Below are 62,816 nucleotides of genomic sequence, written 5' to 3'. Positions count from 1 at the left end.
TTAAGAGCTCACTGTGTTACGCTGGTGTACGTTGATATAAGGTAAGGTATAAGTAGTATTCATTAAGAGCTCACTGTGTTACGCTGGTGTACGTTGATATAAGGTAAGGTATAAGTAGTATTCATTAAGAGCTCACTGTGTTACGCTGGTGTACGTTGATATAAGGTAAGGTATAAGTAGTATTCATTAAGAGCTCACTGTGTTACGCTGGTGTACGTTGATATAAGGTAAGGTATAAGTAGTATTCATTAAGAGCTCACTGTGTTACGCTGGTGTACGTTGATATAAGGTAAGGTATAAGTAGTATTCGTTAAGATCTCACTGTGTTACGCTGGTGTACGTAGATATAAGGTAAGGTATAAGTAGTATTCATTAAGAGCTCACTGTGTTACGCTGGTGTACGTAGATATAAGGTAAGGTATAAGTAGTATTCATTAAGATCTCACTGTGTTACGCTGGTGTACGTAGATATAAGGTAAGGTATAAGTAGTATTCATTAAGAGCTCACTGTGTTACGCTGGTGTACGTTGATATAAGGTAAGGTATAAGTAGTATTCGTTAAGATCTCACTGTGTTACGCTGGTGTACGTTGATATAAGGTAAGGTATAAGTAGTATTCATTAAGAGCTCACTGTGTTACGCTGGTGTACGTTGATATAAGGTAAGGTATAAGTAGTATTCATTAAGAGCTCACTGTGTTACGCTGGTGTACGTTGATATAAGGTAAGGTATAAGTAGTATTCATTAAGAGCTCACTGTGTTACGCTGGTGTACGTAGATATAAGGTAAGGTATAAGTAGTATTCGTTAAGAGCTCACTGTGTTACGCTGGTGTACGTTGATATAAGGTAAGGTATAAGTAGTATTCATTAAGAGCTCACTGTGTTACGCTGGTGTACGTTGATATAAGGTAAGGTATAAGTAGTATTCATTAAGAGCTCACTGTGTTACGCTGGTGTACGTAGATATAAGGTAAGGTATAAGTAGTATTCGTTAAGAGCTCACTGTGTTACGCTGGGGTGCGTAGATATAAGGTAAGGTATAAGTAGTATTCGTTAAGAGCTCACTGTGTTACGCTGGTGTACGTAGATATAAGGTAAGGTATAAGTAGTATTCGTTAAGAGCTCACTGTGTTACGCTGGTGTACGTTGATATAAGGTAAGGTATAAGTAGTATTCGTTAAGAGCTCACTGTGTTACGCTGGTGTACGTTGATATAAGGTAAGGTATAAGTAGTATTCGTTAAGAGCTCACTGTGTTACGCTGGTGTACGTAGATATAAGGTAAGGTATAAGTAGTATTCATTAAGAGCTCACTGTGTTACACTGGTGTACGTTGATATAAGGTAAGGTATAAGTAGTATTCGTTAAGAGCTCACTGTGTTACGCTGGGGTGCGTAGATATAAGGTAAGGTATAAGTAGTATTCGTTAAGAGCTCAGTGTGTTACGCTGGTGTACGTAGATATAAGGTAAGGTATAAGTAGTATTCGTTAAGAGCTCACTGTGTTACGCTGGTGTACGTAGATATAAGGTAAGGTATAAGTAGTATTCGTTAAGAGCTCACTGTGTTACGCTGGTGTACGTTGATATAAGGTAAGGTATAAGTAGTATTCATTAAGAGCTCACTGTGTTACGCTGGTGTACGTAGATATAAGGTAAGGTATAAGTAGTATTCGTTAAGAGCTCACTGTGTTACGCTGGTGTACGTAGATATAAGGTAAGGTATAAGTAGTATTCATTAAGATCTCACTGTGTTACGCTGGTGTGCGTAGATATAAGGTAAGGTATAAGTAGTATTCATTAAGATCTCACTGTGTTACGCTGGTGTACTTTGATATAAGGTAAGGTATAAGTAGTATTCGTTAAGAGCTCACTGTGTTACGCTGGGGTGCGTTGTTGAACGCTGATGTTTTGAACATGTTCAAAATTACCGGACGTACCCGACGTGTGCTTCATAAGATATGCAGATATTACGTTACGTTAGACATACGTGAATATGGAATACGTTCGTGAATACTTACCTACGTGAATATAGTACGTAAATACCTACGTGACTACGTTAGAGGTATGTTAGATATAGGCTACGTCGGCTGACAGTGCATCTTAATGCCAATGTATTGATAACGAGTGGATAACCTATTGCTACCCTATGTTAAGATTATGCTTGACGACGGAGTAACTTATTAAACGTGTTTCTACAGTACAGCTAGCGTTCAGCATTCTAGCCGTTCTCCAGCATCAGCATGACGTGAACCAGATGGCACTTTTCCAGCTCCGTTGGCCAGACACTCTGATACGTTTTAAATAAGTAAGTGATACGCTATCAATGTTTGACATATATATAATAATTAGTTATGTGTTCATTATGTATGCGTCAGCTACAACACCGCTGTGGAAAAGTTGGACGTATTTGGACATTTTTAGCTAATTTTCATATACGCCGGCATATTTCTGCCATACGGAACTGTGTATGTCTGGCGTGTTCGGCGTATTGTCTGCGTCCTTCAAACGACCACAACTTACCCTTAATTTATATCAACCTATTGCCGATATTTCGTATGCGCCGGCATACGTTTCTCTCATACGGATATGTGTGACAGGGCCTTAATAAAGGATTTTTGATGTCTGATAAAACAGAAAGATACATGGATAAAAGAAAGTTGCTTTTTTGCACAGCATAAAAGAAAGGTGAAATGAATGGGCTGTGTCTCAAAATAATTTGCAGAGGTTATGAGTTCAATAATTAGTATGGCCCTCGAAGGATATTGTAAAAAAGAAAAGAAAAATGGCCCTTGATAGGAAAAAGGTTCCCCACCCCTGGTATAAAAGGTCATAAAAAAAAGGTCATAATGTAATATGCCATTAAAGGCCACAGTAAAGTATGTCATAAAATGTCATAGTATGGCATGACATAAAAACGTCATATCACAGTAAAATGTCACATACAAGTCAAAGTACAATATGTCATTAAAATGTCATAAAAAGGTAATAGTATAGTGTTCCATAAAAGTTTAAATAGGTTTACAGTACAGTATGCAGGGTTTGCACACCTCCACCTAACCCCACTGTGGTAGAGCAGAAACTCCTGTTCTGCAGGTACAATTACGAAAGGTTCCCACACCTTCTTAATCATCAAATTAAAGGACTGCGTTTTCAATAAGTCTAAAAGGAAAAAAGAATACCTTTAATGTGGCAAAATAAACAGACAAACTAGACTGCAACATCGTTATTGAGATTTACTGAATTTGAATAATTAAAATATTCAGTTTTTACCCGCAGCAGCACACAAATTAGGAGCAGCATAAACACGTTCTTGTAGGTTATAATGTGGACCACAGCCACATGAGGCTGCCTCGTGCGCAGCAGGCGCTCCCTATTAAACGTTTAAACAGGTATTGGATGTAATGGAAATGGTCATTGTTGTGGGGAAATACAGGTAAAAGAAATAAAAGAAACTGAACTATTAATTCTGCCAAAGATCACATTTAACACCTGCAATCCCAGACATTAAGACATTTTAAGGATCAGTAGGGAACCTGGTTATAAACCCTGCAGAATGTTTATAATGAGAACCAGCGAGCTTTACAGAAGCTCAGACAACTATTAAAAAGAGATGAGAGGATGTATTGAAGTGATGGCAGACTGTGTGCCGTCTCTAACACAGCACAGCCAAATATATTGTGTACAGTACCAGTCAAAGGTTTGGACACACCTCCTCAACTTTTCACTGGTACGGTACGTTGAGATAGACACAGACGGATTTACGAGTTGAAAAGCAAAGTAAAAGAACTTCGATTTATATTCTTGCACAAAATATATAAATTCAAGCACTTACAATGACCCATGTCTATTTGCTTATTTTCAAAAAACCCTTTTTCTTCAAATTCACAAACTTTCAAGGATCGCAAGGACCCGTGGGAACTACGATTGGTTTTTATCAAAGGATTCTGGTGGCCTTGAAGAGAGTATCTAACGGCTCTAGTTACCCATCAGAAAGGGCTGTCTGACAGCAAGGTAAAGCAGCGACAATATTCTCAGACGACACGAAGCTTCAAGAACAAAAGAAAAAAACTTGACACTTCCAAGAAGATGCTGCAAAAGAATATGTAAAAAACAGATTTAATTATTTGAATTCCAACAAGAGTCTGTTCTGTAACACTAAGATCACAAACTAAAAAAAAGAGAAAAATCACAAACTAACAGACATTTAAAAGAAACTGATCAACCAACATGATTGTCGTCACCACATTCCAGATGTACAAAGACTGAGTTCAGTGTACATTCAATATAAAAACATAGAATATGCAGTAACAATGGGATATTGTGAATGTGCAGGCTGCTAATAAAGACAAACATAATCAGCTGCACCCTTAAATCCAACTGTAACTCTACCTTAATAATTGTTCACACAAAACCCTGTTTATGAAACATTTGAACAGTGAAGTCTGTATCATTAATCTCGTACGTCGTGTTCAGCTGACCTGAATACAGAAATGCTTCACATGCACAACTTCACCAAACATTAAAGCTACAAGGCACTTGAAAATATGCCGCTTCCTAGTATGTACGCATATTACACAGTGTAGTGTATGTATACAAATATCCAATCAGGAAAGTAGAGGCGTACAATAAACCAGAGAAGAGCTGGCAGGAGAGATAAGCAGAGGAAGACTAACAGCAGAGTGTTTGATTTATACATTGTTCCTGTGTGAGCTACCTGAAGCTAGTTTATGTTGTCGAGGTTTAGAACATTGGTGGCACGCAAAACAAAACAAAAAGCACAAAACCGTTCGCTGATAGGATGTACAACAGTCTGGATGCTGTAGTCTACAGTACTATATCTACGGACCAAACCAGATCCTGCATTGCAGTTACATTCCAGTGACAGAGGTGAGCATATATGTTTCTGAAATATATATATACACACACACACACACACCTGGTGATCTTTGAAAAAGGCTCATCCAACAACAGTATGATCAAAACAAAGATGGTGTCTGGAAAAGTCGGCCATATTTCTTTGCTCAATTTGCATGAAAAGTTTTATATTTGTCTGTATTGTTTTTTTTCTTCTTTAGATTTTTCTTTTCTCCACAAAATGAGCACGGAAATATGGCGTCTCTCTGGAAGTCCTGAGAGGCAAGTGAAGCATTTTCTTTCTGGTGATCCATTTTCTAAGTCTGATCTAAATAGTTTTCTTTTCTGTGTTTAGGAAAATGTGTTGCCAGGTGGATTTGTTTGTTGTTGTAATACTCAGTTCGGCCACAAGAGGCTGAAATGCACCACTACTCCATGTTCTAAATAGAACTAAAAGCTCTCATGTTCTCTTCCAGGTGAGTTTTAATGCTGTATGCACTCTAAACTCAAGGTGCTTTGCTGCATGAAGATTAAAACTCACCTGGAAGAAAACATTAAAGCTTTTAGTCCTGTTTAGAGCCTCGAATTATCCTGACAAAGAAATTCACCTGTTCTCAAGTCATGAACACAGGAGAGAAAACTATTTAGATCAAACTTGATCATGAGAATTTTCTCTTCTCAATGGCCTTTCAGGGCTCCCGTACAGCTCAGAGCTTCATCGTGCCGAAAACATTTTTCTTCCAGATGGTTGGAACAGTCTTTGCGGAAATACCTTAAAAATGATCAAAATTCTGGATATTTATCTTTCAGAACAGCATGCTTAGCTCTGTGACTCTAATGCAATGGTAATACATGAGCCAGACTAGGTGTTTGTGTAATGGGGGAAAATAAAACCTCTTCAGACACAGCAAAAGAATATATACACTGAAATATCAGGTCTGTGAAAAGGGACGCGAGAAGAATCGGCCATTTTTCCCTACAGGACGTGTAAACTTGCCAAAAAACACTTTTACAAGAATATTGTGTGTGTTGGAAAGTGTTTGACATCTTTCCAGGAATCTGACTACAAACAAAAGTTCGGAGAGTTTCCATCAAGGTAAAGATGCATTAGCTGTTGCCAAGGCCACAAACACCGTCTGCTTGTAGTGATGGCGTCGGAGGGATCCAGCCGTGTTGCAGTGATAATGTCACTTCCTGGTGTCTCAGCCTACAGCTCCGTGTCGTTGTATCTCTTAGGGTTGTAGTATCCTCTCTTGGTCTGGTCGGCCAGCTGTCTGCGGTACTCCGCCTCTTCGTCCTCGTAGCCTTTGGACTCGGAGTACGGAGGCCTGAAGGGAGTCTGCTGCTCGGGATTGGAGCTTGAACTGATCACACAAACACACACACACACACACACACACACACACACACACACACACACACACACACACACACACACACACACACACACACACACACACACACACACACACACACACAGCAATGATCCACCAGTTTAACTTTTCCTTCCATACGACTAAAAAGCAATGAACTACAAAATCTATTTTACAGTGAAGAGTGATGCTCTCACCCTATTGGCTGAGGACGGTTGAGGTTGGGTTTTGGCAGTTTCATTGGGACGGCGTAGATGTCTGGATGCTTCTGGGCGATTTCCAACTATGCAGAGAGAAGGGAAAAGATATGTCACAACGAATACAACATTTTCAACTTGAAGGGCACTCAAGAGCGCGGACCTCCACAATCAACCAACCAACCAAGTTGCAGTTTACATCCATGTCTGTCCAAAATGTCATCGCTTCATTATTTTATCCTGGAGACATTTGTGTGAAATTGTCATAATAAGCATATGAATTCTTCATGTATGGCCAGAAACATGCTTTGTGAGGTTCACAGTGACCTTAAAGGAGAAGTTTACATTTTTTGAAGTCTACTATAAAACGACACTCACATGCTCATATGTACATTGAAAGAATTATTGGTAGCAGTAAAGAGCTCCATTCCTAAATCAATGAAAGAGACGGGGGACAAAACCCACAGTGCTCGACCTGTGTAGCAACTGACCCTCCCTCCCCCTCATACTTCAGGCCGTAATATGAATACAAAAAAGTACTCACTCGTGCATTTTCTGCCTCTTGCAGCTCCAGCATCCTCTGAGCTCGGGCCAGGTGGTCCATCTTCTCAAAGGCTTTAATCTAGCAGGAGAATAAATGCTCATTAACGTCATACTGCACATCCACAAGGCAGGACTCATATAAAAGTGACTGTTGATGAAACATTAGTGTGATAACTTCATGAAATGAGGAAGGAAGAACACTTATGATAGGTGAGGAGTAATCATTGATGGAGGGCTACAAACGTTCATGACGAATGCAGACACATTCAGTTTACCTGATCACCCATTTTCTATTTCATATTAGAAGTAATGCAAGCAAAAAGGAAAGAACATGAAATAAATAATCATTCAATGACTGAGTCATAGCCTCCGTGTATTTCTTAAAAGGGATATTTGTAATTCAATACATCAAAATAGGAATCTGTTGCACAAGTTATTTACTTTGTTGTTCTAATAATGCAATATGATAATACTAACCTTGCCCAGGAAGGATTTGCTGGCAGGGTCCTCCTCCCCCGGGCTCGGCTCCTCTGACGTCTGACTCAGACGGGGGACGGGGGGTTTCAGGGCCACAGGAGGGGGATGCGGCCTGTTTACAGCCACGGCATCGCTGCTGATTGTGCTGCTGGAGTGCGAGTCATAGCTCCGCGATGAGTCCGTCCGAGTCTGAGCCCGCACCTGTCACAGGAAAGGACGCTCTGTGATTTTGGAGCTTTTAAAACCTTTATTTAAGCTGCCAGACAGAGCTTTGGTGAGGATGGTCTGCTGCAGCATCGTGCTCCTTCCAATTAAAACGCCTCCATTTGGAAAAACTACAGTGTAACATGAGGTAAAAATATCTTTACTGGTCTAGCCAAGCTCCGACAGTAAACAGTCACTGGCTGTGAGCTTAGCTGTGGTTCAAGCTGTATGAAACTCTGTTCCGGTTACAACAGCAGTACCTTGAAAATACATCGTCACTGTCAAAATCGTCTGCCCTGGATATTATCAGCGACATAAAAAAAATAAAATGTTGGGGGAGGAAGGAGGGGGAGGAGCTCACCTTTGGGGGTTCAGGGACAAAAGGAGGAGGAGGGCTGGGATCTCTGTTCAGCATCTCTCTGCTTCCTGCCCTCCTCATACGAGACCGGGGTTCAGGATGAGGCTTCTACACATATACACACACACACAGACGCACATATACACACAGACGCACATACACAGACGCACATACACAGGCGTGTGGTCAGGGTCAGATTATGGAAACAATGGTGAGAATGAGGGTGACTGTGGAAAGGCAGCCTGAGCTCACATGTTTACTGTCTGAGGCGTTTGATATTGATGAACAACCTAAAGTCAACACTGACGATCACATGTCTCTGACAAATAACAAAGACAATGCTTTTGCCTCCCTTATAGCCAGGTTCAGTCATGGAAAACCGGGACATATAAAATCCTTGAAACTTTTGGAAATGTTATAGAATTTTGTTATAATGACACTTAATGTTCCAATAATCTTGAAAATGTAACATAGAGGCAAATTTATTTTCCGTTGCTGTTGACGCAACGTAGCTCTAATATTCTTTAATGCTTAACGTTTCTGCGTTCTGTGTCTCTCCAGGAAAGAACACATTTAATATTTCATGGCTCTCTAATATAATTGGTTTTAGAGGTACAGAATTCTGTTGCTGCATTGTTTTTCCGACTTGTGTTCAGAATGAGTTTATAATCAAATGCATTAAGAATACATTACGTTCCATACAATAATAAAAACTTGAATGTTTGTCCATGACAATGTGGGAATCCTGGATCCTGTTGGAGTGGAAATCTGCTAAACCACCGAAAGCATCTGTCTTGCTTAGTGACTTGATGCTCTTTCTCATGTTAGAACAGATCAAACATTCAGGGGATTAACCAAACAATCTCGTTTAATTTGGGAACCTATGATGAGATTAAAATAAAAAGAGAAAGACTCAAATCCATTCCCCAAACTCCTGACCTCTGTTGTCTGAGTTATGATGGTCTGGTTCCATGAGCACAGAAACATAAAGCAATCAAGCAGTATGCATCCAGAACTGTGTCTTCGTACTGTTATTGTTGTTTTATATCTGTTTTTTTATTGTTTTACTTGTCCATCTTTCCTCCTGTATAACAGACTCCATTCACTATTGTGTGATTGAGTGTATTGGCGGGGGGGCTGTGAGGGAAGGGGAAAGGAGGGAGAAGAGACACGTAACTACATCTGTCCGTTGTATCTGGTCTCTAATACAAATAGTTACAAACAAAGTGTGCCCCTCCTCCAGCACATAGACTGCACAGTGTTTCACACAGCATCACTTTGCATCAGCATCCCCACCTCGTCTGACAGTACGGGCTCTGATGACCGACTGATGGCCGACACCGGCTGGGGCTCGTCCAGCGTTTCGTCCAGCTCGTTGTCAGTGTAAGCCCCGCCCTCGTCCGCTGTGTCTTCGTAGTCGCTGGTCAGACGGCTGTCCATGCTCAGGTAGTCTGCGCTCATCGCCGATAGGTAGGACATGCGGTCGTCATGGAGATCCAGGTCCTCCTCTGAACCTTCCAGCTGAGGAGAAGAAGAACGAACTCAATGTATTATTCCGGCAGCAAAGTTTATATCCTTACCCTGTATTCCTGGAGCCCATTAAATGTATTTGGGAACCTGTGTACACTTTTGAGAACTGCCTGCAGCTGTGTGTCATTCACACAGATAATTAGACTCACCTTGCCCTCACACACCCACACAGCTCTGTCCTGCTGCTCCTGAATCAAATCTTTCACGCTGCCATACCATGCGTCATTGGAAGAGTTGAGGTCGATAGTAGCTGAACACAAACAAACAAGAAAACAACACAAGTTAGGCCGAGGATCCCCAACAGTGGGCCTCATGGAGAAAATCTTCAAACAATGAATAGACGTGCTTACAGAGGCTGAGCTTAGAAACCCTGAAATGTTCTGTACAGCCCTCCTCTGGAGTAACAGTCACTTTCATAGTAAAACCTACCAGTGAAAAGGTGCGAGCATGTCTTCCTTAGCTTAACGGACTGCTCGTACAGTTTACGTGCGCTGCGGGTGGATCCGGGCACGAGGCGGTTTCTCATGGTCTTGACGGCTTGCTTGCTCTCTGGGTTGAGGAACACGACGATGGGATACCACTGTGTGTAGTTCAGAGTGTCCACAGCTTTGGGAGTCACATCCAGCAGAGCGTGAAGGTCCTGAGGAAACAGGCAGGTGGTTCAATATTCAATGATCTAAGTATTTTCAGAAAACTGCCATTTATTTTCAAGTACGACATACCTGCTCAATGATTTTTCTGATGGTGTTTAGTCTCACTACTCCGGAGGATTTCTCACTTCCTGCGTCTTTGGGCTCCGTTTCTGAGAGGCAAAAATGTCATAATACATAATGTATTTCGTCATCCTTAAATACTTTCACAACATTGCGTGTGCTACAGTACAATTTAAAGCAACTTCAATGAAGAGGCGATGAGGTAAACACTTACTGGCAACAACAAACTGGCTCGGCATGTCGTTGCTCAGTTTTTCATTCACTGCGTCCGAAATGGGCCCAAATATCACCACAGGCCTCCTGAAACCAGCTGAACAAAACATTTAACAGGATACAAGTTTAATCACAAGTCGACAGAGAAAACTGCCAAAATATATGTATTGCAATATTGCAGAGAGCCCAGTGGATAACATTTTGTGGGTACCTTCACGTAAGACCACTCTCTCATATGCAGGGAATTTTGTGGTGACTGGAGCTGCGCTCAGGTCCTCTCGGCTCTTGCGTAAGTCTTTCTTCTTTGCCGCCCTTTGACCTCTTAGCCTCCAGAAGTCTCCTCTGTCATTGCCTGATGCTGCCCGAGCAGCATTCTGCACATTGGACATTTGCTCTGCTCTGCAAGACAAAATAAAAAGGAGCTTTAGTCAGAATCATGTCTATTCATTATCTATATCATTTCTAAAAACAATTCTCCACACTACATGGTTTGTAATATACGATGGCGTATTAGGGCCATTGTAGGTCAAATATAAATCAATAAATGAAGTAAACAGTGTACACTCATAATTACCAATATTATATTATTGGTCATATTAAATATCCGAGAAAAAAACTTTGATATTTCCAGAGATTAAAGTGGTGAATTTACAAGATAAGACAGACGCATGTACTAGAATATACTGAGATGATAAAGTCTACCGTAAATTGATGTGGAGTGATGGGATTTCTTGACAAAACAAAAACACAACAGTATTTTGTCTCAATTCTCAGATAATTTCTCACAAATTTATGATTTTTGTAATACTGGACTGTAAATCTAATCAAAGGATTCAGTTGTTACCAGCTGCTTAAAAACAGGGAATGACAACCCTTCATACATAACCACCACAACCCCTGCACACACCGGCTCTTGTTGGGGATGATTCCTTTCTCCCGCAGCTGGTTGTCTTTGTCAGAGCGGATTGCCAGCCAGTTGCCCAGTTTGCCATCATAAAGCGTGTCTGTCACTTTGAAGATCTCGCCTCTGGTGAAAGGTAGGCTCTGAGGAGCCTCCTTCTCAAACTCAAAGTGTGTCCTGATGAAGAAAGAGTCACCTCTACCCGATGCTAAAATGTCCTGGTACACTGAAAAAGAAAAAACACTTATGTCATTCTGGGTCTATCATTACAGGTCACTCACTGAGTGTCAGGTCCAGATCCTAGTACTAAAGACCGCACAATCTAAACTAAAAACTAAACAAATGACTCAACCTTACCTCCTGTAAAGTGAATTTGGTGTACCACAGGGCTCAATTCTGGATCCACTACTATTCTGTATGTACAACTAAATACATCTCACAGTTGTGTTGCTATACAGACGACATCCAACTTGAAATTGTTATCGTTGTGGCCAGTTTAGCGAGACAGCTATGAATTAATTGTACATCTTCCACTGCAGGCGTTTATTTAAATTTAGCCTTTTTATTAAGTTGTTAAGCACACGCACGCGTTTGTCAACTTTAGTTTTGCTGTATTTGGCGCTGTACTTATCTTTCGTTTTTAAACATTGTTATTAATAGCAATACACGTTTGTATTAGCAGCCATTATCTATACACTACAGTACCTTCAGGTTTGCTTTGAGCAAGAATGGTTACATCTTCTCCTTTGGGAATCTCCAGGAGGTAGAGGACGGCATCCTCACGCACCATGCCTCTGAAGTCCATGTTGTTCACCTGGAACAGACAAGAAATATCATCAGAGAGTGTTATAGTATATAATAGACAAACATACAACGATGACCAGCGGATCAAATAGGTTCAATGTGGGGTGAATTACAACATGGATTGTGCCTTTAATGATTTTATTTTCCATTGTATGTCTTTTGTCTTCATGCTATGTTTCCAGCGCTGGAATATTTGAAACCTACACCCTGGTGAGAGTCTAATGGGGATCCGGATGAACGAATTCAGAGTCTAGTGCTAGTGAGTCATCTGAATGTTTTTATCTGCAGGTTTTTAATGTGGGATAAAAGGAGTGTCACCTTCATGATCTGATCTCCTGTGCGGAGACCCTCCTGCTCAGCTGCGCTGTCATCCTGAACGCCAGCGATGAAGATGCCGACATCATTTCCCCCTGCCAGCCTCATACCCACGCTGTCCCCTTTAATGAAACGCACCATCACAGTGTTCGGCCTGGGCAATGACAGCAAATATCTCATTATACATATACAAAAAGAAAGAACAAAAGGAACTATTAGATATAAATTCTAACTATCGGCCTCTGGCTTGTGACCCCAGAGGGAACTGATCAAACCGGTGTTACTCTAAATAACTATTTGTGATATACTGACCCATATACATCCTGGTCCTCTATGCTTGGCTTTAGTGGCACCTTTGGAGGAGCATGAACCCTCGGGGCTACAGCGACTGCTGGTACTGCACAAAACATAAACATGTTAACATTTTCAAGCTGCAACAACCACATTTACATCTACCCAAAACTGGTTAACAATCAAAGCTTTATATATTTAGAAGAAGACATGGGTTTACCTGGCGGTGTTTCTGCCCGTGGCTCCTCCCTGTCTGCCTGCAAAGGGGCCGTGTTTTCTACAACCCTGTCGGGAAGTCTGAAGGGTGTAGGCATGGCGCCCATCTTTGCCAGCCTTTTGGGCGGGTCCTCTCTGCTAATTTCACAAATTCAAGTGTTAGAATATGTCATATCTCTAATAGGACATCTGGTGTAGGGGTGGCCGATATATCAAACACACTCAATGTAATGCTTGTTCTACGTGGGATGTAGAAAATGACTAGATCGCAAATATCCGAGTACAAATAGTCACATTTTATTTTACGTCGCCAGCATGAGACTCGCTTTGGTGTTCTGCTTCACTCGCTCTCTCCCTCTCACAGACACAGAAAGAAGTGGGCGACGGTGTGTGACTGAGCATGGATGTGCGTATGTGTGCCGTCTGTTTTTATTTCTGGAGGGAAGACTTGAACAGGGAAAGAGCCGGGATGGAGCGAAAGAAGTGAACCGGCAAAGCAAGTGTATAAGTGTTGAGGTCGGAAATGTTAACAGTAGATGCGTCCTCATTAAAAAAAGTGGTCAAACTAGCCCCCGCGTTGTTGTTGCGGTACATGTATATTCCAGGTACTACGGAAAGAGCCATGTAAGAACAATTTCAGTCAGTCAATCTCCCAATAATACAAATTTAATAAAAACAAAAATACATAAATCAAGAAAAATGTATAAATACTTAATAATAAATAAAATTAATAGTTAAAAGAAAAGAGAAATAATCGTTTGTCCATTTCTCCTGGAAAGTGCGACATTCCGTGTCCACCTTTCTCTTGTTTACACTCGCCACGCTGCGTTCGCTGATGTTAATGACCGTCCTCGTTTAAAATTGAAGTTTTTTGACATGACGTGACCACGTGATGACACGTTCCGCTCGTGTTGTGTTCAAGGACCCTGACCGTGGCCAGGAAAAACAGTCAGTTGCCCGTTTAAAATATTGCCGTCTAGTTTTTTTTGCTAGTGGATTTTTTTTGCGTGCGTTTTACGAATTACCTCGAGGGACGGATCAAATGGTCTCGCGGGTCGTATACAGTCGGGAGGCCGAAGGTTCCCCACCCCTGACATAGACGGCATCAGGATATTCTGATTCTGAAGTTCAAAATTGAAGCCCTCTGCATTGTCGTATACAAGCTGCGTTCCCTCTAAATTCAGATTAGTTAACCAGAATGATAACGCTGGTATGATCATAGGGTGAAATCAAACTGTTATTCAAAAGAAAATATTTAAATGTATATCAAATATGGCAGCAAAGCCTAAAAATATCAAGATATTATTTATAAGCCATATCGCCCGCCCTATTTAGGTGACTACAACGTCAGTTCAGCTGGGGACTTTTGATTCATGTCAAAGAATAGAATAAGAATAAAAAGAAAAGAATAATAATAATACATTAGACTTGTATAGCGCTTTCCTAGTAACTCAAAGACGCTTGACAGAGTGAGTGACACACAAATAAATATATAAACGAACAAATGAAAACAAAAAAGGGAGCATAAGCAGAAAAAAAGGGAAAAAGAAGCTAAGAGAGCGGTGAGACACGGGGTCGGCAGCAGAGCGTCCCAATAACCCCAAACACGAGCCCCAAAAGTCAGTTGATACTACCAAGACAGATAAAATGGCTGATGAAATATTATAGACAAATTAAACATTAGAAAACATTTTTTTTATCATAATTATCACCACATAATTCTTATGATTTAATTTAATGTAATGGATTGGCTACGCTTCATGAAACACAAATCAACATAATCCTGCATTATCCTGATTTTCTGCTGTATGAACAAGAAGAACAAGAAGAATCCTTCTGCTGGTGATATCTTAGTGAAGCTGTAAGCCTTCTGGCTTTGTTTGTAAAGACAAAATCAAGCCGTTAAATCAGGAGGGGAAATATTTTCTTCCCATGTCTCAGGATTTAATAACAGCTTACCTGGGCTTCTCTCGGAGCCTCTCATTGGAGGAGTGGGAGGAGAGGTCGGAGTGGTGGCCCCGCCTGTCATCCTGCGGAGAGTAGGAGCGGTACGACTCGATCTCGGAGATATCTGCAACACACATAAATTGAAAAATATCATAACACCTTTGCAAATTCATGACTTATGAGGTCACATATTTCCAGGTATTAAAGACAAAAAAAATGCCTGGAAAACTAAAATGTTTCATTTCTCCTTGATGCACTTTATATTATTTTAATTACATAACGTGGCTTGCACACGATTCAAATGGCCCACAGGTCAGAGAAGCAGGAAAGGCCACAACACACACACAGAGGTGACACACGAATGAAGGTCACATCGCTACAAAGTGGAGCATGCTCAGGAATTATATACATTTTCAGCTGCAAGGATGCAAGCTGCATGGACATTTAGAAAAAGGGTTAGATTGTACGATTGATGAAGCATAGCAATCCATTACAAAGCAAAATTAAGTAGATGCACTTCAGGTGATTTGAACATTGGCAGAGCTGAAACTCCTCTCACACACACACACGCACACACACACAATCAGTCCCTATTGTTTTCAGAGGGGGATACTGGACGTCTGCTGCGTTCCCAACCTTAGCATAATGAAATTCTGTTTTATCCAATAGCATGATTACGATGGGGGATTAGATCACCCTGCCTGAGGCGGGTGAGCGAGCGCGCACGCACGCACACACGCACACACACACACAAAGTGGGTCACAAGTCTTTCGGCTACTCTCCCCCTCCTCCCTGCAAACATTTGGTCAGTGAACAATCCACTCACACCATTTATCTAGTCCCGACCAATCACAGCGCGCCGCCAGGTCATGTGACATTAAAACCAGGTATAAAAGAGTGAGTTATCAGGTCAGTGGAAGAATAATGATGATAGTTTGGTGAATCTCCGGTAAGCTCATAGTGCTAAAACTGCTTTGTTAAATAGTTGTACACACTTGAATAATAGAAAAAACTAATGAGTTAGTAAAACTTTTATTTTATGAAGGGAAAACATGTTTGATGGACAAATACAACAACAAGTTTCTACAGTTGACTCATATGAAGTTCATATGCAGTGGATTTATATATGGTGGTGGTGGCAGCTCGCCAGGTTTGCCTCTACTCTGGATAGGACCTGCTGCTTTTCAGATGAGAGTGTCTCTCACCATCGAGCTCTGAGTCGCTGTCGACCATCGGGGGGACTCGAATCAGCACCTGCCGCTTGTCTCTCTGCACCACTAGCTGCAGTTTCCCGCGTGACTTCTCGATCAGCTTCCCTGCGTCGCTGAGAGACAGGTTCTCTGTCACCGTGCCGTTAATCTGAGAGAGAGAGATCAGGAGACAGTCAGATGCTTATCACTGCACTAAGTACAAAGTAACAATGCAAACAGTGTGAGCCCCGTGCAGTTATGTGTTCAAATCGTGTTGTGATGGAGACTTAGAGAAAAGAACATTGGACCCTACCTTTAATATAATGTCCCCTTCCTGCAGGTTCCCATCTCTGCTGGCGAGTCCTGTGTTGGTCATCTCTTTGATGAAGAGCTGACTGCCAAGACGAAGGCCATACTCTGGAAGAAAAAAAATCAACTTATAGTATCAACACACAGACTATACAGCCCACTAATAAGATACCCAGAGATTATTATCTTCTAAGATACATTTATTTTTGAAATTGGCAAGTTTCTGAGAAATAAAACGGGAACTAGCCTAATCCTACTAATATTATTTATGTTTTATTTTTTCTATAACTTAAAGTTGTTAATCTTGAAGTCACTCAGAATTGATAAATACTAATAAAAAGTGTTTATTTGTGCAAGTTTGGCATAAATAAGCGTCACCTTTTGTCTTAGGTTTGCCTTTTTTGTGTGTTTACATTATTGCAATCAGCTGATAGAACTTTTTCAAATATAAAAACTCCAGAATCTTATACTCTTTACTCTCATGCCATAACTTGCCCACCACCTTTATCAGCGCACAGTCGACTGGAGTCCTGAAGCACACCTATGTAATGAATGTACTAGACTCTGAAAGATTCACACCCCTAGTAACAAGATTTGTTGTTTCCTCACCTTCGTTGGGCCGGTTCTTCAGCAGCAACACATTCAGGGGTTTCTCCAGTGGCTCCAGGTCCCGGGCGGGGCGGGGCAGAGGGATGGGCATGGCAGCAGGTGAGGGCGAGCGCTCCAGACGGTCCCTGCTTCCGCTCCGTTTGGGTGGCTCTTCGTACTTCCTCGGGTCACTGGGGATGCGTTCACGTCCTCGTTCGATACTGTGGTCGCGTCCGCGGCCTCGTACTGGGCTGTAGCCGTCACGTCCGTGGCGCAGGTCTGGGCTGTGTGTGCGGTCCAGAGTTCGCTCGCTGCGGTACCGTCTGTCTGGGCTGTACTCCCGGTCGAGGGCACGCTCGCTGCGGTAGCGCCGATCGGGGCTGGGCTCTCTGTCTAACGCACGCTCGCTGCGGTACCTTTTGTCTGGGCTGTAGTTAGGGGCGGGCAAGTGGTCGGCCTTGTGGAGGCGATCCGGGCTGCGTTCTCTGTCCAAAGTGCGACCTCTGCTGCTATCTCTCTTGTGCCGGTCCGGGCTCAGGTCTCTCTCCGTGCTCCGACCACGTTCCCGCCGGTCGTAGTCCCTGTCGTAGTCACGCTCACGTGTTTGGTAGCCAGAATCCATGTAGCCTCCCCCGCCTCGCTCCCTCTCCAGGCTGTGGTCCCGCACTCCTGCACTCCGGCCGCTGTACACACTGCGGCGGTCCTGCTCGTAGTTGTAATCGTCATTGTAGTCGTTGTTGAAGACTCTGTCATCAGGTGACGGGGGACGGTTCAGCATATTGACTGGAACCTTCCTGGGCCTCTTCACTGTCTGTTAATTAAAAAAAGAAACAATAAAAGCAAAACATTTTTGCTAAATTATATTTCTGAGGTTTTAGCCTTTTTTGCAGTTGCAGTGGAGACAGAGAGAAAATACCAGGAGAGAGAGAGAGAGAGGGGGGGGGGGGGGGGGTGTCAAAAAGAGTGATAACATTTCCCCAGCCAGTTTCATGCTTCAAACAACAAACCAAAAACTGTACTTACAACTTTTGCTACTTTGCCACACTTCCGGAGGGTCTGGACGGCGAAGGAGTGGACGGCGCCCTCCATGGGGATGGCGTTCACCTGCACCACTCGGTCATGCTCACTAAACACAAACACACGTTTATATGAGCTAAACATGCTGAACTGAAAAACTGTGATTTTAGTTTTTTCCAGGGAGCTTAATGTGAAATGTGTCTACTCCAAAAATAAAGACAGAACTTTTATACATGCTTTCTATATTTCCATTGGAACCTAAAGTGACAGTTAGAACACTGACGGCTTTGTCTCTGCTCAGAAAGTGGCGTGGAGCTTTTTCCTGAAAAGGCATATAATGTGACTGCTTTAAGATATAAAATATGGTGGACAGCTTTGAGTTTTTACAAAAAAAAGAGGTTTATATACAGTATATACTCAGTATATGTATAATTGATGGACTAATATCTGTTGTCACATAAAAGTAAATTACTTAATTGATTTATTAATTAAGTCAAAGGTTTGTTTTGGAGCATGGGCAATGCCATCTATCATGGACATGGATACTGTTCTAGAAGACTATGGATAAATTGACCAACCAATATTTGTCCAGCTTGGTGAAATACATACAGGGAATTATGATATTAGGGACAGATACCTCAGTATAAATGGCTTAATGCTTAAGTAATTCCACTATTGAATGGGAAGTGAATTGTACTAAATATAATACGAGCAAAAACAGATCACAGGATCTGTCCTAACTGAATAAACTACTCTTCAATTTTAACTGATGACACTGAACCTGCTTTACGGTCTGCAGATGTTATCCAAGTGCATTATGTGGAGTTCAGGGCTTTATAATAAAACATTGTAAGCAACAACAGTACGCACAACAACAAGCCGTCACCAGGTCCTCCCTGCAGGACATCGGACACCACAATGGACGTCTCGCCACTATCCTCATTCGGGTTGTCTCGTCCCCCTGACACTGCGATGCCAAAGCCCATCTTCGGATCCTGAGAACCAAAAAAAGAAAAACATGTAAATCATGTGGGCGCTCAATCTATTCTGTTTCCCTGTGTGTGTGTGTGTGTGTGTGTGTGTGTGTGTGTGTGTGTGTGTGTGTGTGTGTGTGTGTGGTCCTTTAATCCCTGCGATCAGATCAGTGTATTATCATGGCTATGTGTGTATTGTACTTGGCGATTAAAGGGATTTTGACTCTGATTGTGATTACAGTTGTGCATACTGGAGTCATGTATGACTCTACATCGTCTACATGTCCGTCTTCTGCAGCTTTGTGTAAACAACAACAAAGCTAATCCTTGGCTTCATAATGCATTCACTGCACACTTGTTTCCATGGTGCGATTTACATTTACAAACACTCCCGTCTTCAAAGGCTTTTTGGAAGCGGCTTTGAATGATTCTACCTGCCACTGCTCCAGTTTGCTCAGATGAGATTAGGTCAGAGATTTGATGCCCCAGTCTCTTTATCCCCTCCCTTCCATCTGTACTTAAAAAAAACATACAATTCACCTCTGCCCTTCGTCTCTAGCAGATGGCCGTGGAGGCAGAGGGAGGGAGAAAGTGCCAGCAGAGAAATCAACAGAGGTAAAAATGAAGGAACATGTAAGACGAACACATGAACTGCCCACCCCCGAAATTTAAGGTGTTTTTTTTTTTTAAAGCAGTAAACCTAGGGGAAACACTGTGCACGTTTCAGTGTTTACAGCGCTTGCTTTGCACATTCACTCCTCTGCTGTTTTGCGAAGGGCGGGGCTTCGCTCCCGACACACACACACACACACACACACACACACACACACACACACACACACACACACACACACACACACACACACACACACACACACACACACACACACACACACACACACACACACACACACACACACACACACACACACACACGGAAAAGGAGAGGAGGGAACTACAAATAAAATCTCGCCTCGCATGTTTTAATGTGCGTGTACTGGGATATCTGTGGTGCCTTCTTAAGGGAACCAGAGAAAGAAGGTCTCTCCTAAGTATATGTATTAAAGTACGAGATATAATGTGGGGGGGATTTCAGGTTACCTTTTTATTGCTGCTGAATGTCACTTTCTATTATTAAGTGTTTCTTTGTATTTGGGTGATTGCTGTATCAGTCAGTTAGAGGTTAAATCAACACATTTCCTAATTCCTTCTCCACCAGATGCATCCACATATTTCCTATAGACAGCATACACAAACATGTATCACAGTAAGCCTTGCTTTTCCATTTGAATAGTGAAATCCAAAATAGAGCCAGGATTCAAACTTCCTTTCAAATCTCTGCTGCTTTGTTAATATCCTCCATGTTGGTTTTAACCCTGCATATAGTAACAAACGGTTACACTGATTTATATTTTTTTTAACACATTTTTCCCCAGTTCATCTTCTTTCCAATGATTTTTGCAATGCGTCTGCTGTACGAGATGTTCAATACCGTTTGGCTTGTGTGCTTTACATGTTTTGTGTGTGTTGTGTTTCTCTTGTAAATGCTATGATAACTCTGTGATCTGTTGTCCTTTGCAATGTTAAATCTGTTTTAAGTTATATTACCATATCCACTTTTACATTTCCCCTTTAAGTTTAGGTTTTCAAAGTCTGAGACTGTTCACTTCACTTCCATTCACTGAGCGTCCCCTGAAACTGTTTGGAGGCCCAGCTCTCATTTGGAAAACCTCTGCTCTATAACATGTTAAGTGTAATGCTTGTGCTGTAACCTGCTATATGTACTCCAATTTAGTTTTTTCTTATTTTCTTCTATCTGCAGATGAAAATGAGCCATTTGGCTGAATGTGGCACATTTACATCATAATGAAATAATTGAATGTGTGTGTGGTATCATTCAGGTTTGGTAAAGCCTCATGGACTACAAATGGATGAGAGAGGTTCTGGGGGACGCAGGCAGCAGCAGCAGCAGCACATTTAAAAGAATATTCAGTCGACAAATAGTAGAAGAGAATAAATGTAGATGCACAGTGTGACAGCTGGCTGTGGTGGGGTGGAGAGTGGGAGGTCGGGTGCCTGAAGCAGAGGACCCTTTTGCATTAAATCTGCTTTTTTGGCTTAAGTGAACCGCAGCAGGAGACAATGAGCTCATCAGGATGATTACCTAAGCTCAATTGGTTTATTGTGCTCACATAGAGGAACACGTGTTTAACATTAACAACAGTGTAGAACCTGGTTCTCTTGGAGGCGAGATGTGACACAAATGTGACAAATGCCCATTTAACTAAATATTAACGATTCAACAATGAGGCTGTAACCAGCAGTTATTTCTACTATCAACCAGAATGTGTCAGTAGCACAAAGTACTGAAAGCTGGTATTGAAAGTTTGGTTGGTTTTGTAATCTTATTTACTTATTTGATCCAATAGTTCATGACTTAAATCATAACTTTGCTATTTCAGACTGTACTTTATCCAGGCAAAGCTCCTGTATAGCTGCTTGTGTTCACAATTATTTACCATTTGAGGTGCTCGTAGAGCAGCATGTTTATATTTCTCAACATACGACACAGAAAAAAAGCATGGCTTTGGTATGTGTCCATGTCAAGTGATAGTCATGAACTCAGGTTACCAGATTCTAAACTGTTGACTATGATTTCTCACTTAGTCTCACGTATTCCTTTTGTAACATTAAGTACCAAAAAGTAAATGTTTTGAGAGCTGAACACTCAAAGAATGTTTATACTTGATAATTGACTAAAATCAACAATTACACATGTAAATGGAGTTTAACAATTTTAGATCCTCAAACATGTTAAATACAGGGCTGGAGCAAACATTGTAGAATTACTTCAGAACCTCAGCGCCAAACTCCATCCTGTTCTAATGTTGTTCTGACGGCTCTGTGCTGCCACACGGGAGACTGAGTTAGCAGTTCTACTAAAGTCAAAGTTCTGAAGTTGGGAAACATTTCTCGCAGGGAAGTGATGAGAAGTCGGCAAGACGCTCTGAACATGTGATTTCATTTCCTGTTCCTGAAAAATCAGGCTTCACCGGGAGGAAATCGACCTCCGCCAGTGTTTTTATCTGTCAAAACGACGGACGGCCTTCGGATTATTAAAAAAAAAAATCTTTGGTTAACTCGACCTGTGATATTTGATCTTGTTACCAGCTGCTACAGCAGTGCTGGTATTGTTTTTAACCTTGTGAGTCTGTGTGTGAGGTAGGTAGTGAGGAAGGGGCATTGTGGCTGTTGTGAAAGCATCACAAGATGGTCTCTAGATTTGTTAGTTTGTCACCATACAGGAGCTCATCTGACAAGGCAAGCAAGCTTTTTCATCATTTCAAAACTGATAATAATAATAATAATAATAATAATAATAATAATAATAATAATAATAATAATAATAATAATAATAATAATAATAATAATAATAATACTACGTTTTTCACCATTGCATACATTTCATATGGCTCTCATTCAGAGGACCGGGGTGTCAAACTAATCATTTAAATGCACTCCCTGTGAGGCACTGCGTTTAATTATGGCCAAAATGTAAATATGTAAATGAGGTGATGTTGTGGGGCAGATGGACTCACCCTCTGCAGGGTCACGGTGTACTGCTCCCACACGGTCTCCTCCATGACCGGGTTCTGTGGAGAGAAAGGAAAGATTACCGTGGGTGGTTTCATTTCACTGAACAGATTAATAATGTATTACGTGATGCAACGACAAAGCCAGTTCATTAGCCTATGATGTCGTTACACAACCAGGAGCTCCCAGAAGAACAATGACGGGCCTCAGCTGGAGCGAAAACATGTTTGAATAAGAAACTTCTGACTCTTGGGGATTCAATCATTCATGAGAACACTTTGACATCAATTAGCTTTCTTTAACAAGCACTTAAAAATAATTCAGGATGAAAGTACTTCTTCTTGCAGACTGTCCCATGAAACCACCAACAGGTAACACAAATAAAGCATAAGATACACACCTGCTAAAATCAACAACAAAGAATCGTATAACTCAGCAAGGTCCAAGGCTGCAACAAACATTTACTGCACTTTCACTATCCATCAAAATAAAGCTAACTAACCCGAACCCTAGTTTTTGTTTAATTGTCAGGACTAACGATAAATTTGCCCAAACTGATGTCTTGAAATTAGATTGTATTGTCCGTCAAGAGTAAAATAAATCCCAAAGAGTATTAAAGCGCACAAAACAAAAGAGAAAAACAAATCACATCTTGGCAGTAATCTTTTTCGTTTGTATTTTTACTTAAATAATTAATCATCATTAGTAGTTAAGTGACTGATCAATAATCCAATAGTCCATCCAGCAGTCCATATGAAGTACAAACCAACTTTTGTCAATAATATTCCATCATTTACGAACAAGTGAAAGTTGATCTTCAAAATCCCAAAAAACACATCGTACGTCAATTTCTCAGTTTGACTTTGACTACATCAGCTGTTACCCTCTGAAAATATTATAATTCATTTTGATCCCAAATGATCATTTTATAACACTTTTCTGCAATTCTGGATCCCTCATTTCAGAACAAAACTCAACTCAACCCATTTCCGAAACACTCAGGTCGATAAACAAAACGGAGACACTACCATTACAGAACCCGTGAAGTCCAGCTGCCTGGCACAGCCACTTTCCCCGGCAACAGATCTGATCAAATCTGTACAGAATCACACTCACGAGTCCCTGAAGGATACGTATGGTCTTGACCGCGTGGGCCCATTTCCTGTGCAGGCTGAGGACGGTCTTCATTGTTGGCGTTCTCCGTCTCTTCCTATGTGCGTCTCTCCCTGTTCACCACCAGCGGTGCTCTGACAGACTGATGTGCGCCACAGCCTCCTCCATGGCCACAGCTGCACAACCACCAGCAGCTCTCTTCCTGCATCTGCCCGCCTGCCTGCCTTTGACGTAAGAGGGATTCTGCTGGCCTACATTCAGCACAAATCCCACCGTCTACTCTGCACAGTGTAAACATAGACACACGGACGCACGGTGCAGAAGTGCTCGTCCCCTAACATGAGCAGCAAATTACAACACATATTTGGGGTTTAATGAGTGCTCAGACTAAAGATGCATCAGACACTTTTCAAAGTTTTAGAGATTTTTCATACATCAGCAAAAGACAAACAAACACTAAACATGCAGAGTGCAGATCTGAGTTAGTGACAGCAAAATGGTTGGGATTTTGAATGGGACAAATGCTACCGATACACTACGGAAGAAAGAACATAGAGAGGATCTTTGTTTTTGCACTGCCATTCGAAATGGTCACCTAGAAATTCATCTTAAACATAAAATAATCAAAGGAATCCATTTCCAGAATGTTGTTGAACTAAGTGACTTTTCGTGGAAACAGGGCAGGGGGGTAAGCAGTATGTTTTAAAGTGAACAATCATTTCAAAAGTAAAATATTTTGAGAATGCTGGTAAGACCAGATGACATGTAAAGATGAACATTGTACCTGCATCAAAGGTGAGATCTCTGAAAACACATTTAGTTTGTGTTGTATCAATAAAAGGAAAGAAGCATTAAGATGTACTGCTGCTTCTTTTTGTTTGTTTGATATCCCTTTGCACCAGAATGGTCAAAAGTGAGAACCACCAGCAGTGTACAGAGGAAACATAAGAACTCCTGAAAGTCAGATAAATGACTTTGAAGCAGCCAATGAAAGTGCTTTGTGTAAGGCCAACCCAGTTTTAATCAGAGCGTCTTCTTGTACTATGTGATATGATTGTGATGGCTGCTCGCAGGCAGGCCTGCTGGATAAGTTGTAGCCTCCTGAGTGTTGATTACATAACGAGACACAAACACATTTCCATGGAGACAGGTTGAAATACTGGGTCATCCTTGCAGGCTGCCAAAACAAATTATTTAGAGAACAAGCCGACTCTTTAAAAAAAAAAAACAGAAACATAAAATGCGCTGGTAGATTTTAGTAAAAACTCAGGAAAATAAAGTATTTTTTTGGGTGACACTGAAATTCAAACATCATGCAAACATTGCAGCTGTTTTTTTCTCTTTATTTTGGTGTTAGTGGTTTTCATTTGGGGGATTTTGAGATTAATTACAGAGTGAGAATGTACACAATACAAATGTATTTTCTAATCAATTTTATATTTTGCTTTTCATTCCCATACATTCTTCCATGACAAATAATATAATAAAAGGCTTAGTACTCAATATAGCTGCAAATTAAAAGTTTTAATCTAGTCTATACAATGCCAAAACAATTGAAGTGATGTCTACAACTCTCTTACTTTATCAAAATCCCAAATATATTCAATTAACAAAAATATTAAACAGATACAAGTAGCACATCCTCATATAGAAGAGAATATGACTCAAAGTATTTATTGATTATCAAACGTGTTGCCAATTAATCTTCTGCAAACTAATTGATTAATCAGCTCAGGTCTCACAAGGAGCTGGTAGTGTTTAAAAACCTCCGATACTAGTTTCAGTTCCAATACCATGGCAGCTGGAAACTAGATAAAGAAATACTGACATGTCTTGTGAAAGTGTACAGAAAACATTTGACATAGTTCTAAAATTGTACTGCACTGTATAAGATGCTGAATTCAAAATAAAATATAAGTTCAAATTAAAAACTTACAGTGAAATTGCCATAGTATGTACAGCAAAGAAACAAATGACTCCCTCTCTGTTTTCCTCATGATTATCTTTGAGTCTGCCAACCTCAGCACTCAGAGGGAGGAGGGCAGTGCTGTGAACTAAAGAACTTTGGCTAAAGCCTGATGTGACATATGAAGGCTATCAAGTTGATATTTGCTAGAAAGCACTTTGGAACTTTTATACGGAAGTTTGAGTCAATACATTTACTGTAAGTGTTTACAACTCAGAACTACCCAACGATCCTTCACGAGGCAGCCTGTTCACTGTGTGCTGCTGGTGGCTCATAACAGATGAGTGAAACACGTCTGCCCCCTACTGGGGACAGAGCCGCGTTACAGTGAGGCGTAAGAAAGAACAACACACCACCACACAAATAAGTAACGTAAAAAAATAAAACTATTATAATAACTGTGGATGTGTCGTTTGCAATGCACTACTGGTCGCACCAGTGTTGTCTGGTGCTCATTGAAAAAGGGGAAATTAAAAACAAAAAAGGAAGCAAAAATCAAGACCACCAAAGAGCAGACAAGTAACGTTACCGTGAAACTGTAAATGAGACAAGGCGGTCAATTACAGGAGAGGTCGACTTATACATAAACGCTAAGAGTCAAAACAACGTGTAAAACAGGATTTATTAACTTTGAACATGTTTCTAGTAACTAACCTACTAGCGGACAGCTAGCTCAACATCACAGCAGGTGCAGCAGGGATGCAGCAGGATGCAACAGGCAACACGGATTCATGGAAACTACCGAATAAATACTTGTTCTAAAAAATACACATTTACAACTCTGTGACAGGAGTATACCAGTGCTTTTATCTATTAACTTTTGTATAAGTGAATACTTTGAATTTCGCTATGGAAGTACTTACGGTGAAATACTGAGTTGCGTATCTGCTTAGGGAGAGCAGCCCCTCTCCGTTTACTGGCATCACGCACTTTGAACGGCCCGGGACTGATACTTTGGGGATTAACTAGTTAGACGCTTCCGCTCGGATTTAGGCCGAAGTTTGGAAGAAACAGATGGTTTCAACGTCTAAAAATAGTAAAGGTCGTGTCTAATTTACTTGAAATCTCGCACTTTACCTTCTAAAAAATTAAGATTAGACATTCAGAGAAAAAACTACCGCCGTCGACTTGTTGCTAGGTTAGTTTATACCAAAAAAGAGCAAGGGGGGGTACATTTAAAAGCAACTGTGATTGATAACAGCAAACTAAAACAACATGCTATAACGTCAACCTAGTTTGAATTCAAGAAACTATTACATTGCTTATCAGTAAGAACGAACCGGTGATCACATTAAAGATGCATGTCTAGCGGGGGCTTGCACTTCTCAAACCGCTAACATGGATCCGTCCAAAATTCCCATTGATTTTAGGGAGCCTGCTGTGAGGCTCCTAGACAGACAGCACAACAACAGATTCAACCCAGCATACCGCAGAACATAATTCAGAGGAAAACATGCGATTTTAAAACGCAGCAGAAAAAGGGAATTCATTTGAAACGCATTTTAGAGAAAACACATTTTGGGTAACCTATACTTACATCAGCAAAAACAATGTTAGTTAAATGAGTATAAAATACTAAAAACGCAAAGATGTAAGATAGCAATCCAAAAATAGGACCAATTTTTGTTCACAAGCATTTAGATCAGCCTCACTTAAACCTCCAAGACTTTTGACATGGAAAAACATAATTTCATATTGATCTCTTAATTCCAAATGCCTCCAGCCATTGTTTTATGCATTTTGTTTTTTAATAAGAGGAACATGCATTGCAGTGTAGAAAATACACTACATGACCAAAAGTAGCCTATGTGAAAATCTGCACATTAAAGCCATAATGTATGTGATTGTTGACCATCCCATTCCAAAACCATAGGCATCAATCTGCTGCTTCAGCAGCCTCCACTCTACTGGTATTAAGGCTTTCCACCAGATTTGAGAAATTGTCTGCAGAGATTTGTTCCCATTCAACCACAAGAGCCACACATCAGTGAGGTCCAACACTGATGTTGGGTGATAAGGCTCAGTCAGTGTTCAAATTCATCCCAAAGGTGTTGGATCAGGGTTCTGTGCAGACCAGTCAAGTTCTTCCTAACCAAAGTGGGAAAACCATTCCTTTATAGACCTGCCTTTGTGCACAGGAGCATGTTGAAACAGGAAAGGGCCTTTAACAACCTGCTGCAACACAGTTGGAAGCACATTATAGTCTCAATGGTCACTGTATGCTAAAGTGTTAAGATTTACTTTCACTGAAACTAAGGGGCCAAAACCATGAAAAACAGCCCAAGACCAAAGTAGACAAATGTATGTAGAGGTTTGTGAAAAATGTAAGGCCTTATACATGAACAGCTGAAGCAAAGGTTTAGAAAAACTACACCCATGGGCAGCAGTCCCACAATAACCTATTGTTGTTCTGTGTGTGCGTGCGTGTGTAGTACTATCCACTCTAACTATTCAAGCCTGTCCTTATCTGGCATTTTATCAACACGAGACAAATCACATAAGAACTCAAAAATATCCCAAATCCCTAATACCACGTAAAATGTAACCGTTTCCTTTCATTATACACTATTTTAAAAAATAGTTAAACACAACACTTCCAAAACTTCAGGGCAGCAACACAGGAATGATGTAATGACAAAAACATATCAGAGCATTTCAGGTCAACCCAGTCGAATCAACTGAAAAATGTGAAATTAGGCCTTAAAATAGGCCATTCTATTGCAGAACCTTCAATGGCCTGAATAATTTGTGTGACCAAGTCATTAAAACAATGAGACTTCCGGGACATGACATGTCTCTCTGGTTAATCATCATCCTTGATGCAGGAGGGGGCACTAAAGTGTAGTTGTATTCAAATAAGGAAAGAAATCTGGGAACACTGACTCATCAACGTGTCAGAAGTGAAGCAAACTTGTTTGCAGCTTATCAAATATTTTGATGGGTGATGGGATTATAAAGAAGAGAAACACACAAGCATTTAAGTGATGCTAAATGGTGTGATGAATGCGATTTCCCGGCAGTAGCGTCGTTAAGTACGGCACAGATAGGGAAACTAGGCATGAATTCCAATGTTATTTTATACTATTTTAATTCTGCTATTTTAATTCTGCTATTTTTATAATGGTACTTCAGACTCATTTACATCAACACTGTGATTATTGTACTGTAAATGCTCTTATTCTGTTCTTGTACTAATTGTTATGTTTTTACTGTGAAGCACTTTGGGCTGCAATGCTTGTATGAACTGGTGCTATATAAATAAAGCTTATTATTATTATTATTATTGGTATTATTATTATTATTATTGTTATTATTAGGAAGAGACTCACTAAGCAAGATGGACCTGTGTGGGTTTAAAATGAACACATTACATACGTTTTATATATTTATATATTACAAGTTTTCTGAAATGTTATGTTTAAATATACAAATAAGAAATGTTCTTATTAAAAATGAAGGTGGTGGTTGTCTAGTGGTACGTCTTCCAAAAAGAACACCGGAAGGTTGTGAGTTCAATCCCAGGAGCTGCCACCATTGTGCCCCTGAGCAAGGCACTGTGTGAAAAGCACAAATCTCACAGGATCGGATCTTTTAAATTCTGATTTGGGACACTTTTCTATGTGGTCCTAAATCAGATACAGGTCGGATATTGTGCATGCAACCTCATTCGACTTTTATCTGATCCGAGCTAAAACTTCAGAATTGAGCAATAAGGCTTGCTGTGTGAACGTAGCCACAGATATCAGCATGAAACTTTCCGAGTTGATTACTTACATTAAGATAATAATTGTTTTTATTGCAAGTTCTCTGAAATTGTATGATTAAATATACAAATGAGGCATTATTTAATGGTAGGTTTTGATGAATTTCGGAGAAATCTACAGACACAAATAAACAAAGTGAAGCCAAAGAAACAAATAAATATGTATTTGGGATTTTTTTCTTTAAACTACACATGCCCAAACTCTCAAAATCTACCCGTGCTTAAAATAATATGTTTTAGCCTGTAGTGTCTCACCTTAAAACACTGAAACATAGTAAGGAGTCAATAGGAGCAAACATATGTCCACACCAAAGCGGACTCTGAAAACACAGCATCAACACTAAACATCGTGTGAACAACGTACCATCATAATAGCCGAGTAGCTGCGTGAGGAGAGGCGGCGGAGATACAAGTACTGGGCTTCTCTGGACCAGCGGAACTTGCAGTTGGACTTGAGCAGGTCGGTGCTGGTCTGCTCAGAGCAAGGCTGGTCCCTATGCACACACAGAGAAACACACACGTTTAACTGACAACTCTTTACTCCAAGTGTGTTACACATAAAGAAAAGTTCAATAAGACCGAGGATTCATTCTGTGGATCTTTGTCAAGAGGGAGCAGTGTATCACGTGACACGAGTATTATAACCGAGTCATTTTATATAACGCAAGCTGTGAATTTGCAGAGTAGTTCTGAAATGATGAAAGTACCACATTTCTGATTCCGAGTCACGCTCGTCACGTTTAGTACAGTTCCACCTGTGAAAACAGTCGGATAAAGTCTTGTGAACTTTGAGAGACTAACCCTGCTGATGTCATTAGGGATATCTCAGTTTAGGCTTTGATTCTACAAGTTAGAAGATAAAGAGGTGTTACAAATTGTTTGAAAGACGTGGGCATTTACAGCAGAAGAGAGGGGCTAATAAGAGACACTATCCAGATGCATTATGGATAATGGAGGGTTCTTGGAGGACCAAGCCCTTATTAGGGACAAAAAGTCAAGATGCCTCAGCCTCTGCTCCATGGATTTTGACAGACAAAAATCAGTTTCTTGGGAGTCCCCCAACTTTACAGAAGTGCAAAACTAAATCACTGCATTATCCCTTTAAGTGCAGATGTGGGCCGAGGCATGTACACTGGCATACAACTAATACATTTTGGACCATAGTGTTTTTGCATGTTTTCTCACATTTACTAGAAATGATGTATAAATAAATCAGTTAAATCTTTCCACTTTCTGAATGTATATTCCCTAACCCACAGGCCTCCAGTACGAACATTTAGTCATTTCTTTGTAACATTTGCAATGTAGACTTTTCAAAATCAATCTTCCCTTACAACTCCATTACCATGTAATGGTAAAGCTTTTGTCAAACTGTGATTCATTACACATTTGTAGCATGAAGTCTGCCAATGTATTTTCACACTGTATGGAAATGAAAGGAATTTCAAAAGTGGCCAGTTGTAATGTAAAGAGTGCATGAGTTGTCCTTAAGGAGAAGCATCTGACACACTGGTTATTGTGAAAATGTTAGCATTGTTGACACTAGCATTTAGCATTTAGCTCAAAGACCCACTTTTTAAATGTGCTTTTCTCTTCTTCTTTTTTTAATGCAATTGTAAATTGTCTATATTTTGGCATTGTGTTGGTTAATCAAAACAAGTAAATTGAATATGTAACCTTGGACTCTTGGATGTTGTGACAGACATTTTCTATCTAATCTTATTTATGGTAAAATAGAAACACACACTTTCACAGAGATTACAGATGACAACTATATCCTATCAGTCAGAAGGGCAAATAAAACCTTCATTGTTGAGGAAATACTGTATAAACCACATATTTCAAGACCAAAGGAGAAGATGAGGAAAACCTAGAGCTTTAAATAGAGAATAAAAAGCCACGTTTCCCAGAACTAAGCCAGCATGGCTCCGAGTAAAACCAGAGGAGACCCGGCTCACACTGATACTACTGACTAAAATACCATAATCTGCAGTCTCACTTCAAGAGCAGCATCTCAGTCTGACCCGATTGCTAACATGTCCGAACATGTGGCGTTCTCCAGCGAACTGAAACAACTTTCTTTTTCAATTTCATGGCAGTGAGTCAGACGTGAGGTTTCTGATGCATTCAGATGGTCTGACTGGATAGTCAGAGACTGCTGCGATACTGCAGAGAGTGAAGCAAGCAGATTGCCTCTGCATGACTAAACCTGCTGCCCCCTACACAGGAAGCATAGACTTTTAAGTTCAGCTTGGCATCTCCAAGAACAAGTGAAGTAACCCAAGACATAACTCACTTCACTCCAAGACATACAAAGAAAGATTTAGACCGAGGGCTGGCCATGGCAACATGATCCTTTTAGAGGGACATTTAGTCCCTTATATGGGTCAAGCTCCAAAAGCTCTGGATCTTACAGTACATGCTAAAACTCAATAATCTTTAGACCCTCCCTGCCTGGTAAACACCCACATCACCCACTCCCGCAGTTTGTAACCCACGCTTTCTGTTATAAGTTCAAAATCTCTTGCTCAATCTGAGATAACATTAGGTATCGAATTGGCACCAGTATTTATAAACCTCAAACATCACCCAACCCTATCTTAACCTCTGTAAAGTCAGCTGTAACAAGGAAACTACTCACACTGAGATAGAAAAGTAGCGATGCACCAATACTGATACTAATATCGGTTCAAAACTGATCCGATTGGGTATTGGTGACAATGTGCCGATATGGTATCGGATACAATTATTTTAATATATAATAATTCAGTACATTTATATGACAATGTTTCTAGAAAGACACATTTTTCAATACTGTGAGGACAATAAAGAGAAGAGTAGAGACTCAAAACCTTGGCATATGAAACCAAAACTATCTGCATAAGCACTAGAAGTAAGCCTTTCGTTTTACATTCTTCCAAAACCCATCTGTTGCTTCCCTGAACTAGGCACAAAAAAAGGTCCCCATATTTCTGAAACAACAGGATTCATAGTAGTAGTAGTAGTAGTAGTAGATCTGTTAGAAATAAACAGCAGTTGCAGTTTTCTACTACTGCACAGGCTCTCTGCGTGTTAAAGGGAAGGACACACGGACATATAGTGATCCAACTCACCCAGGGGGTCTCCACAGTTTTCTGCCGGGTGGCAGGAGCTCCCGTTTGTTGAGGGGTACAATCCCTATGGCTGCCTGCATGATCGTGATGAACTTCTTGAACTTCATCTTTTAACTCTCCACTAACGGCGACAACACTGCTCTGACTGCTTCTACACTTCCATCACTCATCTTCTAACAAAGTGAAAGACCAAGAGGCAGATTTAAAATCTCCATGTTTGCTCCTCTTCTTACGCAGCATCAAGACTACCAGCTTGTCCTCTACATGGCAACGAGCCACAGCTTCAGCACCCGGAGCGGCGAGGTCCTACGTGTCCTGTCCCCGACCGCCGACACCGACAGATGTCCTTTTAGCTTTTCTGAGCGAGGGAGGATAAAAGGAAAACAATGGCCACGTTCCTGCCAGGCGGTGGGCGGTCCGAGAGAGGATGACAGCGCGTCACTCTTACGTAATTCTGGAGCTTCTTTTGACATTACACTAATGAAATCGCAGTCTCTGCCACCACCGCCACCACCACCACCACCGCCGCTGCTGCCGCTGCTGCCACTGCTGGAATAATTGTGGTACTAAGCCCTGGCAGATCATATATGCTCCCTGCCCCCTTCTCCTATAATCCCCCATCCAAGCTTAGTCTTCTCGCCATTTACACCCAAACAGACCCATCTTCTTCACCCTCACACACCCCTCTACCAGGGATAACCCCCATACGGAAGTTTATTAATGACACAACTACTACTTAACTAATTTAAGCTGCAATCAATCTGCACTTCAAGATTTGAGTGTGCGAAGGGACAGCTTATGAAATGTTGGCAGAGCAGTGTCCTGATTTTGGGTTAGGGTTAGGGTTAGGGTTAGGGTTAGAAATCCGCTCTCATTACTTTCTCCAGCTGCTTTGGCATATTCTGAATGAGGAATTTGATTTTACATTGGTAAGGATTATAAGAATTACACTGTATTTTCCTTGTTGTCAAACTAAATAAAAAATGTGGCATTTCATACCCTTTCATAATGCCATCACTGAATAAAGACCAACAAAGTGTTGGTCCGTCATACAATACACCTCCCTATCCTGTCTGTACCACTCTGGGGCTCCTTTTGGATACACACACAATACTTGTTAGAAGGATCAGTTCATTGTTGGTTTTGGTATTTCCATGCGATTTGCTGAGTTATTTTATAGTTTTGTCCATCATGCATCCCCAGCTCCCTCTCCCTGATAAGAAGCGCCTTTCTCCACTCCCACACGTCTGCAAACCCTCGGCGTGCACGGCACACTGCAGCACAGATTAGATGTCTATATCTTGTCGTCCCCGAGTTGACAGCAGGCTGCCATGTCCTGAGAGGTCTGAAATAAATAAATAAATAAATAATCTCTGGCCTCTTGATGAGCTGCCAGCCAATGCAAACTCCAGACAGGATTTATATTCCAGCAGTTTGGACGTCTGGATTACAGCTCTGGATGGTCGTGCCATGAGAGCTGCTGCTGATTTTTACTGAGCAGCAGAAATCCCTCAGCACTCCAACACCAAGTGCACAGCAAGGGAGACACGACATTCACAAGCGTCAATTAAAAAAAATGTACAGCACAGGAGCAACAAAATGAAGGAGAGAGGTTTTTTTAAATCCACCCTGTGTGTCGCCTTTGTAAGAGGTGCACAGATTAGGAGCCTTGTGATGGCAGAGGAGAACAAACCAATAAACTGTGCCGCTATCACACAGGAGCATGACATCCACAGGCAGTTTTATCATAATCCAACACTTTACAGTAATCTCACAGAGAACACTCATCCAGCCCAAACTGCATGTAGACAGAGGAGAATGTGCATGTGGGGGGGATGCAAACACCACACAGATGCACATGCATGCAAATACAACATGCAAAAGGGACACAATGAGTGAAGGTGTCTGCAATCTAGGTCTGCAAAGAGGGAGGTCAGGAGAACCAATACTTTGCTACCAAGTCGATGGAAAAATTGTGAAAATGTGTGTTTTTCTACAGTACAGCAGGTACCAGGGATCACGGCTCGAGACCTACGATGTCCCGTCGTCCCCATCTTTCCCCTAAAATGCAGCATTGTGAACAACAAATCTGTGTTGAAATCAGCAGGTTGAGAGCTAGTTAACGTTAGCTGTTAGCAGCCAGGGGGAAGCACAGTGCTGTGATGCGTCCAAGCTCTATTCAGTAAAACTCGTATTGGACGAAAGGAAATTATAACGTTATCATGATGTGTTCCAATGTCATTTTTTGAAATGTAGTTCTTGCCGAGAAATTAATGCAGTTGTTTGAAGGAGATGTTTTCACAGCAGCATAAAATAGATATTATAGAGGGAATTATGACGTGTTTAACTTCCTAACAAAAGCCAGTGTGCAAACGGTAATAAAGGAGTGTATATTGAATTTACAGATGAGTGGTATCAATCTTTTTATCCAAGTCTCTGCAAGAATATTTCCCAAAATGTCAACCCATTCATTCAAATAGCCTACTTTGTCTTAGTATCTGTCCTTATAACATTTTAACAACAAAGTTTTAAAAACCGTCTGGAACAATATAATGCAAAATTACACAAGCTTAAAATAATGTTTTTTTCTGAACCAACAGGGAATTCTTTCCAGCACTGCAGCTATAATGAGCATTTTACCTCTTCTAGCTCCTAGTTTAGATTTATGGCACATTTACTATTTGCTTCAGTCTCGGTGCTCTCATCAACACCGTTTCCAGCAACAGCAGAATGCTGATGTTATTAGTACACAAGCTCTGATAAACCCACTATACTCAACCTCTCCAGCACCAAACAACAGACACATTTAGCAACTAGCTAGCTTGTGAAGAACAAAGAATTGTTCTCAACTACCAAATAAGTACAGCCATCTGCACTCTCACCAAAAACAAACCTGATGGAAACAACTAACATCATTCCAGAACACAGACACAGAGTGTTCTTTTTAATCTTTCACCGCTTTCATGCTCAAAACACAAACATTTGTCTTCTACGGCAGTGCAAGCAATTTGGTTTGATAGATGGTGACACCATAGTGACTTGTTGTCATTTGCTATCCAAGATTTGAAAAGCATGTTAAGCTTCTTGCCTTTTTTTTCAGCTCTACTGCTGCAGTTTACTACAACATGAACCATTTTAATCTTTTAAAACTTTACAGTGATACACATGACGATTCCCCATCATATACACAGGAGCAATTTTTTAATATATATATTTTTATAATATCTAAAATACTTGCATAATATATTAGCAAATGTTTCTCCAGCTTAAAACTTAATTCATGTCAGTATTTTTTTCTCTGTCAAATCTACTTAAAACAAATATTCTGAATGTGAAGTGCATCAAACCTGCAGGTCAGGGCTTTTAAGCCTCAGATTTAAATTATGAAAGGAGGGAGGAGAGTGATTCATTATTCTGCCTAATTCCTTTATCACTGCATGTTTTTACTATTTAATGAGAATGTCTTCTTCTTCTTCTTCTTCTTCTTTTTCCACGGGGTATGAAAATGTAGCTGGAACTGTTTGATCGTCTTAATGCTTTTACATAAGCAGTTTGTATCTCTGGCCCCGGACACTTCCCCAAGTATTGGAGTGGCACTGTAGTGCTGCATTACTAAGGTCCAAAGCCATTATGCAATGTCCATATGTAATGCATGTGCGAGCCAGATGGAGGGACACATGCCACTCACAAATCTGTGATGAGAGTGTAGAGAGGGAGGGAGAGAGATTGACAGGCAGAGGAAAGGGAATCAGTGTGTGCACATGCTCTCCACAGGTATAATCTGGATTATCAGTGATCTCGATTGACCTGGAGAAGAAAAAACAATGACTCATTATAGTTTGGCATGAAACAAAAGTCTGCTTCTCCTTGCTGTAGCTTTTTCTTTTCAAAAGATGGTAAACTGAAACTTTGTATGTTCGCTGAGGAATGAGAGAGAAGCTCAGTTTAGAGAGTGAGTGACTATAGTGAGGAGATAACAGTAGAAGAAGAACATGGTGATATCCTTCCTCCTCCAAATCAGTTTGTTGTTTTCTTCTGAAAAGGCCTGATTAACAACAAAGTCTCTTTAAAGTCCAGATGCTTATTATAATAAGGCGATTCTGGGCTAAAATCACGAGAATTTCCTTTCTTCTAAATCCAATTTCAAAGTAAAATTTGATTAGTTCATCCACTACAGGCATGAACCACAACAAGCACCAGGGTCTGTGCTGTAATGAGGTTGATCCAACAAAGTGAAGCCGTGGGGTCAAAATAAAACAACACAATTTTTCCAAGTTCTTTTCTCATACATTTGTGACTAATCTCAAAGAATATTCAAGGTTTTTCTCAATTTATCAAGTTGATTCAACAAAAAAACATTAATTCAACACAACCTTCAGGAAGATAGTGGCCAATGCATTGCTGGGTTGTTGTTTTAGTTTTAGCTGGGTCTAACGCACAGTGTGTCATTTCTGTCTCTAAGGGTCTCTTGATAAAAACAGTAACAAATGTTGGACTTTGATGATGTTGTGAAGCAGTGCATTGTGATGGGAGTTGTTGTCTTCATTGTTAGCTAACCTAATGTTAACTTTAGTGAAGTTAACCCAATGTTAACTTAGCTAACCTAATGTTAATTTAGCTAACCCAATGTTAACTTAGCTAACCTAATGTTAACTTAGCTAACCTAATGTTAACAGCTTCGGGAAGACAACGTTCAGCAAACGGCAATAAATAACTGCGCTCCATCCCGGGTGAGCAACACAAACAATAGTGAACAATAGAGTGGCTGGCAGACTTCCTTCCTCAAGCTCTGACATATCATCTGTTGTTTCCGGTGTTTCCTTGGACGTTAGAAATGACGCAAACGAAAGGTAATCAAATGAAACACACATCTGCCTGCAATTAAATTAAAGTGTTCTCTGGGTTGAACATTGTTGGAAACATTTGGGATAATGTAACGTTACAGCTCAACAAAATATATAACATATGTCTATTAATTTTTAGACATTTTAATGCGTAGGCCCTATGTGTTACATAGCATACCTTTAACCAGTAATTCCTGCTGTCAGAAACATGTATTTAAGTAATGTACACTAGTGTTACCCTATGAAAAGGTCGCCAACTTTAAACGCCTGGAGTTATTTTTGGATAGGATACTGAAAATAAGTAAACACCTATGGAAACTAAATGTGGCTGCCCAGACTGCTGGCAGTGGCTGCTGAACGGTAACAACTTACAATGAAGACACAGTAGTCTAACAGTACAATGCTAGCCCAGCCCCCGACGCCTCTCGTGTATTTACACTGCGGCTGAACACACTGCAGGTCACATTTAGCGTTCGGATCAAAATGTGATAAAAGTGAAAATAACCCACTGCTGCCTTTAAGAGCAAGTTAAAAAGGCTGTTAATTACTTTAACTGTCAACATAAACCTGTATGACTTTAGTAGGCACCAGTAGGCTACAATGTCCTAATATGGCAACGAGCGCGAGGGAACACAGTGGAAACATGTCGACATTCAGGGCGAACATTACACGATCTACTTACCAGGTGAAACTCTGCCTTTTTCCTCTTTCTGTGTGACCAAGGCAGATTAATCCGAAAAGTAGAGGTGGACGTGAAGAATAGAGAGGATGATGAAGGTTTTACCGGGACAAGATTTGGGTGGCTATTTGGTTTCGTCTGGGGAGTATAATGTGATTTCCTGGTTCTCGCAGGTATGTGGGCGTGCTTTACAGACTGCAGGTGTGTTGTGTGTGTGCAGGGCTGCAGCCCAACTGCAGTTTCTACATGTCACGTCCTATGAGTGCGGAAGGTGGTGACTTTCACCTGAGTCACACATCCTGTACTCTGACCGTGACATGATGACTCCGTTTACAATCGGTAAAGAAAAAACGGAAAACATTAGCTGACCATAAAAGGTTAATGGATGCATCCATGAGAGTCTTCTGTATTAGTACATTATCTGAGACCGATGGGAAATCCGTTATTTTTTAAAGTAATTTTTAAAATTACAATACAAATAAAGTAAATATTAATCATTTATGTATTTTTTTTAAATAAATAAAACATGTATTTCCTTATCAAACCCGGTATTATCACTGCCTAGAAAATCTGGCACATGTGTCAAGTAAATGGTATAAAGTTTTTAATAATTGATATCTAATTTTTAATTAAGATACATTTATTCATTTATTGATCTTTAAATGCCTAAAGGCCCTGTCAAACCTATCCGTATGACAGAAACGTATGCCGGTGCATACGAAAATTTGTCAGTCCAAATACGTCCAACTTTTCATCGGATCGGATCGGAACATGTGCTTCATAAGATATGCAGACGTTACGTGACGTTAGACATACGTGAATACGGAATACGTACGTGAATACGTACGTGAATACGTACGTGAATACCTACGCGACTACGTTAGAGGTACGTTAGATATAGGCTACGTCGGCTGACGGTGAATCCTACAGCCAATGTATTGATAACGAGTGGATACCCTATTGCTACCCTATGTTAAGATTATGCCTGACGACGGAGTAACTTATTAAACGTGTTTCTACAGTACAGCTAGTGTTCAGCATGTCTAGCCGTTCTCCAGCATCAGCATGACGTGAACCAGATGGCACTTTTCCAGCTCCGTTGGCCAGATGCTCTGATACGTTTTAAATAGGTAAGTGATACGCTATCAATGTTTGACATATATATAATAATTAGTTATGTGTTCATTATGTATACGTATTTGGACTCTGAGCAAATTTTCATATACGCCGGCATGTTTCTGCCATACTGGAACTGTGTAGGTCTGGTGTGTTTGGCGTATCGTCTGCGTCCTTCAAACGATCACAACTTACCCTCAATTTATATCAACCTATTGCCGATATTTCGTATGCGCCGGCATACGTTTCTGCCATACGGATATGTGTGACGGGGCCTCAAGCAATAAAAGTGTTAGAATGTATTAATCCATCAATAAATGTCAAATAAAAAAAGGGGTTAATAAAAATGATATGAAACAATGAGTGATAAACATGATGAATATCAATGATAAATGTGATAAAACACACACATTTCACATGTGAAGTTTCATCACATATAATGATATAATGCAAGTTTATCATACGTGAATTATTTGAAAACCAAAATCTCTTTATCTGACTGTTATACTTATATATATACTATATATGTATATAGTGTGTATATATATACTATATATTTAATGGTGTTCTATTATGTGAGATTCAAGGTCCCTTTTAGTAGGTTAGTAGGTTCTACAAAAGCTTAAAATCTCCAGTTTTGAGTATTTTCCTGTCTTTCAGATTACAGGCTCCTGTGTAGATTGAGATAATGTGGATAATAATGGCAAATATGCATTGTTATTTAAATACAACAAGGATGTATTTTTTGTTCATCACTCTCTTACTCTGTCAATGTTAAAGTATTAAGATTCCTTCGCCAAAAGTTGCATTTGGTCTAAGTCTAAATTAAACTTTTCAAAATTATTTTTACTGTAGCATTTTGTGTATACAGTCTACTAATGTTCGCGTTATGTATCACTTAAGGAAATGACAGTTGGCTCTTGTAGGGACATCAAGCTCAACTTTGCCCTGCAGGATATAAAAATACACTTTTTATTTATTTATTTCCTTCTCAAATCGATTTTTTTCCCTTATGAATCACTTTAGATACCAACGCAAATACTCCCTGGTGGACACTACTCATTAACTAAACGGTGCCACCTCTGCACACATTACATTAGTTCTATTGTTTGGTCCTCCTTGTGTATTTGGTGCTCGTCTGACTGGTTTAACCTGTCCAAATGTAGACCCTCTGCCACGTCTGATGCTAGATAAGAGAAACTCGACCTGGTCACAGCTCTGAAACTCACACCATCCACTGTTTCATCTAATACATGTAAGTAAAAGCCATTGCGCATATGCAACAAATATATATTTCTTATATGTGCTTACAGTAAAATTTTAATGTTTGAAGTTTCACAAAATGTAAATGTAGAGCAACCAGCTACTGAGTGCTGGCTACTTTCAAAAATCGAGAATCGAGAATAAGTGAATGTACTTTGTTCATTTCTACCTTCGGCAGATGTTTTCATCAAAGTCCGATTAAAGTAAATCCTATAAACCTGCAGTGTTGGCTTCACACGCTGCTGTGTAAAGCCATCAGTGTGTGAAGACCAGACACGGGACATTACTCCACATTGTAAATTAAATTGAATTAACCAGTCACATAGATTCACATTTTATGAAATTGGATGCCCATATGCATGTATTTATCTTTTGGTATTATCCAGAAAGAACGCCTGGAAGTGAAAGAGATTCACGTAATCATCCTTTAATGGTTGGCAGGAGTGGACAGAGCACACATGCACAAATGCAAAGTAGAGGCAAACTTTCATCACCATCTCCTGGAGCCTCTTCACAAAGGCTGTGATTGTAACACTATGCGCCCCCTTGTGTCTGAAAATAATATGACAACTGATGTGAGCATTACCTTGAACTAATTATACTGCAGTGATTAATTTTATTAAAATGTTAGATATGCACTTACACTAAATGATAGTTCTCAATAAATAATGAATATATAAGAACATCAAATATAAATTTATTTCACAGATACAAGTTCAGAGTATTGCTATAATACATAGGCCTATAAATCACATAAAAGCACACAAATTTAAACTTTGGAAGGCAAAAAGAAGACAGTTGAAAGCATACAATATAATCATTTATTTACTTCCAGGATTTAAAACAGGCATTAGTTATCAATAAATCCCAGAAAAGATGAATTGTACATTCTCTAAAGAAAAAACAGCCCATGGATGCATGAAAGGTCAAGTACTGAAAGCTGTACAGCGTATTGCTGTAGTGATATATAAATATGTCATTATAACATGAAAAACATCTTGTTATAACGAAAAACTGAGAAAATACTTCACTTCGTGTCATAGTGGCAGCAGATTATGCATGTTTGGAGAAAAAATACACAGAAAATGTACAATAAATTAATAATTGTGTAGCAATATATTGAAACATTGTTTAAAGCAAATTGTGATTCTAAAATCATCCAGTAATGTTTCTAAGTGTATAGACACTGTATCACACAGATTCATTTTTCTTTCATATTCTTGACACCAATTGGTTTCAACACAGCTCAATATAATTACGTGATTTGAAAATAACAGCATTTTTCTTTCTTGCAGCTGATTAATAAGATTAATCTATTTCCTCAGGGATCCAGCCACTGAGAACATTTAAACATCTTCACAGAAATTCAGACCTCCAAGAGGAAAGGTCAAACTCAATTTTCTTGTTAGAACTGTTGTTTAATTAGCAGCAAAGTGCAAATAACAGGAGAAGAAACAGCTTCATAGTGTTTTATATTAGCACGGCGGTTCAGTGATCTTAACACACATGAACACAAGACTGTATCCCCATTATGGTAATAATGGGATTTCTACAAAATAACCAGTGATTTGGCACATTTACTTTGATTCAAAAAGGAAAGTTGCAAAGGCACAGAGTGATGCTCACAGTGGAGAAACTGTTAGTTGTAGTTTGTGTCACATTTACACTGTTATGAGGTCCTGATGTGACACTGTGTAGGGAGGTCAAAGGTCAGAATTCCAGGTGGCTTCTCACTAGAAAACAAAAAATATATAATTTTCCTCTTTATCATTTAGGACAAAGGACAAGAGTCAAAGTAATTAAAACTTGAACATTTACAAACTAGACATGGATGGATGCCTGAACGGTTCTGAAGTCTTTTCTTTGGAAAGTCAAACAATTCAAACAAACGTTTTTTTTTAATGAAAACTTACTTTATTCAGTGTGTGGACTACCTCACTATTCCCAAAGCCAATTTGACTGATGTTACTGCCGACCACTTTCCAAAACATCCTGCATTATGTTTTCTGCTTGTCAATCCGTACCGCCCACATCAAGACAACTTTGGAATTCTTCTGGTTTTTAATGGTCAGCAGTAATGTAAAATATTAACAACATCTGGGAACGTGCAAATCACCTCTCTGAGTAACCAGCAAAAAATAAGAGTGATAAAAGACAAATGGTTGTCAGAGGAGTGCAAGACCTTCATTTCCCTTTCACCCTCGCTATAGTTTTAGTTAGAGGCTTTGAGATCAGATTAACTCCGACGTCTGTGAGCCTCCCACAGATCCTGGGTCGAACTACTTAATGTGGCTGAAGAACAGCTTCATATAAGCCTGAATGAGGATTTTGTGGTTATGTAAGAGAAGTGCTCGGCTGAGTCATGCAGTATAGACGTCACAGGAGGCCAGCGGGGCCTCTAGGACCCAAGCACGACCACCACTAGGGAAGAAAGCTCCAGGAAGATGTGAGAAATTGCATGCTGGGAAAGCGTCAAATGATAGGCCTAAAGATGTAAGCAGGTGATGAAGAGTAAGGTCTCTTGGATATAAGATTTGCAAAGTGCTAAGTTTCTATTTAGGTTATTCAGTGTCTTCTCCTGAGACAAATGTGAGTCATCGTGAGTACCCCTGTGCCTTTTATCAATGCAGAAGCAGAAATAGAGTCTTGTCCAAAAGAGAAGATATGAACTGTCAACTGCTGCTTACACTTTATGGATGCTGGGACACAAACGACTGATCAACTCCAGCTGGGTCGCCTGGGTGAGTCTGTGTGATGCTGAAAATGCAGAAACACCCAGTGACCCCTGGATTCAACGTGAGTGATCTCAAATCAAATATGTATTTACAAATATGAAAAGATATGTTAATTTGATAATTGTATTGAAAGTAAACTAGTAAGGTCAGATTACGTGTCAAAATGAAGTTACACTTTGCTTATCCTCCATCCCTGACAATTAATATAGACTATATCAGATGGTGTTGAGTAGCCTGGTATCTGTTTTGAACTCCCTGACATGCAGTGAGTTGTGGGCTTTTGACACTGGTTAGCTTAAGTCTGGAAACAGCTAGTCTGGCTATCTCCACACAAAATCCACCAACCAGCACCTCTAAAGCTCACTAATCAAATCTTGGGTAGGTAGTAACATTGGAGAGGCCAACTAAATGTATAACTAATTAACTACTAGAGTTATAAAACTATCCAACTGGAAAACCCAGCCCAATGTTGCCAACTCTTTTCCAATGAGAGTAGGCCAGCAGCAGCTCCAAAAGTTGCTAAATCTAGCGAAAAAAACGCCAAGTTGGCAACAACTGACTGCCCGTCCATCCAAAGCCCCTTCCCCAAAATTATCATAATGAACGTGAACTTTTAAGAATGAAAGTAAACAACGCACATGGCTGTTAGTACTCACAGCCGTCAAGCTAGCAGCTAGCAACTAAAATCCAAAATGCATTACCCCCTAGCTTTAAGACGTTATATCTTGTTTGTTTAAAGCGTACAATACACAAAGTGTAAAAACAGCAAGTTGTGGTTGAACTATGTCTTCACCGGGAACTTGCTTCCAGCCTTTGTTGGGCTTTGCTTAGCTGAACGGCAGCTGGCTGTTGCTTTATGATCAGAACACAAATATGAAAGTAGTTTCTTTCTTCTATTGCTCTCTTCAAGAATGTGAGTAAAAGTTTTCCAACATGTTGGACTATTGCTTCAAACGTATGGAAGTGTTTTAATATGCAGAAACTTCAAAAACTCTGAATTGCTCTCTTGAAATAAAAGTTAAAACATTTGCTCACAAGACTTTATGGTTTAGTTTAAGACACCAGGGATACAATGGAGATATGTTTGGGTGAACTGTTTAATATAGAGGTCTGTCGTGGTGTTTGCTGGTAATTAATTTATATTCTATGGTGATATTCTAGATTTCTCTTGGGGATGAGAGCCACAGGGAGGGTAGGAAAGTCAGACAATTTTGAGAGACTGACTGATACATTGTTGGTCTTTTAATGGGATTTGTTGACAATAAGATAAGTATAGAATAACGCCAACATCATTCATTAAAACCATGTAATGGAAAAAGTTTTCATGCAGAATGTATAGAATAAATAATTTCATACCAAATAGACGTCTAGTTCAGGGTCTGACTGGCTCCGGCTGAGACACGGCAGAGGGTCGTCCAGAGCGATCGTTGAACTAGAGGCTCGTCGTTCTTCACTGCAACATAAAAATACAGGAGTAGGCCTACATGGTGGAAAGATGTATATGAGCACACTCAATGCTGACTCAATAGCTCCACTTTTGATGACATTTTACGTGTCAGGAAATTGTAAATATAGTTCATTTTTAAGTGTTATTGGTAATGCTATGATTTTTGTTGAGTCTCAACTTTAGTCACACTTAAACTTAATCAAGGATGAACCTAAACCTGAATAATATTGTTTTTCTAAATTACAGAAAAAATAAATTCTATGCATTTTGTCCACATGAGCCCATTTCAAGAAAAAGGAAAAGAGAAACTTCTCTACATTATAATGTAAAATATACAAATAGTTAACTGATATTTTTCTATTGCACATCTTTTCCTTGTGTCACTGCTCAGTTCAATGCGTTGCATCGTCCTTTTAGTGAATGTGAAGCAATCAAACAATATCACCTTTTCTAAATGACTGGAAAGTGGATTTGTTAAAGATACAGAGCTCAGATCTGAGAGCTGCACACGTAAATACCTGTTTTCAAGGTCCTCCTCATCATTCTCGGTGACCTCGAAAGAAACTCTCGGAAGGAGATCCGGCTGCTTGGAGGAACTATAAACTGTTGTAACAAGCAGACAGTCAATGAGTGAATCAAGCACAGGCCCCCTATAAACATTAACAACATGTTTGCTACAATGCCCTATTGAATGCTTCACTTAATCTTACAGTTTCCATCCAGGTTGTCCATGCTTTGGGCCTTCTTCTCCTCTTTCTTCTCCTCCCACTTTGGGGACAGAAACTCCTGAGAGGCTGACTTGGAGGCATTGATAGAACTCCTCTTCCTCTTTGAAGATGTTCCTCTTAAAGCTGAGACACACGGAGAAAGAGGGATTTTAAGAGAGAAGCAGTCTGTTTATGCAGAATACAGGAGTCCTAGTTGCTCGCCGACTTACGATGAATCTTTTTAAATACAGTCGAGCCCATGAACTTCAGAAACCTGTCGGCGTAGAAGCTGGGCCTGTGAACCGACACCGTGTCCTGAGAAGCAAAGAATGCTGTTAGATACACACACACACACACACACACACACACACACACACACACACACACACACACACACACCTACACACACACAGTTGGACATGAGAACCTGCAGTAAGGAGGAGGATGTGCAGTTACGTACCCCGTCATGTACAAGAGCTTTCCAGGAGTGTTCCACCTTCTTGATGAACCTGAAGATACGACATTTACAAAATACATGTCACCCATTAATTATAGTAATAATCATACAAAGAGTCCACTGACTCTTATGTCTATGCAGTTTGAAATAAGCCAACAGAATAGTTCAAGACTTTTTAAATGTTAAATTAAAATCAATTTGTACATGCATAAATTAAATAAACTCAAATTTAAGAGATTATGGAATTCTGTAAATGTTGAGGCGTAGATAAAATAATTAAAAGTCCAAATTAAAAGCTTTTTTTCAGATTGATTTTGGTGATTCCATTTTAACATGTTATTTCTATAAAATAGTTTAAGACAGAATACTCAAACTGAATTAGGTGAAATGAAATATAATTACTGTATTAATTAATATAATTATTTTATTACTTGATTATAATTAAACACTGAAGAAGTCTAAATGTCCCTGTGGTCAATGTGTCCGTGCACATTAGAGAATAACTAAAAGTGTGTATGTTTGCGTGTGATACTGCGAACAAACCTGTAGGACTGAAGGATGTCGATGATTCCTAAAAAGATGAGAAGGTTCTCATCTTTATGTTTGGCCGGAATTCCACCCAATCTGAAAAATAGAAAGATGTGATGATGAACAAAACTTAGTAATGGACCTAATAATTCTTCCTATATTTGTTGCGTAATAGTTAAAGCTGTAGCACATATAGTATGGCTGATTTGTTAACGTTTTTAATGGTTGCTATGGTGCCATCATCAGGAATAGCATCACTGTAATCAAATATGTGTCAATTGGACCGGATCTCAATGTTGTGCAAAATTTCACAACAGTGAGTTTTTGTTCATAGGAAAAGAGAAAAAAACTAATAGCAGAAGAGACTTTGAGAAGAGCAGCATAGAGATGTAAGAGAAACACAAACAGACCTCAAACTTTAACACTAAAAAGGTTTGAGAGTTGTTTTAGCAGGCTGTATTAAAGCCGCCACTATCAAACACCTTGAATTTGTTTGCCTTTACGAACTGTAATGCTTTTGCACACTGCATTTAAATATGTCTTGCAACGTCCTCAGACTCTCAGATAGATAGATAGATAGATAGATAGATAGATAGATAGATAGATGATTGATAGATAGATAGAAGATTGATAGATAGATAGATAGATAGATAGAAGATAGATAGATAGATAGATGATTGATTGATTGATAGATAGATAGATAGATGATTGATAGATAGATAGATAGATAGATAGATAGATAGATGATTGATTGATTGATAGATAGATAGATGATTGATAGATAGATAGATAGATAGATGATTGATAGATAGATAGATAGATGATAGATAGATAGATAGATAGATAGATAGATAGATAGATAGATGATTGATAGATAGATAGATAGATAGATAGATAGATGATTGATAGATAGATAGATAGATAGATAGATAGATAGATAGATAGATAGATAGATAGATAGATAGATGATTGATTGATAGATAGATAGAGAGATACTTTATTCATCCCAAGGGAAATTCAGGCATCCAGTAGCTTAAAACATTTACACAATTAAACAATTACCCATCCAATCCAAGCTGTAAAATGTGTTGTTAAATATTCAGTTTTTCCATATTACCTTCTCTACAAATCCAAAAAAAGAAAGAACATTTTTTCTCACGTTTCATCATCAGCCACCGGTTCAGGGGCCTTCACATTCCCCTGGATGGACTCGAGGGCGGTGGAGTAGAGGACTTTCTGTCCCTTCCTGCTGTCACGTCGGCTTCCTCTGCTCAGCAGCTTCCGGTCTAAAACATGAATCCCCAGCAGGAGACTGTAGTCCATGATCTTAAAGCTCTCCAGCACCTGATGAAGAATGGACACTGGATGTGAGCAACTGAAGCAATTAAAACTAACAGATCAACTGAAAAATAAAATAAAATTAAATCAATTTATATAGCCCAATATCACAAATGATACATTTGTCTCAGTGTGCTTTACAGACTGTACAGGTTACGACACCCTCTGTCCTTAGACCCTCGCATCGCACAAGGAAAAACTTCCTAAAAGAAACCCCAAAATTAAAGGGCGAAAAATGGAAGAAACCTCAGGGAGAGCAACTGAGGAGGGATCCCTCTCCCAGGACGGACAGACGTGCAATAGATGTCGTGTGTACAGGATAAACATAGTACAAATACAACATTTGACAGAAATGATGTTGTGTTGTTCTCAAAAAGGAGAAAGTTTGGATGAATCCAGGATAATATCAAAAAGGCTTCCCGGTGTCCGGCAGGAAAAATATAGTTAACTTTATAGTTAAAGTAATGAGCTTGAAGATTTTCATTTAAATAAACATCTGTTAAGTCACAATCTGTCGCCGAATGAGGTAACACATTGGTGATGAAAGCCCTTACATTTGAAGTATTACAAACTGAGGCAACATTCTGTGGCAACATTCTCTGGGAAATGAGATCCAAAAACACACCTGCAACCGCCGCTTATCGCCATTGGTGCCGCCAAACAGAACAAAACATAGATCTTACGTCTGCATTTGGGGGCTGATCCTCCAGTTGTCTCACTACAGTAGCATCCAGCAGATTTAGTTTGCATAATCTACATCTATTTCAATGAGAAAATACTACATATGCTCAAGGTTAGATTAAGTATGTGGCATAGTATTATTTGTTCACCTCTACTATCAATGAGTATTTGACTAATGAAATAAAACAAGACTTGGAATGGTAAAATAACACATGATTATACTTTTTTGAACCACCCACAGTAAACCTTTCTTAAACAAGCTGTAAATTCACCTCTCACACATCCAAGCGGGTCCCAGTTAAAACCTTGATCTGCAAACCAAAGGTACAGTAGAACATAAGCCTCTATCCCTCTTAGCAAACACTGATGTCATGCAGTAACTCCTGTACACAAAGAGGCCCTTACTTTCCCACTGTGTTACCTAATACACTAACTGAGGTCATAACAAGAGGCCCAATAAGAGCACGTTACACCCAGATAGGCCAGTTTGTGCTCAGCCTGATCATATAAATCAGGTGCTGTGCTGACGTTAATCCTCCATTAAAGGGCCACTGTTGTTTCACACTAATGAAATAACAGGCAGCGCTAATGAGGTCATCATGCCTCCAAAATCCATTGGCAGCTCCGTGTATCCGACCGATTGGACAACGTGTCATCGCAATGAATTCTCTTTACTTGATTATTTGAGATAATCTTGTACTTGGACACAGTTTTGTACCTTGTGCGTACAAATAAAATGAAAAAATCAATTTCCTGTGGTGCTGACAATAAACAGCTAGTGAAAATGTTCAGCAGCGACAAATGTCTGATGTTTGATTTACACAGATTAGCCACATCCCAATCCTCTGCTAACAGATAAAATAAGTGAACACACCCGACAGTCCCTCTGCAGGGTCTTCATCAGGGCGTTGTAGGTGTCCGCGTCGAAGTGCAGGCCCTCGTGCATCTCCTGGAAGTCCAGGTCTTTGAACGTGGGCGAGGACTTGACACGCTCTTTGCGCGAGGCGCAGCGTTTGTACGAGGAACCCTTCAGGTCATACTTGTAGTGCATCTTCATGGCGCGCGGCAGCACGTTGTTCATCACCACCACACGGATGGTGGCGCCGTTGCACTGGATGCAGTAAAGGCCGTAGAACTTGGGCAACAATGTCCTCGGGTTCTGATTCAGATTCTACAATAACAAAGAAAGAAAGAAGTCTAAGAAAAATATTTAATCCAAGGCCTGATTAGAAGTAGACAAAAATGGAGAGTGCAATTTAAATAATTAACATTTCTCATCTGTTAGAGATTTGCATTTTGCATTGTCTTTGTCTGCAGCCATCTAACACTCTACCAAGCAACTATTTGAGCTCTTTGTCATTTACATTTAAGAGTACATTTCAGGCAAATTAACCTTGATTGATATGTTTTATTATAAATATCTGTAGTTAGCAACAGAAAAGGGGACAAACTCGTAAGAACATTGCTTAATAATGCTACTAGTGATAATGAGAAACTCTTTCGTGTTATAACAATATGCTATTGATCTTGTTATAATGTAAAACTCATGTTGGAATGAGGTAAACGGTGTGCGGATAACGGATAAATGAAGGAATATGACTCATTAAATTTTTGATCATGCTTAAGTTCCTCCGGTCGATATATTGTATATTGTTATAAGAAGAGAAGTTTTTTGTTATGTTACGTTATAAGTTTGCATGTTGCAATACGCTGCCGTAGTAAACAATACGACATTTAAAATATTTGAAAAAGGTTTTACGAGGAAGGAATAGCCCTCAACACGTTTGTTAGACTTTAAGGTAACAAGTGTTTTTTGATGAGTAACATTATTTACATCCAAGATGTCGCTTTTAGCAGTTTGCTAAATATGTGCCTGGTGTGCATGTAAACATAGTGAGTTTGCTTTTGAGGAAGGATCTCACCATGTAGTAACCAGGAAGCAGCTTCTGCAGGAACTCTGCCTCTTTATGCTGCACCGTCTTAATGATGAACTCGTCATCGCTGGTGAGGTAGAACCAGGAGCTGCTGGCGCCGGGGTTGGTCAGCTCGATCAGAGGCTCATTACAGATGGAGTACTGAAATTCAGAATGATGCAACAGTCTTTGCATGAGAAAGTGTTGCAATCGAATCAACCGTCTTCCTGAATCAGAATGTGAATTCCACACTGACCAGATAGTCGTCTGGTTTGATGCCAAACAGCTCCCTGAAGTAGCGGAAGGCCAGCGGTGCGTACGTTTTCAGACGGAAATCTGGGTAGTGATGTGCTGGGGTCAGGTTGCTGCCCTCACTGGAGAACAAACAAAATGTATTTAACTTTAGATAAGAAAACATATCAATGTACAGCAATACAACAGAGGCTGTTCGCAGCATGCTGTAGGCATGTTCACGTCACAGTAGGAACATCACAGGTGCAGATAATAAGAATTGGCTGAATTCCATTAATTTGCTCCAATTTCAGGGTCCTGGTATCATTAATGCCGGCTCACTGTCACACCGTCATGGCTCACTGGGACACTTTAATAGAACAGAGCCATGGTTCATGTTATTAGTAACACCTGTGCTTTTCCTATGATGTCAATATTTCTGCTGTGAAAAATGACTGTTGTAAACTTCCAAAAGTGACTTCCTTATTTTTCTTAAACATAATTGATTCAGCATTGAAGCCATGTTAAATATTTGATCATATTTATTTTATGAGTTTATTTGTAATTTCTTGAAAAGGAACCGGCACAATAAATAATTACTAAGTATTTTAGTTTAGGCTAACAGTAGGCCTGGCTCAATATGTTCATGTGTGACACTGATACCACAGCTTTGCATATCTGCAAATACTGATACCAATTCAATACAGTGTTTTCATCTCTCTTAAACTACCGAACTGTTAATAATGAATTTGTATAGATGCACTTTGCTTAACCTATCCATAAGAAGAACATCCTGTTTAAACTGTGAAAAAAATATTCTCCTCCCCTAAAGGAAGAAATACGGAGCCCACAACATGACTTCTTCTTTTTATTCAATCTATTATATCTTTATAATCTAGATAATTTAGAATGACAAAGACAAACAAATTATAACTCCAGTGTAAAATACTGGATGTAACTCAACCACGTAATATGTACTTCAATGACAGTGGTTTGAATTGGATTCTACTTTTCTTTCTTTTTTTCTCAGATATCCAGCCAGTGATTCTGAAATCAGACTGTTACTGACACTGAATATCAGATCGGACATCCCTATTTAAGAGTAGTTTAAGGTTGTCCATTCTCTTTTGTACATGTACACAGATGCATGATTTGCCATTTGTCGGGCTTGACAAGTGTTATAAATCAGTTTAAAGACAAATAAATTGCTCCACAACCAAGGCAAGCAAGCTTCAATACTTTGAGCAGTACAGACACAATAACATTCCCCTACTTTTCATTGGGTGGGACACAGACAGATGTTTAAAACCTCGCTAGATACAAACTATCTGAAAGTCTAGTTACCAGCAGATAGAAAAATAGTCTTTTTGTAATTTGGGTGAATTGATCCTTTGTGTTTATTAATCTGAATTTATGCATTCGCTAAATGTCAACAACAAAAGTATAAATGAGAGTACCTGGGCAGGAAAACGCTCTCCACCACAGAGAAGTCCTGCATGAGAACATCTCTGTCGGGTTTGGAGCTGAGGTTTCCCACAGCGTAACCGATGCCCAGCTGGATGGCTCCTTTCAGGGCAGATGACGTCGGCTGACAAACCATAACAGGGAAGGAATAAGTGTTCTTGTTAAAAAACAACAACAACTCGTTATTCCATTCCATCTATCTATCTATCTATCTATCTATCTATCTATCTATCTATCTATCTATCTATCTATCTATCTATCTATCTATCTATCTATCTATCTATCTATCTATCTATCATGTGAATGGCAACAGGGACGAAGGAAACCTTATATATCTTGATGGTTTTAACAGGCATAAACGACGTGAGGGTAACAGTTAAATCTCTGTCTGACGGGGGGGGGCAGGCACAGAAGGGAAGTAGCCTCCCTCAGCACCTGCTTGTTGAACAGGTCTGTAAACTGGGCTTGACTCCTCCCTCAAATCGCACATTGATAAGTCAAGTTCCCAAACCAAACAACAACACAGAACATTAAAACTGATTGAAATAGAGTCATCATCTCGGAGGCGACATTAAAGGAACACTTAAAAAAAAGGGGGTTTTAGGACCTTTTTCATTGAGGAAGCAGCCTGGGATTCCACACAGTATCACAGATATCAAGTACTTAAGCTATACTTGATACCAGAACCTTTGATGGATAATAATAGAGAATCATTGAAATAATAACTGTTTTGATGGTAGTAAGTCTACAATTGAAACATTTCAACCAAATCATGAGGTACCTAATAAAGCCTTGATATAGTCCTGTAGAAAATAAATCTCTCAAATCAATTTAAACATGACATTGTTCATTGAGCTTAATACAAGCTGAGCTGCAGTGAAATGTCTGTGTGAAGCTGCTCAACTTAATCTCCTTGTTCCCTCCATCAACACACAGCAGTTACATAACACAACATTTAGCTGCAGATCTTAACCTGAAGGTAACACTTCATAATAACCACCGGTAATACATGGTAAATGGAGAGTTCATTTACCTTTAGTTGTATACTGTTAACAAACAAGGAAATGATAATTAATAATGTTTACTCATTATTAGTACACATATTTGTTTTTGTTTGTGTAATATAAAGTCAATAATTAGTGTGGAAATCAAAAATGCTCTTGAAACAGCTTTTAATGAAGAGCTTATTTGTATCATAGCTGATATGAGACGATAACGATCACATTGTGGTTACATTAGTAAACTATTTAACAGTTTATTTTTTCACACGTTTTAGCATTTTAAATACTATATTAAGTATTCCTGAATGATTATCAATGTATTTGTAAACCTTTAATTTCTATTAATTACGTATCTAAATAATGTTTATACGTTCTTTACAAAGTATTTATTTATAATAGCGATCTAGATAAAGTTTATAGACGATTTATAAACCAATTATTAACCAATAACAAATCTGCTCTAACTATGAAATATTATACATGTTTTACAAATCATTCAGTAATCCATAACAAATACTTAATATAGTATATATAATGTCTGCAACAATCCATCCATCCATCCATCGTCTATCGCTTATCTGGGGTCGAGTCGCAGGGGCAGCAGCTCCAGTAAGGAACCCCAATCTTCCCTTCTCCGGGCCACATACTCCAGCTCCAACTGGGGGATCCTGAGGCGTTCCCAGGCCAGTGAGGAGATATAATCTCTCCACAGAGTCCTGGGTCTTCCCCGGGGTCTCCTCCCAGCTGGACGTGCCTGGAACACCTCCCTAGGGAGGCGCCCAGGTGGCTCCTTACTAGATGCCCGAACCACCTCAACTGGCTCCTTTCAACGCATAGAGCAGCAGCTCTACTCCGAGTCTCTCACGGATGGCTGAGCTTCTCACCCTATCTCTAAGGGAGACGCCACCCACCCGTCTGAGAAAACCCATTTCGGACGCTTGTACCCGTGATCTCATTCTTTATATGAAACAATACATTGATAAAATAATAGTAAACATTATTAATTATCATTTCATTGTTTAACAGTAAAATAGCAATGAACTAAAGTTTAATTAACTATCAAATCATTTATTAATGATGGTTTTTATTGTGTCACAAAACTCACATTTTCTTTCTTTCTTTTCAATTTTGATATAATTGTATCGTCTCTTAGGTTTTCACTGATTAACAGCAACACATTAAAGCTTTCCCTCAACATTTCTTAATAATATATTGTTCTTGTCTTCATGTATGAAATATGAGAGGCTTTACTCACAAGAAACAGGAAGTCTCCTTAATATATATAATATATATATATATATATATATATATATATATACTCTGTGCTTTAGGAGGTGGATGAGTCCAGTCTAATACTTTGTAGTATTTTGTTGTTAGTGTTTGAATGACTTTACACAATCATGTTCAGTTTTGATAGCAGCAATGATTCTGGGTGTCACTCAGGGACGTGCACGAGGCCGCGCTAAATGTAGTTTTATCTTTGCTGTTGTGGTTGCCTAGAAACGAGAATGTTTCTAAAGTTGCTAAAGTTAGACCAAATTAAATCCCTGTATCATCCAAACGTATTACTTTTCATCTTGTATGCCCTGCAACTAATTGCCCCTCTGGGATGAATAAAGTTTTTGTATGATCAGAATGAACTGAATTGGATTCTAAAGTTGACCCAGCTTCTATGTTCTCTGTAAAGTAAGACGAGAACAATATTTTCTTAATTTGCTTGTTCTTTAAATAATTTATTCAGGTACTGCCGAGCATTTTTCTAAACCAACAAAAACACACATTTGCATGTATTAGCTAAACATATACAAATGGCATGAATGCAAAAATTAGAATTTCAAATAAACTTTAGAGATGGGCTTTATGTTAACTTACAATAATACTGTGCAGTTCTTTAAATGTCATTAATCTTTAACATTTAAAACTACTTACAAAATGGATTTGTGGTTGGGTAAACGACCACATTTTACACCATTCAGGTACATGCTGATGGGGTAACAGCCTCACTAACTGTCTGTGCACGTCCCTGGTGTCGCTGTCTTCCAAACGTTGGATGTTTGAGCTCTTTCCTTCCTTGGAAAGCAATACATGAATTAACAATAATGACGGCCGCTTACCTTTTTATGATCCTTTGATGCTTTAGAGGGCTTGGTTCCACTTCCTACACTGTCTGCGGTGGCGGTTGACATCTTTGGTACAGAGAGAACTTGATAGTAGGGAAGCTCGACGTCCTTCCTCCAACTGTGCCTGACTGAGTTCCTTGTTTCCCCTCAATGACAAATGACCAGACGCAGTGATTTACCTCGAATGGGCTTTAGCGGAACTGCATTGTACAGGTGCACCACTCCTGAGGTAGAGAACAGAGGAGTTACACAGTGTGCAGCATTTGCACAAATATCAATGTAAAGCTGGTGAAAAACTGCACAGCTTCAACTGATAACACAAGTTGCATTAGAATTTCAGGGCTTACAACGAACTCTTCCACAGTTTGTGTTGTTCAGATTTGCCTTTTATAAGACTTACAGAGGGTTGACATGTGCAGACCTCTCTGTCCGGGGCACTGCTGAGTTCTGAGGGAACACCAGTGTTTATTGAAAGTCTTTAAACTCCAGAATCCCTCACAACAACCCTGATCCTCATTAAGAAGGATTGGAAAACCATTACATACCAAGTTCCCTTGTTTTATAACAGCAAAGGGACTCAGTGCTTTGTTTCTTACGTAGGTGACCCTCAACTTACTAAAAAAGCTTGAGTGATTAGAACAAAATAAACATTAAATAACGTAACTTAACTGCTACAGTACTTCATTAAGGAGTAGCTGTGGTGATAATGATGCAATAAGACACTTCAGTGAAAAACATTGTTTCTTTATGGTATGGTAGGGTATTTTGCTTCCATAACATATCTTCATTTAGACTAGTGGAAATAAAACATACAAAATACACATTTAGGTGTTTATTTGACTAACTTTCCTTCTATTTACGTCGAGGCTGTTCGAGGTCCGTGCGACAGGAGGGGATATTTTTTTTTGTTCACTCCTCTCCTTTCCTCCGCTCTGTCTATGACTTTAGGTGTGTGCGCACGTGTGTTTGTGTCAGGAGCGAAGCCCCGCCCTTCACGAAACAGAGCTCAAAATTGTCTGCCAGCCATATGGCATCATCGAAAGAGCTATATATGGCTCGAGAGCCATAGGTTCACGACCCCGTCATTAGATAATGCTATTTGCATATTTTAACATAATATTTTCAGAAAACTTGTTATACAAAAAGTTACTTTCTGAGCCAGAAATCTCCACTTCAGTAGTTTGTACGTACACCAACCTTCCCAGTTTCATTCTTTTCTATATTCTGAAGGGTTTTAAAGAGGGGTTTGTTCATATATCATTCACAGCCTAATCTTTATAACATTTTATTCCTGAAAAACATGGTGAAAGGTGATTGTTTTGAATGGATGTTGACATTATTTTCTGATTTATAGAGTGATAAACAGAGATATCCAAAATCCCAAAATATTAACAAAATAAAAACAAGATTTTGAATTGAACCTGGCTTTATTCAATGTTCAGAGTATTGTTGCAGTAATGTATGCAAAGCACATATAAGATACTAATGTGCATATTTAAACAAAACATTTCATAAAAATGTGTGATACAAAAATAATTGTATTACTGTAAATAATCAACTGGGAAGTTTCATGGTGATATCTATTAGTTAGAAATGTTACCCTTTGCACCTGCAGCATCTCGCCTTAAATTGTAAACATTTAGTCAAAAAATGTAACTGGAGTTTGTCAACATTTTTGTATTCTAACCTTTTGGAATATTTTTGGAATATATAAATGATTACACATATTCAAAACATAACTATTTTTATTTAAAAGAATTGTTAAAATATACTCCTTGTTCTAAAAGTATTACGTCACATTGGACTGTGAATGATATAGAAATGACCACAGTTCAGTAACTTCCTGAAATGATGGATTACAAAACAAACACTGCTGCAATGATGGTTTGTAATCGGTAGAAACACATTTGCTAATTCAAAGTGCTCATTAAAAAGGCCACATTTCTTTTTGGCACATGAAATGTATTAATTTGCAGCTCACCTGACTTTCCCTGCTGCAAACAATTAAGACTAGTCGGTATTTAAGCCTCTTCTGGCATCCACTTCACTGCCAGATTGTACTCCACATCATGCAAGTCTTTCCAGCACTCTTCCCTAAACAGATCTCTCGTTGCTGACCCTGCCTGCCCCTGACCTGCCTGTTTTGCTACTCACTCACTAAGTCGCTCTGGATAAGAGCGTCTGCTAAATGACATGTAATGTAATGTAATGTAATTAGTTTTTCACACACACATATGTATATAGATATAAAAAAAAAAAAGAAAATACATTAACAATATATTTTAATATTTCTACGGGAATATTATTGGCTCTCTGTTGACGTATAAACTGTGGATTTGTGTTTGTTTTATGTGTTAACCCATACTGACACACAGCAAGTAATGTATCTATTATTAATAATCACTCCCAAAAATGTGATTTCAGACACTTTTAATTTTAATATCCTGAAAAATGTCTTTTCAATAGTATGTTTTACAGTCAATTTGTAGTTTTTGCAAATAAAATGCATTTTAATATTTTAGAAACCTACAGTAGAATATATATTACATACAGTACATACATACACCATTTATTTACAAAATAAATGAGAATGGGCCTAACACTGAGCCTTGTGGAACTCCATGAGTAACCTTCAATCACTTTGAATCAATATAATTTATCTGAACATATTGATACAGATTCTCCATCTAGCTACTAAACAAGGGGTGTGCAATCCTTCTAATGCCATGTGTGTGTACTCTATCATCTAGCTACCTGAGTAGTATAGAGCGTGGTCTGACATACTTAAGTGCAGAAGATGTTTTTCATAAATTGTTTGTTACTTTTTAGGCCCTGTACTTCGAACTTGAACAAACCTGCAAATCCAGCACAGATCCAAACAGACAAGCCCCAGTTTATTTTAAGCACAGCCTCAGGATGTGATGTTGTGGTCTGACTCAGGAAGAATGGAACTGTTAAATAAGGGTCTGCATGTTTGAATTGGAGGCGGAATAGATTAAGAAACTTGTAAAAGTTTATTCCTTTTCATAAATGGACTTTGTGATTAGTGGTTAGTGCAGTGAATGGGTTTTTATTATATGTACATAGTCTTTGACAATTCATTTCAGGTTTCCTATGCAGCATTTTACATATTGAAATCAAACAGCGTAACAGCACAACGTGACTGAAAACATGTTGGATTAAGCATTTGTAAAATATTGTATTTTGCCTTCTGCATATTGGAAAGATTGGATGTATGGTTTCCCAAAACAATGACACAAATACATTCTTAGTCTGCTAATTGCTAATAACACTAATAGGATTGTTAAATATTAAGAAATAAAATACAAGAAAAAAGCATTAGAATTGGAATGCAAAAATGAGCAGCTCTGTGAGGCTGTAACTAAACACAGCGAGCTTTGAGACATTTGCTAACATCAGCATGCTAAAATGCTCACAATCACAACGCTAACATGCTGATGTTTGGCAGGCATAATATTTACCATGTTTATTATGTTAGTTAAGCATCTTAGCATGCTAACATTTGCTTAGCACCAAGCGGCAACCCCCGGTGATGAAAAATGAAGCCGGAACAACGGAAGACATTTTTGACAATGCGTTCAGCCTCTTTTGCTCTCCAAACGGACTGTTTACCTGCATGCAACCAAATCCTGCTCAAACCTGATTGGCCAATACTACTCGGACTACAAACAGAAACCGGAACACTTCTGATACCAACATCTTGTCTTGTTGCCAACAGATTCTGCATTCATATGCAAACATCTGTTTATAGAGATTTGGGGCTAACCAAAGTCATTAGGATTCATCCTCTGGGCACCACAAACCCTTATACAACAACTCGTGACAAGCCATAAAATAGTTGAGATATTTTTAGTCTGGACCAAAGTGGTGAACAGAACAACATCCCAACTTTACTATACCTAGATGTATTGGTCATACCACTAGCATGGATACAAAGGTTTCCATGTTTGGCCCAGCATGTGTCATCTGATTTATCAAATACTGACTGATCTTCACAAATGAATAATACATTTACTCGAATCTTTTCTAAAACAATAAAAAATAATAGCGTTGATAATATCCCGCAATAAATAATTGTAGTCTATTCAATTAAAATAGGCCTATAGCATAATCAATCCTCAATGAAACCACAGTTAGAACAACATACGCTTAATTTTATAGTAATTATTCAATCAATGAGGATAGACTAAATATTAGACACCTCTCTGTGTAACACAATATAATATAACAGCCCCACATACTGCCTCCAAAATAACCATGAAGTTAAATCAACCTTTCAAAAACCTTTCAAACTAAAAGTGAACATTAGGACCTTCATGAAGGTAGGAGTTACTACAGGGTTGTTACACTGCATTAGTTTTAGCTAGGCTGTATCGTGTATATTATGTAACTTGTTAGACTCAGGTGAATATTTAAACCTGCACACTCTCTTCACACTGCAGCTCTTTTGTATACATGCAAATGACGAAAAACCCCTTTTAGCTGACTGCCGACATTTTACTTTCTGTCTCTGACTGAAGGGAAGTGGAGCTGATTTCCTCTTGTGACACTAAGTTCATCTTCCTCCTGAATGACACACAAACGGGCTACGTGACATCAAAATAATGTTTAATTTATTATTATTATCCACAACAGTAAATAGACAAACCTAAAGCTTAGTGTTTAACAGATATACAAGTTGAACAAGAGGCTTAATCTACACTTTGTAATAAAGTTGAAATGAAGAAGAATTAATGTCAGCAGAAATGAACGCTCTCTGCCTTCTTACCTTAACAAGCATGGTCTTATGATGACAGTGGGAATGCAGGTCAGTGAAGTAGCACTCCGATATTGTGATCTGAACTCTGTAGCAGACTGACTGACTGACTGTGGTGAGATGAGGAGCAAAGTGCTGCAGCGACTGTCGAGCATCCTCACCACTTCCTCCCTCCCCCCACCCCCTCTCACTGCTGTTCTCTCTCTCCACCTACCTGTTGTTTTATTTCCCAGAAGCTACATGAGTCAGACTGAGTTGTAGTTGTCAGTATTGGATATAGAAGTCTGTGGGAGAAAAGCATCAGAACAAGCAGGGCCTTTGTAACATGTTCTACTCTCTTATCGGCCATTTTTATACTTGTTATACCGTTATGTTTTTGCCGTCTTTATGTATCCTTTGTAATGTGTGATTTATTAATATGACTATAATGATGAAAGTTATGGAAGATCATAGGGGACTTAGAAAATGTTCCTCCACAATAGAATTAGAATTTCATTTTTTAATGCAATTATTCAATTTGTCTTTTTATTTTCTGTGGAAAATGAACATTTTAGGTGTAGTCAATGAATTGATGTCACTGATTCACTGTGTTTAAGTTGTACAGAAGTCAGATAAGAGCCAGTTGACAGTCAATCGAGAGGCAACAATAAAAAGGACATTTTACTGAGGAAGGGCTGATGAATCAGCCTTGTCATGAGGTCATGAGGTCAACATTGTTGCACTGATGATTTAATACGCAACACACTCTGAAAGTCCTTCAGAGAACAACCATATGGGTCGTCTCTCCATGCTGCACAAAGTGAAGAGAATTCATTCATCACTACAAGTCTGAATTATTTCAGAAGAATTTCTCAAGACATTTTCACTTGCACTTGTACTTTGTGTATTTCCATTTTATACTTCTACTTCACTATACATCTCAGAGGGAAATAGTGTACTTTTTATTTCACTACATTTCTCTGACAGCTGTCATTGTTCCTGTTTACTTTTCACACAAAAACAAACGTATGATAAGCTTATAAAATACCATGCATTGTTAAAAATGTAATCATTAGTTTTTGGTTTGTGACCCATTAAAGAAACATGTGTGTTGTTGTCTTGGGCCCTTCACCACATTACCTGTTCAATTCAGGGGCTGCAGCCTTTAGAGGCCGGGTCCTCCGTAGATCGCGAAGGCTGAACTGAGCGATCTACGAAATGAGACGGTCCGGTCTACGGGGGATTTCCTGGTACGTCACCAGCTGTTCACGCCCCTACCTTTTGCCACTACCGTTGCCTAGCAACTCTCGGAAGTTATCAAGCGCATTTTTTTCCCAGAGAACGGAAACAGAGATAATACTTTCCTTTTTTTATTTTCACTCTTGATTGAAGATATGCTTTATCACCAGCGCATAATGTATTTTAGACGGTGGAGGGGCATCTCATACACACTCTGGAGACCTCCCCAGATGGTACATCAGGAGACACCAGGGGCTTTATTGTGGCAGTCCATCCAAGTCCAGCAGCAACCTCTATCTGTATATACTGTAAATGTTGTCATATTGTTTTATAATACTTTTCTGTTTATAATAATCATTCAATCATTTTTTGATCATTCATTTCCATTCATTGATAGGTAGTTTTCTAAATTAATAAATCATATGTACTAAATAAATGATTCTTGAGCCTTGACGTGCAGTGACGTAATCGGTACAAATGCAGCCTCCGAAGGCTGCAGCTCCACAGCTACTGTCTTTGGTGGAACTGCTTACAACTCAAAGTTCCTTCTAAAATTCACAGAGCGTTTCATTTAACAGTAATAACTGTTAGTCCAAAGAATTAAAATAACAAATTATTTCTCAAAAAAAGAGAGTATAAATTAAGAAAATTGAGAAAAGTCCAAAAAATGAATACAGGTTTGTGTCACAGTCTGCTTCTCTCTTTACCTCCTGCACCTCAGTACTTTTCCACTCACCCCGCCTCCACCTCACACCACCGGCCGGCCACTCCCCCCTCATCAGCTCACCTGGGCTCCAGCTGCATCTCATCTCTAATCAAGCCAGTATGTAAGCCTCTCCTGGCCCTAAGGCATGGTCAGACCCTCCAGCACTTGGTTCTGGACTGATTTCCTGTTGCCGACCCTGCCTGCCTCTGACCTGCTTGTCTTGTATAATTCCTGATCCTCTGCCTTTCCCCTGCTGGTTCTTCTGCTTGGACCTTTGTTCTTATCTGGGTTGATTATCTTTCCTTCCCTGTACCTGCAGAGTTTTAGCATTAAATGTCATTACCAACTATTCCGGGTATCATGTGTGCTGCATTTGGGTTTAATCACAATCCGTGACAGAACTGGCCAATTACGAACCCAGTGCACATCACTTCACCACAGTCTCGCCTCGAGAGGGTTGTGGGTGTCCTCCAGCAGCATGAGGCGCAGCTGCTCACCGTAGCTGTTGAGGTATGCCAGTCAGCATCCGCCCCTGAGCAGGCGCCAGAGATATTAGTCACCCAGGGCCAGCAACAGCCCTGATCCAGCCGGCAGTTCCAGCGCTTTCTCCTGCTTCATTGCCGCATGCACCTGCATCACCGGGATCTGCACCGGAGCCCCGGGTGGGGTCCAAGGAGCGTTACCAGCGTAACCCAACAGAAAAACTTATCAAAAAGGGATCGGTAAAGAATCATAAGTCTAAAGATCAACCGGACAGATTACAGGTGCTAGAAAGCACAGGCATGAGGCATATTTAACTTTGCCGAACTGAGTAAATGGAAAAGGGGTGATTTAAATATCTGCAAGGTGATGAGGAAAGTGGGAATAGCTGGACTGATTGGCGGGGCAGTCATGTGGAAGGAGAAGTTCGAGGACATCTGGTGGATGGATGGAAAATGGAAATGAAGAGGCATGGGGAGAATGTGACCCTGTAGAGGAGGGACACTGGGCGACTGTCATTATTGTATTGATACTTTTTTCCTCTTC

At 39.6% G+C, this 62,816-nt stretch overlaps 2 protein-coding genes across 5 annotated transcripts; both read right to left on the bottom strand.

Annotated features, from left to right (window-relative positions):
• Positions 1 to 4,098: 4,098 nt before the first annotated feature.
• Positions 4,099 to 38,341, bottom strand: tjp2a (tight junction protein 2a (zona occludens 2)). Of its 3 annotated transcripts, XM_029444562.1 has the most exons (25): positions 38,092 to 38,341; positions 29,817 to 29,946; positions 22,616 to 22,669; positions 18,913 to 19,037; positions 18,049 to 18,151; positions 17,047 to 17,836; positions 16,442 to 16,545; positions 16,144 to 16,297; positions 14,950 to 15,061; positions 12,995 to 13,128; positions 12,796 to 12,880; positions 12,487 to 12,637; positions 12,070 to 12,178; positions 11,371 to 11,590; positions 10,675 to 10,862; positions 10,465 to 10,560; positions 10,260 to 10,339; positions 9,967 to 10,177; positions 9,687 to 9,787; positions 9,304 to 9,528; positions 8,011 to 8,115; positions 7,446 to 7,646; positions 6,970 to 7,047; positions 6,426 to 6,511; positions 4,099 to 6,219 (listed from the first exon to the last, which is right to left on the bottom strand). In XM_029444562.1, the coding sequence occupies exons 2-25, from the start codon at positions 29,820 to 29,822 to the stop codon at positions 6,063 to 6,065; spliced, it is 3,675 nt and encodes a 1,224-aa protein (XP_029300422.1). In that variant the 5' UTR covers positions 29,823 to 29,946; positions 38,092 to 38,341; the 3' UTR covers positions 4,099 to 6,062. The 3 variants fall into 3 exon arrangements, with proteins under 3 accessions (XP_029300422.1, XP_029300424.1, XP_029300421.1); XM_029444564.1 differs by lacking the exon at positions 29,817 to 29,946; XM_029444561.1 differs by lacking the exons at positions 29,817 to 29,946; positions 38,092 to 38,341 and adding an exon at positions 26,553 to 26,958.
• Positions 38,342 to 41,148: 2,807 nt separating this feature from the next.
• On the bottom strand, positions 41,149 to 59,997 carry pip5k1ba (phosphatidylinositol-4-phosphate 5-kinase, type I, beta a). Of its 2 annotated transcripts, none has more exons than XM_029445419.1 (14): positions 59,879 to 59,997; positions 55,084 to 55,313; positions 51,962 to 52,092; positions 50,530 to 50,647; positions 50,283 to 50,435; positions 49,235 to 49,531; positions 47,501 to 47,685; positions 46,357 to 46,437; positions 45,817 to 45,865; positions 45,587 to 45,671; positions 45,360 to 45,500; positions 45,168 to 45,252; positions 44,559 to 44,682; positions 41,149 to 42,200 (listed from the first exon to the last, which is right to left on the bottom strand). In XM_029445419.1, the coding sequence occupies exons 2-14, from the start codon at positions 55,153 to 55,155 to the stop codon at positions 42,198 to 42,200; spliced, it is 1,524 nt and encodes a 507-aa protein (XP_029301279.1). In that variant the 5' UTR covers positions 55,156 to 55,313; positions 59,879 to 59,997; the 3' UTR covers positions 41,149 to 42,197. The 2 variants fall into 2 exon arrangements, with proteins under 2 accessions (XP_029301279.1, XP_029301280.1); XM_029445420.1 differs by having other exon boundaries at positions 44,559 to 44,655.
• Positions 59,998 to 62,816: the final 2,819 nt, after the last annotated feature.

The sequence above is a fragment of the Cottoperca gobio genome, chromosome 12, assembly GCF_900634415.1.
Source record: "Cottoperca gobio chromosome 12, fCotGob3.1, whole genome shotgun sequence".
NCBI lineage: Eukaryota > Metazoa > Chordata > Actinopteri > Perciformes > Bovichtidae > Cottoperca > Cottoperca gobio.
The sequence above is the reverse complement of the archived record's forward strand: the minus strand, read 5'-3'. Positions and strand labels throughout refer to the sequence as shown.

Excerpts from the sequence above, each read along its gene's own strand:
- tjp2a (XM_029444561.1), bottom strand. The coding sequence starts at position 26,612 with ATGCCAGTAAACGGAGAGGGGCTGCTCTCCCTAAGCAGATACGCAACT. Across the intron at positions 18,152-18,912 it reads CCTGGTGACGGCTTGTTGTT|TGAGCATGACCGAGTGGTGC; the intron begins GTGCGTACTGTT and ends GTTTGTGTTTAG. Across the intron at positions 6,220-6,425 it reads AACCGTCCTCAGCCAATAGG|TTCAAGCTCCAATCCCGAGC; the intron begins GTGAGAGCATCA and ends TTGTGTGATCAG.
- pip5k1ba (XM_029445419.1), bottom strand. The coding sequence starts at position 55,155 with ATGTCAACCGCCACCGCAGACAGTGTAGGAAGTGGAACCAAGCCCTCT. Across the intron at positions 47,686-49,234 it reads CCCTGCAGAGGGACTGTCGG|GTGCTGGAGAGCTTTAAGAT; the intron begins GTGTGTTCACTT and ends ATTCTTCATCAG. Across the intron at positions 45,501-45,586 it reads TGTATTTAAAAAGATTCATC|CTTTAAGAGGAACATCTTCA; the intron begins GTAAGTCGGCGA and ends CGTGTGTCTCAG.